The 71,038-nt window shown below is 33.6% G+C and overlaps 7 protein-coding genes and 2 long non-coding RNA genes across 9 annotated transcripts; 3 read left to right on the top strand and 6 right to left on the bottom strand.

The window, feature by feature from the left end:
* Positions 1–3,526: 3,526 nt before the first annotated feature.
* Positions 3,527–4,078, top strand: LOC128040542 (uncharacterized). The gene is made up of 3 exons (XR_008195171.1): positions 3,527–3,602; positions 3,677–3,778; positions 3,935–4,078. It is a non-coding gene; the product is annotated as an uncharacterized LOC128040542 (long non-coding RNA).
* Positions 4,079–17,621: 13,543 nt separating this feature from the next.
* On the bottom strand, positions 17,622–21,774 carry LOC105780042 (glutamine synthetase nodule isozyme). Its single transcript, XM_012604126.2, has 13 exons — positions 21,508–21,774; positions 21,369–21,408; positions 21,171–21,274; positions 20,961–21,009; positions 20,716–20,822; positions 19,192–19,279; positions 18,956–19,084; positions 18,775–18,849; positions 18,628–18,681; positions 18,490–18,527; positions 18,245–18,404; positions 18,103–18,163; positions 17,622–17,974 (listed from the first exon to the last, which is right to left on the bottom strand). The coding sequence occupies exons 1-13, from the start codon at positions 21,579–21,581 to the stop codon at positions 17,883–17,885; spliced, it is 1,071 nt and encodes a 356-aa protein (XP_012459580.1). The 5' UTR covers positions 21,582–21,774; the 3' UTR covers positions 17,622–17,882.
* Positions 21,775–29,697: 7,923 nt separating this feature from the next.
* LOC128040399 (uncharacterized) lies at positions 29,698–36,739 on the bottom strand. The gene is given in 5 exon segments (XM_052629136.1): positions 29,698–33,154; positions 33,772–33,858; positions 33,948–35,656; positions 35,720–36,353; positions 36,405–36,739. Coding segments are annotated over 5 exon segments (6,222 nt in total).
* A 1,295-nt stretch (positions 36,740–38,034) lies between these two features.
* LOC128040398 (uncharacterized) lies at positions 38,035–39,135 on the bottom strand. Its single transcript, XM_052629135.1, has 3 exons — positions 38,542–39,135; positions 38,341–38,473; positions 38,035–38,288 (listed from the first exon to the last, which is right to left on the bottom strand). The coding sequence occupies exons 1-3, from the start codon at positions 39,133–39,135 to the stop codon at positions 38,035–38,037; spliced, it is 981 nt and encodes a 326-aa protein (XP_052485095.1).
* A 3,882-nt stretch (positions 39,136–43,017) lies between these two features.
* LOC105780228 (hypothetical protein) lies at positions 43,018–49,821 on the top strand. The gene is made up of 14 exons (XM_012604429.2): positions 43,018–43,294; positions 43,654–44,026; positions 44,516–44,593; positions 45,103–45,260; positions 45,927–46,002; positions 46,715–46,782; positions 46,866–47,124; positions 47,343–47,462; positions 47,588–47,694; positions 47,788–47,841; positions 47,951–48,034; positions 48,711–48,874; positions 49,256–49,405; positions 49,509–49,821. The coding sequence occupies exons 2-13, from the start codon at positions 43,711–43,713 to the stop codon at positions 49,401–49,403; spliced, it is 1,632 nt and encodes a 543-aa protein (XP_012459883.1). The 5' UTR covers positions 43,018–43,294; positions 43,654–43,710; the 3' UTR covers positions 49,404–49,405; positions 49,509–49,821.
* Positions 49,822–53,446: 3,625 nt separating this feature from the next.
* Positions 53,447–55,190, bottom strand: LOC105780489 (60S ribosomal protein L44). Its single transcript, XM_012604857.2, has 4 exons — positions 54,996–55,190; positions 54,529–54,708; positions 53,731–53,805; positions 53,447–53,637 (listed from the first exon to the last, which is right to left on the bottom strand). The coding sequence occupies exons 1-4, from the start codon at positions 54,996–54,998 to the stop codon at positions 53,578–53,580; spliced, it is 318 nt and encodes a 105-aa protein (XP_012460311.2). The 5' UTR covers positions 54,999–55,190; the 3' UTR covers positions 53,447–53,577.
* A 428-nt stretch (positions 55,191–55,618) lies between these two features.
* On the bottom strand, positions 55,619–58,188 carry LOC105780488 (cytochrome P450 86B1). The gene is made up of 2 exons (XM_012604856.2): positions 56,579–58,188; positions 55,619–56,269 (listed from the first exon to the last, which is right to left on the bottom strand). The coding sequence occupies exons 1-2, from the start codon at positions 57,815–57,817 to the stop codon at positions 55,865–55,867; spliced, it is 1,644 nt and encodes a 547-aa protein (XP_012460310.1). The 5' UTR covers positions 57,818–58,188; the 3' UTR covers positions 55,619–55,864.
* Positions 58,189–61,715: 3,527 nt separating this feature from the next.
* On the bottom strand, positions 61,716–62,970 carry LOC105780490 (uncharacterized). Its single transcript, XR_001129284.2, has 2 exons — positions 62,834–62,970; positions 61,716–62,291 (listed from the first exon to the last, which is right to left on the bottom strand). It is a non-coding gene; the product is annotated as an uncharacterized LOC105780490 (long non-coding RNA).
* A 1,765-nt stretch (positions 62,971–64,735) lies between these two features.
* LOC105780459 (serine carboxypeptidase-like 35) lies at positions 64,736–68,894 on the top strand. Its single transcript, XM_012604814.2, has 8 exons — positions 64,736–65,054; positions 66,795–66,902; positions 66,992–67,180; positions 67,267–67,355; positions 67,446–67,733; positions 67,807–67,943; positions 68,260–68,352; positions 68,424–68,894. Exons 1-8 carry the CDS (start codon positions 64,790–64,792, stop codon positions 68,680–68,682), a joined length of 1,428 nt encoding a protein of 475 aa, XP_012460268.1. The 5' UTR covers positions 64,736–64,789; the 3' UTR covers positions 68,683–68,894.
* The last annotated feature ends 2,144 nt before the right edge of the window (positions 68,895–71,038 follow it).

Raw genomic sequence — 71,038 nt, 5'->3', positions numbered from 1 at the left:
TCTCCGTGGATTTGCATGAAGCAATCTTCCCTTATCTTATCTATGATTATCCCTGGAGAGAAAGGGCCCGGGAATGATATCGACATTTATTTACAGCCACTTATTGAAGAGTTAAAACAATTATGGGCTGGTGTCGAGACATACGATGTGCTGAGAAAGGAGAACTTTAATTTACGTGCAGCTTTGATGTGGACCATTAATGACTTCCCCGCTTATGCCAATTTATCCCGTTGGAGTACCAAGGGTCGTTATGTGTGCCCTTGTTGTGCTGCACAAACATGTTCGCAATGGTTATACAATGGGAAGAAGTTCTCTTACATGGGGCATCGTCGGTGGTTACCGAAAAATCATAGATTTAGATTTTAAAGTTCGGCATTTGACGGTACTGAAGAGTTCAGAGAAGCTCCTTCGCAGACAAGTGGATCTAAAATATTGTTAATGTTGGAAGATATGAATTTCAGTTATGGGAAGATGAATCAACCGCCAAACACGCAAAGAAATAGAAGATCAAATGATGAAGCTGATGATAACTCCGATGAAGAGGATGATCCTAATGAGGCGGACTTGTGGAAAAAAAGAAGTATCTTCTTTGAGTTGCCTTATTGGGAGAACCACCTTTTACGACACAATCTTGATGTTATGCATATTGAGAAAAATGTCTGCGAGAACATTGTCTGTACAATTTTGAATGTAGACGGAAAATCAAAAGATAATTTTCAGAGTCGACTTGATTTAGTTCAGATGGGAATTCGACCTGATCTTCATCCGAATCCACTTCCAAATGGTAAATATCGGTTGCCGCCTTCTATTTTCTCAATGTCGAAGACAGAGAAAGAAGTGTTCTGCATGGTGTTGAAGGATATAAAGGTTCCAGATGCGTATGCATCAAATATATCTCGATGTGTTAGTGTTAAAGATCGAAGACTATATTCGCTAAAATCACATGACTATCACATCTTGATGCAAGATTTACTGCCAGTTGCTCTACGATGTTGTATTTCGAAGAAGGTGACGTCTTGTATAATTGAACTATCCAATATAATGAAAGCCATTTGTGGCAAAATTTTGGATGTTCAAGAACTTCAGAAGGTACAGGATCGAGCCGCTTTAACTTTATGCAACATGGAGAAAATCTTCTCACCTTCCTTCTTCACTATTATGGTTCACTTGATAATCCATCTCCCGCATGAAGCAATTCTTGGCGGACCCGTTTTCTATCGATGGATGTATCCCATAGAAAGGTGTTAATTACAATTTTTAAAATTTTCCTTCATTCACCTATATGCCTTTAGTTACAACTTTTGATAATGTTGTATACCGTGTTTAGGTTCCTATCCAAATTAAAGTCTTATTGCCGCAACAAGCGTTATCCAGAAGGATCGATTCTTTGAAGGCTACTTGGCAGAGGAATGTATGACCTTCTGTTCAAGATATCTGGAAGATGTTGAAACAAGGTTGAACAGACCAAATAGAAATGCTGGACTCACGGATCATAACTTTGCCGATAATTATTTGTTCCAAAGTTTTGGAGAACCAATCGGTAAAGTTGAAATTGCAGAATTAGATGATTTATCGTGGGTACAAGCACATCGATATGTTTTGTTTCACCACGAATCAATGGAACCTTTACGCAAGTAAGTTCTAGAAATTTGATAAATATTCATTATTTAAAAATTGTTTATAGTCTAACAAACTGAACATATTTTTAACATAGTGAGTACAAACAAATATTGAGATCTCGTTCGCGCTCCCGAAGAACACAACATCGAGATATCAATAAGTTGTTTACAGAATCTTTTCATGAATGGTTAAGCCAAACGGTATGTAATAGGAGCTTTCTCCGACAAATAATAATATTTACTCAAAACATTTTTAATTACTCAGTTTACTTTCCATTCAATAGGTTCGGAGTGGGAAGAACGTCACCGACGAAGTTAAATGGCTTTCCCAAGGTCCAAATTGGGTGGTTAAAAGATGTAGTGCGTTCCTCATAAACGGATTCAGATTTCATACAAAATATCGCGAGAGATTGAGGAGAACGCAAAATTGTGGAATAGTTGTTAATTCCTCAATTACAAGTTATGCTAGTGCTAGGGACAATAATCTGTGGAGGAAATGTGGAATATTTTGGACTTCTTCTGACATAATTGAGTTGGATTACTATGGCAAATGGAAAGTTGTCTTATTTCGAGGTGATTGGGCCGATGTTAATACTGCACGTGGAATCAAGCAAGATCAATTTGGTTTCACAATGATAAACTTCACTCGATTGATTCACACAGGACAACAATTGATTGATGAGTCGTATGTTTTTTCTTCTCAAGTCAAACAAGTTTTTTACTCAAAAGATCCAACTGATGAGGGTTGGTACGTTGTACTCCGTAACATCCCCAGAGACTTGTTTGACATGGGCAGTGGAAGTAGAGATGACATTGACGACATAACACAAACTTTGCCATTTCCAGAACAGAACTTAAACGAAAACATCCCTAGTACTAGTACACAATTTCAATGGGTCCGCCAGGATACGGATGAAGATATTTACGAATTATAATGTAGTAAGCTTTTACGATTATCTAATTATATTTACGAATGATGATATTTCAATTATTTTATGTGATTTTATTGTTGTAACTGTATACTATGTTTTCAACTAGTTTATTTGTATTGCAGATAAAATGCTTAGAAAAAAGTGCAATCGCATCGCATTGTTCAAGGTACTCCAAACTCGGCGGAAACAAACGACCTGAAACAATGATCATTGTTGGATCTTCGAATGTTCCGGTTACACCTGAGGAACCTATAGAAGTTCAAAGTAATTTAACATTTAATTTACATGTGTGTTGACTTCTTGTTTATTTTTTTTAAATTTCGTATATTACAATACTTTTATTTTTCAGATGAAACTGGTGGGACGCGGAGAGTTCGCGGACGTACGGTACTGAGCGATTTATACGAGCTAGATCCAGTCGAGTGTGTCCAAGTATCTAGTAATAGCTTTGGTCAGCCTGTTGGATCAGAAGCTCGCCTTTTAGTAGGATACATAGGCATTCTAGCACGGAATGCAAATATGTTGCCAATTAACTTCGAGTCATGGCATAAAGTGCCCGAGAGTAACAAGAATCAAGCTCTCGATAACATTAAGGTAACAAAACGTGTATGTCATATATAATACTTGGGTTTAAGTTTCGTTTACATTTACTTTCTTAAGTTGTGTTTTTTGTAGTCGAGATTTTGCTCTAAATGTCTCCGATGCTTATGTAAAGAAGGCATTGGGAAAAAGATGGAGAGACAATAAGAGCACTTTAAAGAAAGACTATTTTAAGACAAAAACAACACTCGACGAGAGATTACAAAATGTCCCACCGGGAATGCTGAGGTACCAGTGGGAAGAGGTCGTTAGATTTTGGACTTCGAAGAAAGGAGAGGTATGTGTAACTTATAAAATTTTGTAATTATTTTAGTGTATAGTATTTCCTAATTAATGTACTAATGGTTATATAATGTAGGATCGTGAACGAGTTGGAAAAAATAGTAGGCAGCAACAAAAATTCACTCACACAGCTGGGTCGAAAAGTTTTGCGTGTGTAGCTCATGCAGAGGTATTTTGAATTTTTTAATATTGGCAGATATTTATTACTTTCTATCAATTAATATTTTTACTATTGTATTGTAGGAACTGTCGTCCGGTCAAAAAGTTGGACGCCTTCAACTTTTTGACATTACACATAGGAAGAAAGATGGAAACCCTATGACTCCTGAAGCTGCAGAAATTATGGTACGTTTGCTTAATACAATTTCACTTGTTTTAATTAAAATTAGTGTTTATTTTCTAATGATTTATTTCATTTATTGTAATGCAAATATTTTTAAGTTATGTTGCATTGGTTTTTTAATATATATTGCGTTCCTAACTATGTGATTTATTTTTTAGGAAAAATTAAAGGATAAAAAGGCGGAGTACGAAGCGATTGCTTCCAGTGATAGTTCTGTTCATATTGACAACATTGATAACCGGATTATCACTGAAGTTTTGGGTCCTGAAAGGTATGGTCGGGTTCGATTTCAAGGATCTTTTGTTAACCCATCCCAATATTTTGGATCTAGCTCGCAACAATATATGCCTTGAGAGTCGAGTAAGTCAAGTTCAGAGGTTAAGAAACCGGATGGCTCGGATGCAAGCGACAACAACCGAGCAAATTACACAACTTAAAGCGGAGGCAACATCGAGAGAAGCCGAGGTTCAAAAAGATATGAAGAACTCCACTACAACTTAAAGCGATGCAAGAGAGAGAGAAGCGAGGTTCAACGAAAGTATGAAGAACTCAATGACTTAAAGCAGATCTGGCAGAAGAAGAAGCAGAGGCGGCAATGAGAGAAGTACAGTGTGCAATGAGGGAAGCAGAGGCTATAGCGAGGAAGTAGAGGCTGCATGAGGGAAGCAGAGCAGCGTCAAAAGTTCGATGAACTCCAACAGCAGCTTCAGAGTATGATGAAGATGTTTCATGATCATAACGACCGCCGCTTAGACTATCGTGTAAATATACTTCAATTTTGACTTTTAATTATCATTTTAACTTTTAACATTTTTGTAAGAATAATACGAATTCTATTTTATTTATTGATATTTATTATATTATTTGTTTAATATATAGATTTATTACTTTTGGCTGGTTTAGATATGATTTCTTCTGATTTGTTTTTACAGGAGGGCTGAAAATACAAAAAAAAATATTTTACAAATCTGCCAAATTTAGTGGCGTTTTTCAAAAAAACGCCACTAAAGGTGTTGGCCTTTAGTGGCGTTTTTGGTAAAAGCGCCGCTAAATATAAGGGTCTTTAGCGGCGTTTGTGGAAAAAGCGCCACTCAAGATCATGGTCTTTAGCGGCGTTTGTGGGGAAAGCGCCGCTAAAGATTAGGTTCTTTAGTGGCGTTTGTGGTTGAAGCGCCGCTAGAGATCAGGGTCTTTTGCGGCGTTTGTGGGAAAAGCGCCGCTATAGACCAACACCTTTGGCGGCATTTATTTCTAAAAATGCCGCTAAAGTTAGCGGCGCAGTCATTAGCGGCTTCTGTTGCGGCGCTTTTCAAAGCGCCGCTAAAAGTATTTGCGGCGCTAAAAAGAGCCGCTAAAGGCCTAAAAAAGCGCCGCTAAAAGCCTGTTTTGGTGTAGTGATTGTTTGAGACTAATTAATCATAATAGCACATGAAATATGTACCATATTAAAATAAAAAAAGATTAAATTGTGAGTAAAACGAAATTTAAACAAATAAATATATCATATTATAAACAAATGTTAAATGCACTACAATTATTTATCATGATTTTATTAACAATTGTTGAGTTAGTGTCGAGTTGATTTGTGACACTAACTCAATTAACAATATTGTTAATATATACAACTAATGGAGATAATAACTTGTGCATATTAAAATAAAAATGTATAAAATATATTAAAATGAGGATTTGGCTGAGTGGTAAATTTTATGTTTTACTAATGGCTGGAGTTTAAATCCCATTATAGGCATATTTTATAATTTGTTTTTTGTAAAAATGAAAAAAAAAACTAAAAATACCCTCAAATAGGAGAACTTATTTAGTTATTTTAATTACGTAAAAACGTTTTCGTAATTTCCTAATCGAGTTGGTGACCCGATTGAGGGTGATACCAAGTCAGTAAAACAATCAATAAAATTTACCCTGGTTCAAAATTTAATCTAAATTATATTAAAAAAATCTACATGTAAGATTAATATTGTTATTTTTAAAATTTATTAACAAGGTATTATTAATGTTTCTATAATCGAATCAATGGTCGGAGTGATTAAACTATCAGTTTTTAGTTTGATTAGTTCGACCGATCTGATCAATTAGTGCAATTTGATTAAATAAATTATTAAAAAAATCATAAAAAAATAAAAACTAAAAAAGCCCGGCTCAATTATTCCATCATCTTCCTCCAAATCGATATACCGATCAATTCTCAATCCAACCAACCGATCCGGTCTGGTTCCAAAAATCTTGAGCAGTATCATAAAGGGTTAATGTACACTTTAGCCTTTGAACTTAGCAACTTGTACTTACTTGATATCTAAACTTATTTTTGAACTGTTAAGTTTTTAATATCAACCAATCAAACTATGACACGTGTATTTTAAGGACCAATTGTATTATGCCATGTGTATTAAAAAAGAAAATTATTAATTTATTTTTCACTTTTTATTAGTTAAAAATAATTTTAAATTAATTAATTAAATATTCATCCCATCACCTTTCTTCTTTCTCTCTTTGTTCCTTCTAACCAATTATAGTGGATAGAAGGAAGCCAGTTTTGGAGATAAACCGGAAGCTCGCTCTGCCTCTAACCCAAAAGACTAAAGATGAATCATTTATGTTCTGATTACAAATGAGTTTTTGACTCGAAAAAAATAAATTAAAATGAGAGGGGAGAGTATTTATAAGGGTAATTTTGAAGAAAAATGAGAGAGAAATGAGTGTGAAATGGGAGTAAAAGTGGTAAAATAACGTTGGTAGTGATAAATTTTAAGGATTTTTTAATCTAATTAATATTTAAAATATATTAGATTAATTTCGTAAATATCTCGAGGCGGGGTAGTTTCATGTTAAACCCAAACCCGACCCGACCTGACCATCCACTAAAGTTAACCCGACTCGCCTCGAAACCCAATTTTAAGAAGAAGAAAAAAAATTGACTCTATCAGGTCGAGTCGACTCAAAACCCATCGATTTTGAATTTTTAATCATCTCTAAGTTCTAATTAAGTTCAAAAACAAGTTTAAATACAAATTATGAAGTTCAGGCCTATCATAAAATTAATTAATATTTAGGCATTGATATATATTGTAGCAGATAAAGCCATCCTTACTTTATACAGAATTTGTAGTGTACAACTATGCCTGATCCAAATGTCCAGAGTCTAGAAGGAGCAACTTGTGAAGCTGAAGATTCATTTTATTAAATTTTGAAGTTATTTTTATAAGATGATATTTAATAAATTTATATTTAAATTTGAGTATCTATAATTGTTTTTTTTTTTATTTCCGACTAATCTTTTAAAATAGACGATGAAATTGTAAGTTGTGGGATGTGATTAGTTGATTGATTAGGTTGCTAATTAAAAATAATGGTTTTTCTAACTAATAGTTTCAAAATAATTATTTTTTTGTGTGTAATGTAGTTGAAATAAGCAAAAGATTACATAGTCTTATTTATAAATAAATTGTCTCCAGTGTTATCCTCTTTTAAAACTTCTTGAATCGTTATAGGAGGGACATCAAATCTATGTAAATCTTCATTATTTGTGAAGTCCATCTTTGTTATTGCATTTGCTACCTTATTAGATTCCCTAATAACATATCTCAAGAACCACTTCTCTTCATTTGATAGAATATTGAATTTGCCTGACCAAAGTAGAATTTGATCTTTCAAGTTTGCTATCGCCAATAGTTCCAATGACCTCGAGATTATCAGATTGGATGACAATCTCGTCGTAGCCTTGTTTTTGAAGCAAAAGTAAGTCATCCAATATGCCCCAAAGCTCAGCAACAAAGAGCACTTCCCCAAGAATCGATCATAGATCGCGTATTACTCCACCTGCAACAGATAAACCAGATACGAATAATAGCTTTAGAAATTGAAGAAATCTTTGATGACTAACTCATTTGTAATAGGAGATCCGAATAGGTAGGAATTCATTATTAGGGCTAAAATGAAATTTTAAAAGTTTAAGGATTAAAAGGTAAAAGAATTGCTTTAAAAATATCTACATTTAAGATTTTAGTTAGTATAATACCAATCTACTTAGGGATAGCAAAAAATCTAAATTTGATCGGTTTCAACAGTCCGTTAACATCGGATTCTTTTTGAAAATTGGGTTTGAGGCAGGTCAAGTCGAGTAAAATTACAAACAAAAATTAAATCGAATTGAGTTTGAAGTAAATCTACTCTGTCCCTAAATATTTACAAAAATACTCTTGATATATATATATATATATATGAAGCTATTGCTTTCAATAAATAAATTTATAAATAAGTATATATTAAAATTGAAGTCTAAATTAATATATATTTTTTTTTTCTTTAAAATAAAAATAAAACAATTAAAAATATAATCTTATTTTCTTTAAAATAAAATAATTAAATTAAATTTAGATTGAGTGGAAATCGAATCTTGTATTAAATTTGGATTTCGAGATGAGGATGAATCGGAAGTCTGTTGAGGGAGCCAATGCCACAATATGGTGAAAAAGGTCGTCACAAAACTCCAAAAATTTATCTCTTTAATACCTTATTTAAAAAATCTCATGTGACTCAATAGGCTAGAAACGGCAAAAGAAAATAAGGAAAAAGCCCATGTTTGATTATTTGGAAGTCAAAATAACATTTTTAAGAATTTTTTTAAAATTTTAAAACTCTATTTTTTAAGGATAAACTACAAAAATAGTCACTTTTGTTTGCCTCAGATTACATTTTAGTCACTTTTGTTTGAAATGTTACGTTTTAATCACTTATGTTATCGTTTTGTTATGAATTGGTCATTCAACCGTTAAAATCCATTACCTCCCTAACGGCAGTCCTACGTGGCAGGCTAAATGGGTTTTAAATGTCAAATTGGATGTCCCGTTGTTGGGATGAAATGGGTAACTCAGTTTTTAAGGAGGGAAGTCCAAATATATATATATAAATATATATATATATATATATATTATAAAAATAACATTTTTAGATTTTATTATTATTATATGTATTGAGGGAAATAAAAACAAAAATTGAAACATTTACATATAAAAAACCTGAGATATATATTTTTGTTAAGCTACAATTTAACATATTTTTTAATGGGTAGATTATAATATCATATATTTAATTTTTTTATACTTTAAAATATAAAATATTAAAATAAATTATTATATAATTAGAAATAAATAGAATCTGGATGGGCTTAGGGCTTCTTCTTTTTAAAAGCAATGGACTCGGGGCTGAAATATTAACACCTAGGACATATTCGGTTTTTTAAGCGATTCTTTTTCTTTGTCCAAAGGGTTAATATCATTTTTGGCCCTTGACAATTAGGTTCATTTTTGTACCTATACTCTTTCTTTTTTTTTTGTCCATTTTAGCACTTGAACTTGACAATCAAGTCCATTTTGATCCCTAAACTTGAAAAATATAAAAGCTCATCACTTGAAAATTACCAAAAAAATTATATAAATTTTCAAGTGATGACACGGTACAATCTCATACTCTCACATTCAAGGTTTTAATAATCGGACCAATGGTTGAACAGATCAGACTACTAATTTCTTATTTAACCAAATCGACCAGTTTGACCAGCAGAACAACAATAATTAAATAAATACTTAAAAATTCATAAAAATCTAAAAACAAATTACTAAACTGATTCAACCTATCCAACTATAAAATTTTGTCTCGGTTTTTACCAATTTCAAGTAGTTTTCGAGCCAATTGATCCAACCCCTTTATTCGGATTGACATATCAGTCAATGCTCAATCCATTCAATTCAATCTTATTTTAGTAACACTTGTCACATTATCAAATCTTGACAGAATCAAAGTTCATGGGTAAAAATAAATCTAATTCCCAAGTTCAAAAACCAAATAAACAAAAAAAAATACAAGTACCAAAGTGAACATAATTGCTAATTTCAGAAGCTAGAAATTTTATTATCCCTCCTCCAAATCTATATTGATTCAAGTCCAAATTGATTTAAATTCTAATGTACAATATAATGGCATGCACACTAGGGGTGTAGCTAGGGGGTTAGCAGTGGCCATGCCCTCCTAAAATAGAAAATTTTTCATTTAGACTCTTTAAAATTGTACTTTGGCCCTCCTAGAAATGATTAAAATTTGATTTAATCCTTTAAAAATTATAAAAAATATAAACTATTCAAATGATGAAATTACATTTTTATTATTACAAAATTATAATTTAATATCAATTCCCAAACTAAATAATAAATGAAACAAAAAAAAAAGTTGGCATATTATATACAACAACCTATGTATTGCATGAAAAACTAATTGAATAGACATTTATACTTTAATTAATTTTCAAAAAAATATATAATTTTTTTATCCTCGATCATTAAAATCTATATTATAATTTTGATGATAGATATAAAGTTGATCCATAAATAAAACAAGAATGATTCTTGTCCAACATTTTGATTGGAAACCATTTGCTTTGAGATTTGTGGGAGTTCAAAGAATAAGTTCCCACTTTCCCATCTATCTACCAAACATCACCCATGCAATTTTTCTTTTTAATTTCATCTTCAAATTGATTCTTACAATATTGAACTCAATTTAATTTGCCCCCTTAAACTTGGATCGTTTTTGTTTTTGTTTTAATTACCCCAAATTTTTTTATTAGTTTGGTCACCGCCGTTAAGAAAATTGATCAAACTAATTACTCAACTATTAAATCCTTTTTTGTCCTTTTTTTTCTATTTCCTCTCATTTTCTTCATATTCTCCTTTTTAACCCAAAAATCTTACCCACCACCTCCCTTAAATATTTAGTTGTTGCATAACAAAAGAAGAAGTGTCCCTCAACATCGTTCATTGACAGGACAACGCTCACTAACGAGGGTTTGACAGAGGAAACGACAACATCTTTAAGGGAGGCAACAACTAAAGTTTATGTAGAGGAAGATGAAAAAAAATAAGGAAGAAAAAATACTAAAAAAAAGGGAAAAAAAAAAGACATTCTATTAAATTAACAATTTTTCTGAGATTATCAAAATAAGGACCTAAATTTTAAAGTAACTTTGGCTCCAAAAATGCTTATCTTTTATATATATATATAAAGATTTTACAAATATACTTCATTTATCCTGCTAAACTAATTATTTTTCTATTGTTAGTGGTATTTTTATTTTTTAAATATATATTTTATAAAAATTAATTAATTTAAATATTTTTACTTTTAAGAAAAAATTGACTATGATAACTTAATTAAGAAAAAAGTACATTTATATTATATATAAATTAAATATATACTATTATAATCTAAATATTAAAATACAGTCTTAACTCGATTGACATGAGCATTGTTGTCAATGAAGGAGGACGTGGGGTCAAGTGCATTGTAGCGCTTTATTCTCTTATTTATGAATTAGGGAAGGGTTATGGGTAGTTCTAAGCATTGTGTCAAAAAGAACAAATATGATCAGAACCTATAATGAAATTGTTCAAAAACAAATTAATACAAACTACATATAATAAAGTTAAATAAAATTTACTTTTAAAAAGAAAATAGAGAGAACTATGTGCCAAACTACGCAAGTTTGAATTACAAGTTTTGGATTATTCATTTATTAACATAAATAAAATTTAGGTTAAATTCTATTATTAGTCCCTGTATGTTACAAAAGTTATGGATTTTATTTTTGTAATATAATTGGTCATTTTCAGTCTTTATATTTTTCAAATTTTCAAATTTTATTCCTTGACAAACGATAGTCGTTAAATTCATTAAGTTCTGATACTTTTAAAGTTTGACCCAATAAATGTATTATCATATGTGTATGCCATGTGAGCTTGTTATTTACACATATCACTCACTAAAAATCCAGTTAATGAATTAACGATTCTCTTTTACACCAAAAATTGAATTTTCAATATTCAAAAAGTATAAGAACTTAAAATAATCCAATTGGAGAATATAGGTTGAATCTATAACTGTGCACATAGTACATGAATAGTAATTGAATTTAACCAGACGGATTTAAATACTACTATGTAGGACTAAAATTGACCAATTTAAAAAATATCGAGACTAGCTTTATCAAATTAAAGTACAGGAATTAAGTTCACAAATTTCGTGAGCTAGAAGGACTAACAGCAGGATTTAACCTAAAATTGAAGATTGATATTTGGATCAACTCAAACATGACCATAAACATGTATATGTACTGCTCACCATCACATGTTTCAATTTGGGAACACTTAAAAAGGATGTGAAGATCAACCCCATGATTTTGGACTATGGAATAAAAGAGGAAATCAAACTTGACTATTCAACCCCCAAAAGAAAAAGATTTTAATATGTGTCAAATGAATGGTTTTTGTCCATTAAATTTGGGTTTTTTAAAATATTCAACATTCTGGAAGTCCACAAACTTAAAAGAAAAATGAAAATGGACGGCATGTAAGAGGAAGAAGCTGTCAAGTATGAACCATACAAGTGGAGTGATGCATCAACTCAAATCCAACATGTGGCCAATAAAAGCAACAAAACAACAAAGAACACACATTCATACTCAAATCACCTCTCTCCATGTGTTTTGTCCTGCTACAATGCATCCCCCCAAGGACTGCCGCTGATAATTGACACCCCTTGCCCCAGCTGGTGGGCAACCACCCCCTCCCTGCAAAGAGACCTTTAATTCTTGGCCATAAATTATACTTGTATCTTTGGTAAACTAAAATTGACTTGGTAACCACTCAAACCATACCATTCCCCCTTTTGAGTCCCCCTCTAAGCATCTTATGAAGCTTGGCTTTTTTCCTTGTTTATTCAAAATTCTTGCTGTTCTCTTTTAAACCTCTTTTGGTACAATTAGTTGGAGCATTTGAGACCCCATCCTAAGATTCCCTTGATATTTTCTTTTTGGGGTTGGGAGTATGGCATTTGTTTTAAAGCATTTTCTCAACCACAAATTTTAAAGTTCTTTTTTTTGGATTTCTACCCCGGTAACTACCTAAAAATAGCATGAATATCTTTGTACCAAGTGTTAACTTATATTGTGTCTATTCTACTAAAAATGAGTCAATTAGTCCTTCTAATTTAGATTAAAAAGTGAATCGGTTCTCTCTCTGTTAAAATTGTCATTTATTTATACATGTAAAAACTAACAGAATAACCAAACATTAACACGTGGTGTCCCAAGTGCACTTCATTTTGACATGCATGAACTAATTTCTAACTGCAGAATGATCTGTTTACATTTTGGTCTGACCTATATAAACTAATTTATCCATTTTTTGTTAATAAAAAAAAGTAAAATACAATTCAACTTCTAATATAAAAATCTAGTACTACTTTTATTCGATAGTTAGAATAGATTCCTATTAACCTCATAGTTAAATCAGATCGAACCTTAAACAGTCTTTAAAGTTATTTTCTTGGAATACAAAATTTTATTTGAAAATATTAAATTTAGATCTAATTGGATGGGGACACGTTTAAAGGTTTATTTTACTTGGTTTAACGTCCAGAACTTTCGGGGAAAATGGCAAAAGATTAATGAAGAATCAACAGAGACAAACTTGTCATGTAGTGGAGTACATTGCGTCATATATATAATTTTCCTCAGTCCAACGCCCTTGTTATATATCCCCTATTTTCTCCCAAACTTATTACCCATTTTTCCCATTCAAATTCTCTCGATCATCCTCCAACAATGTGCAAAGGCTTACAACAAGGAAGCACATCAAGTTCTTGTCCGAAACAGGGTGTCTCACTCTCACCTAATGCAAATCCTAGGGTTTCAACAAGGCTGGTGAAGTGTGAGCTCTGCAACTCCAGGGCAACCTTATACTGTCAAGCAGATGATGCATACCTGTGCAGGAAATGCGACAAATGGGTCCATGATGCTAATTTCTTGGCTCAAAGACACATCAGGTGTTTCCTTTGCAATACATGTCAAAATCTAACACAGAGATACCTCATCGGAGCTTCACATGAGGTGCTGCTACCAACAATGGTGAGTTGGTCTGAGAGACGACACTGTAACTCTGACATGGAAACAGAGCATTCAACAACGCTTAAAATTCCTTTTCTTTTTCTTTGATTGTCATTTTTTTTTCTTCGTCTTTTGGTTATGGGGGTATTTTAGCCTGTCTGAGATATAGTTATGGATGAAAGAGAATCCTGAATTGTTACATATAAGCTATATATATATATATATATATATATATATATATTAGACACCCAGAGTTGTGTAAACCAGATTGACTTGATCATTAATGCATATTTGTTCTTCGTTAAGCAGAATATCATAATTAGCCTTGTTTTTTCTTTTCTTTGGAATTTCAAAGCACTTGATTAGCTTATGAATTTTCCTTCCTAGATTTCATTATGTTTCCATACTTTTGGTGGGTTGGTGTAAAAATAGCTATGATGATGAGATTAAATGTTGTAACAGTACTGTAACGTGAGACAAAAAATAAACTAAACGCACTACACCGTCTATCCAAACTCACCTCAAATAATGATCAACTAATCATCAGATTTTTTAGTTGAGTTCTACATTCAAATTTTAAATCACTACTTAAACTTCAAAACATTCTAATTAATCATTTTAAAGTATCAAAATCAATCAGTTATTTAATCAATCTATCTATCAGTTTAAGTATTGTTAAATATCAGTTCGAATCTGGCATGAAGCTTTTGCAAATCATATAGATAAATCTATAAATATGTATATATTAATCGCATGAACAACTTAAATCGATATGTTTAAAAATATAATATCCTCGAGATTTACTTAGTATTATTATTTCATTAAAAAGCGTATTTTAGTACATCATATCTAAGATATTCATACAATAAAAAGATACATATTTACAATTCAATCTGTATTTTAAATATGCTCCACAACATATTCAATTAGAATGTAACACTTAAGTTAAAGACAAGCTTAATTTACTGTCGATGCATTGACACGTTTTTAAGTTTATAACTAATACAAAATTTGAACAATAATTTAAAAATATCCAACTATACGAAACTTAGTAGGAGATGAAAATTTGTTTTCTTGTAAGAAGGGTTATTCTAGTACTCAGTGATTGTCCAAATCCATTGGTAGTACAAATTTTACAACAAAATTGGTGGTGCTTGTGGGAAAGGGAGGCTCAAGTCACCTACCATTCCTATTAGGTCTAAAGTTGCTCTCAACCATTAGTCAGTACAAAATATCTTGTCTATTTACTTTAAGTAAAGGTGTAACCAAGAATTTATGAGGTTGGTTTTATGTTAGGTAGTGTGCTTTTATATTAAGTAAAAAAACATTTTTTATCAAATGCTCGGTTTTCTTTCTTTTTACTAATGTGATTCGAATTCAAATTATTTTTGAAGAAAGTAAACATCTAATCGATAGACCGCAACATGGGTTCCAGTTAATGGTAGTTTTATTAAAATTTATAGGTTTCTTATCTTTTAAAATGATTATTTATCTATTTAAATTTTTATTATATTGTTTGCTAGAGTTAAAGAAACAGAATTGTTATAATATAATTCAACATTTAATTTTTAAGTTTTAAGTGTGTTCTAGGTTTTATTTAGTACAAAATTTCAACAAAAAGTATTGGATAAGCTAGTTTAATTTTTAAAAATTATATCTAAATTAAATTATTCAGATATTTTTGTTAAAGTGAAATATTTAAATTATATTTAAAACCATCTAAAATAATATTAAATGTTATATTAATAAGACTTAAATTATGAAATAAATATTTTCAAAATCAAGATTAACTATTGTCCAACCACATCATTATATTTGGTATTTTATTTTACTATTATACTAACATTTATACAATATAAGTTCAACACTTACAAATTTTTTAAATTTTAGAATTGTTAATTAAATACTTAAAATGGTTTAATTATTATTTGAAATTTATTATTATAATATTTGAATTGTTAAATAAATTAATATATTTTAATTATATTCAATCATAAGCATAAGGAATACTATTTTACACTAATTAGAATAATTAAAAATAAAATACGTAAAATTACATCCAACATATATAAAATTAAAAATTTATTTATTTGAACTATTAATTTTTTTTAATCCGATTTTCGAAAAGATATTTCAAAACTGAGTAAACTTTTGCCACTCATTTTTGAAGTCGTCACGTAATTGAATCATGATGTACTGAACTGAAACTGATGTGTTTACCTCACGTTAAAGAGCCCACGGTGTGGTCCAAATCATCCCCCAGGGGAAGAAAACAGTTTGAATCTAAGCACTCACTATCTATGGACGAAGAGATCCCCCTGTAAACAATTAACGATAAAATTTGCTTTACATCGCAACATCTGGTTAACGAGAGAGGGGCCTAAAGGTTAGTGTCGCCCATACGCATTTGCTTCATGATTTCATCGGATGATGTCCGGTTGGTGGTCCATTTAGATCATAACATAATGTTGAAATCATGTCGAGTGAGTATCAATTTGCTACAATAATTTGAAGCTTGTGGGTTTGGACGTAATTAATCCTGTAATATCTTTCAGTTTAAATGGTTGAGATTTAGAGGATTTATGCTTCTTCTAAGACAAAATACAGCCATTCTCAAAAGAAATTACAACTCTTCTAGAGAACGTACATAAAGCTTTTGATGCAATGCAACAAAAAAGGCAATGGCTAGTGGTTTGGTCAGCACATCTGCTACCTGCAACTCAATTGGCACGCAGTTGACCTACAGCTCATTCTTCATCACCTTCATAGACAAAAAGGCAAAAGTTGGCTGTTAGAAACTGAATTCCCTCATAGCACAAATCATCAGTAAATAAGATTGGGAGAGGAATTTCATTTAATCTAAGGAAGTTGGTGTTCAAACAGATCATTGAACATGCTGAGTCATCAGCCACAATGGAATTTTTACCCTTTCTCATAGAACAACACTAAATCTTGGTATCTAAGGATGAGGTACCTACAACGCCCTACATCCTTTCAAAATCTAGAAGAAGTTATCCTCCACCAATCGTGTCAATGATCTTTCCCATGTAGCCTCTGTTCATGCAGATGTTTAGACAGAACAAGCGACAGACCCCTCAATGAAAGCTGCCCAAAAGGGTTACCTCCTAGAGTTTTTTTGAGGGGAGAAGTTAACTCTCTCACTGTTGATATTCGGAAACTTGTTGCCAAAAAAGCCTAGTTGTCTGAACTAATTTGTGACGTTGAAAAAACACCATGGTAGGGAGAACAGTTCTAAGCTTTTTAACAAAAAGGGGGAGAACGGCGCTAATGGTTGCTGCTAAAGGGAGTTTGTGATGTTGGTTCTTGCTGCTATCTTTTGTTTCTTGCTGAAGTTTAGGTGGAGCTTATTGGTTTTATGATTCTGCTGCTATGTTGCTTTTATGCTTAGGAAGTTAATTTTTGTGCTCCTGTGTGAGCAATATCTTAATGATGTATTCAACATCTTTCATGAGTTACTTATTCAGTTTATATTTGGTATCTCATGAGGGTTTGTGGCATGGTCATTTGCTTATGTTTTGTCAAAAAAACCAAGAGAGGAGTTTGTTGGAATCATAATGGAAATGATCACAAACCAATAATAAAAAAAAAGGAACACGCACATTTTACATGAAAAACCCTTATTAGGAAAAACTACGAGTAAAGAGATGAAATTTACTAATGTTGTTAAAAAATAATAATATAATATCTTCTGTTATGCGGGTTACCCCTAATAAACTTGGGAATTGCCTCACCCTTCCTAAGCAAAATATGATTTTATTTAACATTCCATTTTCTTAACATCATGACTTCACTGAGCCAACTTTTTTATCCCATTTTCGTAACCTTGAATAATTGATACCGATATCACTCATTGTCATAATTCGTTCGTGTGCGAACAATCAACTACCATTTTATTTAACACACGATAAATTTCGTTCATGTGAACATATCAGCAGCAGCACAAGACTGTATAAACTAAAATGATAATAATAATAAAAAGTCGCACAATTTAAATTGCAAACCAGCAAACCAAAGCAATAAAATACAAGTTCAACCAGTGGCCCAACAAAGAAAGATGAGAGAGGGGGTTTTATTAATCTGAATGAGGTTTTTCCTTCTCGTCTTTCACAACCTTCAATTTCCACCCCCTCTTAAGGCTTCCAGATAATGGTGGTCTCAGCAATCATTGATGTAACAACGTAAGGATCCATGTTTGATGCTGGCCTTCTGTCTTCGAAGTAGCCTGCCAATTTACGGGGAACATCAATGTTACATTCAAAGAATACAAGGAAAGTCTTGTTGTTACATGAACAAATTTTGTTCTAAAACTAAAGCATCAGTATCTTAGTGAAAATAGTGCAAAGTGTTTACCTTTTCCATCCTTCTCAGTGTCACGACCAACACGGATGGAGGCTCCCCTGTTTGCAACACCCTGCAGTTTGGACATTGCAAGCAAGAAAGTCACAATATGTTGGACATTGAATTCAATGCCGTTCTAATAGTGCTAACTTACCCATGAGAATGAGTTGATATCTGCAGTCTCATGACGACCAGTTAGACGTCTCTCGTTACCCTCTCCGTAGGCGGCAATATGCTCCTTGTGGCGCAGACCCAACTTCTCAATCGCCTTCTTGATAACATTGATGCCACCATCATTTCTCATTGACTTTGTGCTGAGAGAAAGTTTCATTTCAACTAACTAGCTCTTCGCACATACGTTTAATAAAAGTGCAATGCTGACTAATTGAAGTATGTTACCTGTAATTAGTATGAGCACCAGCACCATTCCAGTCACCCTGGTTAAGGAAATGAAACGCAAAGATTAAAAGTTAGAGAAAAAACGGGTAAAAGATAAAGTAATGTCGAATTTAGGGGAAACGTAGCGTAAAAACAAACCGGAATGGGTTTGGGATCAAAAGAAAGAACAACTCCTGCGATTTCAGTGATTCGCTGTTTAAACAAGAAAACAGAAGTTATGGTTCAACTTCAATCCTTAAGAGGCAAACTCATTAATTAAATACACTTCTAGTATATGAATCATACCTCGAGTATGTATCGTGCAATCCATATTTGATCACCTGCAGATATTCCAACAGATGGACCAACTTGGAATTCCCACTGTTCAGACAAGCACAATACAAGATAAACCATGGATTTTTCATGGAAAAAAAACAATCAAAATAATAATAATAACACCCTTTTAACAATGAACGTTATAACGCACTTGACCAGGCATAACTTCACCGTTGATTCCACTGATATTAACGCCAGCATAAAGGCAAGCCTTGTAGTGGGAGTCCACGATGTCCCTACCAAAGGACTTGTCAGCACCTACACCACAGTAGTACGGACCCTGCATGGATATAAAACTTGGTTTAGAAACAAATAGCTTTACAGCAGTATCTAAAATTTAGTTATTAAACATGACATCGATCAGAAAATGCAGTTTGGTAACGGAACCTGTGGTCCAGGGAATCCTCCAACAGGCCATCCAAGAGGCCACTTAGTATCCTTTTGAAGAAGAGTGTACTCTTGCTCAATACCATACCTGAGTTCAAAATACGTACAAGTTACAATAAACCAACAAAAATATGATTATAAAAATAACTGAAAATGATAGAGAATAAAGAAATTCTAATCAATTAAAACTCATCAGAGTCACAGCTAAGTAAGTCCTTGTTCCTTGTATATAATAATAATTCTTCTTTACAAACAAGTCTAAAGGAAGAAGCAACACTTTCATTTTTAGTGTTTTTTTTTTTCTTCCCTTTTTAATCGTTCAACAACCCAAAGTAGAGAGAATGAGTTAGCTGACTTCGAACCATTGACTTCATCATTAGTACTGCCTAACCCAACCCAAAGTTAGGTGAAAGACAGTCGATGAACACCAAATCAACTAACAAATCCACCTACTAAAAACTAATCAATTTTTTAATATTTTAATTTTTTTGTAGTTATATTTTTATTTATCATTTCAGCCACTTTTGTCGCAATTTTGGTTACACTGATTACATTGATATATTCATAAAAATTATTTTCTATTGAATTCAACAAAAAATAATACATTAAATGTATAATTAAATAATCCATTATCAAAGGACCTTACCCTCTCTCTTTTATTTGCAAGATTGATTTTTTTATTTTATTAATATTTCATTTATTCTTTAAATATAACTGAAAAGCCGGCAAAACGGGGAACCTTTCCAACATAAGAATGGTGTCATGTGATAACATAACATTCAGAAGCAGACACTATTTGATAATTTGAATTTTGGCCCACTTTATATTTTGCTATTTCTGCGCTAGCTTTGTACTGGCCAAAATAACAAAGCATGTGCCTTTTAATATGTTTTAGTATTAAACTTTAAAAATAGTGCACAAGAAAAATAGAAAAAAAACATATATATCAAAGAATATGGACTTAAGTTTCATAAATTTTATAAATATTAAGTATGAATAAAAGTATAGAGTAAATTATTAAGAAGCCAAATACTCCAAATTTTCTAAAGTTAAGTCCTACCAACCCTCCTGGGTCAATGTACTTAATAGTCCCACAAGCACGAGGGCCACCAAAGTCGTCATGATTGGGAATGGTGAGTGAACATATTTTATGGATTCAGTGTCAGATGATATTAAGTGAGATTATACTAATTTTTTTTATAGATTCAGCTTTAGTTTTATTGGCATTATAATAAAGAGAAGGTGAGTTCAACTAAGTTAAAAAATTTTTTTTAATTTAAAGATTTGAGAATTTTACCTACAAATAAATATGGTATTCAATTCTTCAGTTTCAGAAAATGCATGAGACGAAAAGATACTTTTTAAGATTCCAACTTTCATTTTCATATTTTTATAGAAGCAATACTATTCTCACCTAACTCTGTAGAAGAGATTCCAACTTGGATTTTTATTGAGGATTACCATCTTTATATCTAATTTTTTGAAAGGACTCCACGAAAATAATAACTAAGGGGGAAAATTTACCAAGGCTCCTCAGCAACAACATCAGGGTGGCTAAAGATCTTGGCCGCATTAAATCTCTTGTTGGTAGGAATGGGTTCGCCGGCTGGTGTGTAAGCATCGCACATCACCTATTATATAATATTTATTAACAAAAAGACACAGTTACCCCTGTTAAGCCTTGACTTTCCATTCGGTATTGGATAAAAGCAAAATAACTAAAATCACGGGGACCAACGAGAAAGAAGTAACGTGTAAGAATTAATTACCAAGATGTTGTTTCCTTTTCTAAATGGATCCTTGAATATAGCTTGAGGACTGATTCAGTCAAAAAAAATTTTGCACAGTTAATTACGACATAAACACTGAATCTTTAAATCAAAAAAACAATCACGAATATACTTTCTTTTTGCCTTCTAAGTCGTGATCTAGATCGAAAGCCAAAATAAAGAGAAAAAAAAAAGAATTAAGGGACTTACTAAAGAATGACCTCACTGTCATCTCCAGGTGCTTGATTGGTACTGGAACCATCGTAGTTCCACTTCGGGAGTTTTGAAGGGTCCGTCACTGGTCCAGGCAAAGTCTGCAGCGGAAACAAATATTGAACTCTTGTTTTAAAAATAGAACGTACAATATTCAATAAACGAAAGTTTGAAAAGTGAATCGCAGCATCGTACCCTTGCTTTGCTTCTCAGATCCATACCAGATCCACCGATCCTGAAACAAAATCGAAGAAGCATTCAGAAAGACATTAATAAAATCATTCCGATTATACGGGAAAGGAAGACGAAGAAGAAGATGAGAGAAACAGCTAACCATATGTATTCGGCTATGATCTTTTCAGTGGTGTCGCTGAGGTTGAGGTTGATGAGATCATTGAGGAGAGACATGGCTGCTGTGATTGGCTAATTAATCAAGAACTAAGATACAGCAGACCTAAGAAGAGAGGGAGAGAAGGTGGGGGTGAAGGAAAGACCTGTTTGGTGGACTTTTTAAATAGCCAAAAGGAAAACAAAAAAGTCGGAAAAGTATTCGTGGAAAAATTATAATCAAAGATTGAAAGGAAAATATATAGGAAAACGGAACGTGTAAGAGGTAATATAATTACAAATAAATTGAAACAACCAATGAGACTGCCAAGTGCCACTAAAGTCCATTACCCAATAATTTTCATACCTTTTTCCTTTTTTTGAGAAATTAAGATTTCTTTTAATTTTCCAAAATTTATCTTTTATGTTTGATATATTTAAATTATATTTGGCAATATATATATATATATAGCGTAAACAAACGTGATCAATATATTTTACTTTTTATTATTTTATGACATATTTTATACCTAGTGCTTTTTGTGCAATTATTGGCTTCAACTTTTTCTTTATTTGCTCAAATTAATTTCTATCACCAAAATGGTGAGGAAAATATAAATACTCTAAGATTCCACCTACTAGGGGTTTTCCTTTCATTATCAAAATCTTAATACGTCAAACAGGTACTTCGAGTTATTTTATTTATCTAGTTCTTGATTTTAGAACGATTGAATTGACCTCTTTTCGTATCATCCCTTTTCTTTTTCATTACTGTTAATATTGTGTAACAATAATGATACGGTGAACATGAACTAAACACGCGACAAAAGAATATAAGAAAAACGTATAACATTCAAAAAAAACACTAATTATGTTTTATCTGGAAATTGACTTCGATTACTTGGTTTTAGATATTTTACAAATTTTACAACTTTCAACAACCAACTAATTTTTTCAATTTTTTTATTGCTTGGGTGATTTTTATTAGCTATTTTGTTTATTTGTTGACCTCTAATTTTGCTTAAAGAAATATAAGTTGGGATGGTTTTTGTATATTCAAGGTTTATTTTGAACATATTTGAGAAGTTGTGAGGATGATTGGATCTATGGTGGTTGACTAGGGAGGAGGATGATGGTTGTTGCGATGGAAAGGAAAGAGGAATTTGTGAGGGGGATGGTGGCGTTGAAGATGGTGATGCCAAGAGAGAGTTGAGAGAAAGTGAATGAGGGTTGGGTTTGTACGAGAAGGGAGAGGACGGAAAGGCTTTTTTCTTTTAATTACCATGTTTTTATTAATTTAGAAATTAACTATTTTTCTTATTTTCAACTCAAATTAAAAAAAATTCTTTATTATATGTCAATTTCTGATTGGCTAGACTTTTTTTTAACAGAGATAATAGTTGGGGCTTATAATGATTAAGAAACTATGGTTTAAATTCTTAGTTTGACCCAAAAAAGTTTAGTATCTAATTCAAACATATGGTAGTTTGAGGGTTTATTTCTACCTCGTAAAAATAGTACTATTAGTATATTTGAGTAATTTGTATAACATTTGACAAATTTAGATGTCAAATTAGACCAAAAAAGATTAGGTATCGAATTATGAAAAGTGTCCAGCTTATGTGTGAAATTAAAAAAAAAAGTGTCAAGTTCATGTACCAAACTAAACAACAGAAGTTTAAGTATCAAATTAAGAAAAAGTGTCAAGTTTAAGTATCACAATATGTTTGGTTCACTATAATAGAATAAAGTTGAAATGGAATGTTATAATATGAGAAAGGAATAGAACTCTAATGGAATTGAATGAGTATAAAAATAGTTTGGTTGGGTGGAATGGGATTAGTGTCGTAATAGTATTACAACACGTTTGGCATGCCATTCATGCCTTATTCAGTGTAAGAACCCTATTCCATTGTTTGCTTTGACTGAATGAGTGAAACAGTGAGGTAGTATTACGGTCTCATTCCGGCCTTTCACGGAATAGCCATTCAACGTTGCCACCAAAGAATAGCCTTTCCAACCTCTCACCGAATAGCCAGCAAATTTTTTTTCCAAAAATACCCCAATCCAAAAACATTGTATTAACCATAATTTCAATCGATGGATTATAGCCATGGCAGAAAAATCAAGAAGAAATAGAAATTGAAAACCAATTGTTAAACCTTAAATTAGTTCGGCCATGTCGCGTAATGGATCTGGAACAACGAAAAAACAGAGAGAAGAAGAAGAAGAAAAGAGAATTTGAGAGAGAGAAGAGAAAAAGAGAATTCTGAAAAATACTGATTCAATTTTCTTAACTCCTCTTGGACTTTAGTTACAGGTATATAAGGAAACCAAATAACAGACTAACACTAACAGTAACAATAGACTAAACACACCGCTTTAGCAAAACAAACCGTTTAACTAATGCTAAAAAAACGCACCGTATAACTAGAATAAAAACAGGAGTAAAACGCATCGTTCAACAAAAGAAATAACAGCAATAATGAAAATATGAAAATGAAAAATACCGTTGAACTATTCTATAAAAAACACCCCTCCCCTAAACAGGATCTTTGTCCTCAAAGATCAAACGCAGGAAAGCGACGTTGAAGATCATGCAACTTCTCCCAAGTAGAATCCTCAGGAAAGGTGTCTGCCCACTCAACGAGCACCTCCATAGCACATGGTTACCTTGCTTGACTAAGCGCCTGTCCAATACTTGAATCGGTGTCTTGAGAAGAGCTCCATCAGACCCTACTAGTGGTAAAGTAGAAGCCCTCGCCGCAGACCCAATATGCTTCTTTAATTGGGAGACATGAAAAGTAGAATGGATACGAGCAGAAGATGGTAATAACAGTTTGTAAGAAACCTGTCCCACACGAGCCTCCACTGAAAAAGGGCCAAAATACCAGGGTGACAACTTCTGATTTTTGAACTTGTGTAAAGAATGTTGTCTATATGGTTGCAGCTTCAAATACACCAAATTGCCCACCTGAAATTCCCGTTCTGACCTCCGTTTGTCCGTCATTTGTTTCATCCGATCCTGAGCTCGAGTGAGATGAAATTTTAAAACCTTGTGCATAACCTCTCTATGTTGCAAGGTGCAATCTACTGTAGCCACTGGAAAAACACCAGCTATATATGCCTTGTCTATTTCTTGTTGTTATTAGTTAAGTCTTTTTTTTTTCTTTTGTGCTACTCTTCTTCTCTTGGTGTATGAGTTTTTATTCTTTATTATTGGTTTATAAAATCGCTAAGCAAGAAGATGTTGAAGCAATAACTAATGTTGTTGCTCACAATATTCTCATGCATTAAGTTGAGGTCATCGTGCCTCAATTAGATTTAAGTAGAGTTTAAGAATGGGTTTAAACTTTTTGAAGAAAACTAGCCGAGTGTGGTTAGGGTTGTCGAAAATAAACATGAAAAATTGGGTTCTATTTGCCCTTTCACTAGTTCTACACAAAGGTGCTAAGTAAGTTTGACATAAAACAATATTTTCAAATTAATAGATTGATCAGAAATGAGCTATGTTGACACTAATTTTTTGATTGAAAACGGGGTCGACTTGGGTTTTGAAAAATGAAAACGAAAACGGGAGTCGCCACCAATCCTTTTTGATAAGGTGTGATTGGATCACCTCGAAAAGTGGTTGTTTTTAATAAAAGGTTTGATTTTATTAAAACAACAAGTTTGGTCCACGAAATTCGAAAAAGCGGGTTCGGAGTTCGGTTACATGACGAAGGATTAGCACCCTCGATCGCCCAAAATTGGTACCTAGTTGATTACTTAATGTCTTAGTGTCGAAGATTGAAAACTTTAAAGAAACTTAAAATACGATCCTTAAAAAAACTCGAATGGCATGGATTAAAATTCACGAGGGAATTTGGCAATTTGGTTAAACGAGAAATCGAAACCCAGCACCTTAGGGCACGTTCCTTGAATTTTCAAACGCAAAACATTGCTTTATTTTGAAATTTTTGAAAGGATATTTAGCTATTTGGTTGAACGAGAAAAATCAACACCCAGCACCTTAGGGCATGTTTTCTCGAATTTCCAAACGCAAAACATTGCCTTATTTTAAAATTCCTAAAAGGATATTTAGCTATTTGGTCGAACGAGAAAAATCGACACCCAGCACATTAGGGCATGTTTTCTCGAATTTCCAAACACTAAATATTGCCTCAATTTGAAATATTTTCCTTTTTTGAAATATGATATTTATGTGCATGATGGAATAATAAACATAATAATGTGTATAAAAAAATAATGAACAAAAACGAATAATAAAACAAATCAATCATACATATACCATAACAATTAATTAAATAAATAAACTAAAGCATAAACATAGACATATAAGTAAATTCATGAATGAAAAATATATGAAAATATATGAAAATTATGGAATATATAAAAAACGTATGTGCATATAAGGAGATATACATGTATGTATATACATAAAATTATGGAAATATGAAAGATATATGTGTATTATTATGTATGTTATAAAACATATGTACACACATAAATTTATAAAGATATAAAAAAATGTATAGGTATATTTTAAAATTATTGAAATAAAATAAATATATTCATAAAATGAATATGTATACATATATTCATGAGAAAAGAATATATAGATATACACGTATGTAAAAAGTATTTAATATATATTAAATAAACTATATATGAAATATTTATATAATAATAATATAATACAGCACATATACTTTAAAAAATACATAAGTAAATATAAGTAGAAATATAATGATAATAATAACATAAATATTAATAATAATAACAAAGATAATAATAATAATAATAATAATAATAATAATAATAATGATAATGATAATAATAGTAATATTAAAAATAATAAGAATGCTAAGATATGGACTAAATCGAAATAAAAACAAAAGTACTGGGCGAAATCGAAATAAAAAACAAAATGGGTTAAATTGTGACGCGCGCCGAAAAAAGGGGACCAAACTAGGAAATATCCCCTCGCTGACCAAACGACGCCGTTCCAGTGAAACTCACGCACATGGTCGAGGGACCAAATCAAAACAGACGTGAAAATTCATGGCCAAAATTGAAAATATGCGAAAAACTTCCTTGAAAGTGCCATAAAATCGGAGGGATCGATTGCGCAAATAACTCATTTGCAGAAAACGCGTGGATCCTCCCCTGGGTCGGGTCACCGCGCAGGTCAGGGCCAAAACGGCGTCGTTTTGGCACCTGACTCTACATGGTAAAACGACGTCATTTTATGAGGGTTATTTAAACCCGAATTTTTTTTTAAAATCATCATTTTCTTTTTCTCCTTCTAAAAAAAACTAAAAAAAACCTCTCCCCCCTTTTTTCATCCAGCCATGGATTCCGGCCAAAAGCTCCAAAGGCGCCTCGTAGTAGCGCCTCAAGTGGCGGCGGTCATGGGCGCAAAATAGGACATTTTCGATTCCTTTTTAAAGCTGGAAGCTCCTAGGCCATAGATCTAAGGCCAAATCTTGCGAACGAATGGCGAAAAGCACCAACACGGAAACGAAACCGCTCGGTTTCCCCCCTTTTCGGCGCGGCATTGAGAGAAAGGTACTTCTTTTCTTTCTTTCTTTATTTTATATCTATAAATAAACAAAAAAAGACTAGAAATAAAATAAAAAAATAAGAAGAGCACTCGAAATCACCTTAAAACGTAGTTTATATTTTTATTTCTTTTGCTAATCTCAGTTTTGTTACAAAGAGTACCCGAAAAAAAAGATGGTTACATTTTGTTGGCTTTTATAGCCGATCTTTGCCACTGTTTGTGCTGTCTTTTTTCCTCATTTGTTTCTCTTCTTTGCAGGTGACAGCGCAAGTGGCATGGTGACGTGACTGTGGCGGTGGCGACGTGATGTGGCGACAGTGGCAGAAGACCAAGGGTCAAAGGGCTAAGGAGGAGGGCGGCGCCTAGGGTTTCAGTCTCTGAAACCTTAGGCAGATATTTTTTAGGAGTTGGGCTCCAGATTCGGGCCTTGGGTTTGGGTTTGGTTTAATTGTTTTGGGCTGAGGGTTAATGGGTGTTGTAATTGGGTAGCTGGGATATGGGTTTAGTTTAGGTGAGTTAATTGGTTTTGGGCTAAAAATTGGGCTTGTACAGCTGCCCCTCTTTGCTCGTTGTCGCGTAACGATAACAAAGCAAAGACTAAGAAAGCCCAATTTTGCCCGTTCTCGCCTAGTCTTGACCTCTCTTGACGATTCACTTCAAGTAGCTTTATTTCAATCCACTGTGTCTTGTCGCTTCAATCTACTCCACTGTACTTCAACAAGATCTGACTTGTAGCTTCAATCTTCTTTGCAGCAACTTTAGGGGGACGAGATTCGTGGTTTTAGTCTGTCCTACTGCAACGTTAGGGATATAAGGCCTGATACGATCCACTCTACTGTAACTTCAGAGAGATAAGATCTGTGGTTCTAATCCGCTCCGCTGCAACTTAGGGAGACAGGATTACTAGCTTCAATCTACTCCGCTGTAATCTCAGGGAGATAAGATTACTATCTTTGATCTGCTCCGCTGTAATCTTAGGGAGATAAGATCTGCAATTCTTCGGTCTACTCCACTGTAATCTCAGGGAGATAAGACCTGATATGATCCACTCTACTGTAACTTCAGAGAGATAAGATCATTTAATCCGCTCCACTGTAATCTCAAGGAGATAGGATTACTATCTTTGATCTGCTCCGCTGTAATCTCGGGGAGATAAGATCTGCAATTCTTCGGTCTGCTCCACTGTAATCTCAGGGAGATAAGACCTGATATGATCCACTCTACTGTAACTTCAGAGAGATAAGATCCTTTAATCTGCTCCACTGTAATCTCAGAGTGATAGGATAGTATCTTCGATCTGCTCCGCTGTAATCTCAGGGAGATAAGATATCTGGCTTCAATCTGCTCCACTGTAACCTCAGAGAGATAAGATTTGAAATTCTTCGGTCTACTCCACTGTAATCTCAGGGAAATAAGACCTGTATAATGAACCTAATTATGCCTAATGATTAGGATGACATGATCAAAATGAAACAAATGCTCCTATCTAGACATGTGTGAATGGTGTTTGCATGAATGCAGAGTTTTATTTTTCGTGAATGATCTCGCTTAGGTTATCATTACTTGAAGTTTATTAAGGCATTGTCACTGAAATGTTACAACACCTTCCTTCTCGACTGGTGCTTTCTGAAGAAACATTTAGCCAGGCTATCCCCACCGTAAACCTCAAAGTTATATCCACTGGGACGCCAAAATTTGTACCATCATTCTCTCACAGTAATCTAAGGGTAGAAATATGTGGCTTTTCCTCCGACCTCTTTTATCATAATTCGGGGATATAGGATCTGAACCGTCCTGGTCTCCTACACCATTCTCAGGGTGTCATGCCAAAGACTTATGCGCAAATGAAGGCTCTCTTCTCCGAGGTAACCTCTTCCTTACCACTTGGTGGTTATTGCTTGCTTGTTCATTGAAGCCTTGTCACCTAACACGATATCTTGTCAACGTTTTATCCACGTTTGGACAACAAAGTTTAAAAGGATAGTCCTGATTTAGACTTTTTCCTTTTAGACACTTCAAATTTGGTGTGTTCTAAACAACGGTCCTGTTTCAGGTTCCTTCATTATTTAGAAATTTCTAGAGTAATATGCAAAACTCCATTTGCTTGAACATTCAGTCCATTACTCGTTATTCCAAATGTTTTTGAAAAAAGATTATCACAATGGACAAACAAAATGCTATTGAGAATAAATCTCGAAATGAATAAGTTAACAAATTTTGCTAAGATAAGATGAAAATAGACAAAATGAAATTTTATTGGGGAACAAAGCTTGAAATGAATAATACATCAATCAAGGCAACAAATTTTGCCAAGATTCAAAATATAAGATAACAACAGGTGCCCCAGATATCGCAGCACGAGCTTCCCTGCACAAATTTTCTAAAGACCGTTTAATATGTGCTTAGGGAATCTACAGTATTTTGTCGATACCCCAAGATGTCGTCTACCCTTTCTTGCGATTCCGGTATAGCGAGACACCACATGCCCCAGATTTTTGATCAAATTTTGAGTTGTTCCGTTCACCTCATGCCTTATCAAAATTTGAGCCGCCTTTTTCAGGTTTTCAACTCAAATCCCCTTTGGTCTCAAGGCGCCTTTTACGGGTTTTCACCTTGGCCTCTCCTTTTTTTTTAAGTGAAATACTTCTTGACCGAGTCTGAGTTTACAGGATTTGGCAGGCTTTTACCATCCATCTCGCTCAAGATTAAAGCTCCTCCTGAAAATGCCTTTTTTACTACATAAGGATCTTCCCAATTTGGCATCCATTTTCCCCTAAAATCCTTTTGTAGAGGAAGAATCTTTTTCAAAACCAAGTCCCCCTCGTAAAATTCTCTGGGATGAACTTTTTTGTTATAGGCTCGCATCATTCGTTTCTGATACATTTGACCGTGATGAATAGCTTTTAACCTCTTTTCTTCTACCAAGTTTAGCTGGTCATATCGAGATTGAATCCATTCAGCCTCATCCAACTTTAGTTCAGCTAATACTCGGAGAGAAGGGATTTCAACTTCTATGGGTAAAACTGCCTCCATTCCATAGACTAAAGAAAACGGCGTTGCCCCCGTAGAGGTCCTAACAGAGGTACGATATGCCAGAAGGGCAAAAGGTAATTTTTCGTGCCAGTCTTTGTAGGTTTCAGTCATTTTCCCTACAATTTTCTTGATATTTTTGTTAGCTGCTTCCACGGCACCATTCATTTTTGGACGGTACGGTGACGAATTGTGGTGTCTGATCTTGAACTGACTACAAACTTCTGCTATTGAGTTGTTGTTCAAGTTTAGTGCATTATCGGATATGATCTTTTCAGGCATCCCGTATCAACATATGATCTCTTTTTTTAGAAACTTGCTAACTGCTGACTTCGTGACATTCGCGTATGAAGCAGCCTCCACCCATTTAGTGAAGTAATCAATAACCACAAAGATAAAACGATGCCCATTAGAAGCCTTCAGAGATATTGGCCCAATAACATCCATTCCCCACATGGAGAAAGGCCATGGAGAAACCATAACATGAAGAGGTGACGGTGGTGCGTGTATTTTGTCACCATAGATTTGACATTTATGGCACTTTTTGGCATAATTAATGCAATCCCCTTCCATGGTGGACCAATAGTACCCAAACCTCATAATTTGTCTGGCCATCATGAAGCCATTGGCATGCGTTCCACAGATACCTTCATGCACTTCTTCCAAAATTTCCTTAGCTTCGACAGCATCCACACATCTCAACAATACTTGATCTTTTCCTCTTTTATACAAGATATCCCCATCTAGGACATAATCAATGGCTAATCTCCTCAATGTCTTCTTATCATTTTTCGTCGCATGGTTAGGGTACTCACGACTCTTCACATATCGCAATATGTCATGGTACCAGGGGTGATCATCCTTTTCTCCTTCATCGTCAATGTTGCAACAATGGGCTGGAGCCTCATAAATGTTGATCTGGATAGGCTTCATATCCTCTAGCCTGTTCACTTTGAACATAGAAGCTAGGGTAGCCAAAGCATCTGCCATCTGATTCTCATCTCGTGGGAGATAACTAAAGGTGACACTATCAAATTCCTCAATCAATTCCATAACCAATTTTCGATAGCGAACTAACTTGGGGTCTCTTGTTTCTCATTCCCCTTTGAGCTGGTAAATTACTAATGCAGAGTCCCCGTAAATCTCTAGCACCTTAATTTTCCGCTCTATGGCTGCTCGGATGCCCATAATACAAGCTTCATACTCAGCCATGTTATTTGTACAATCAAAATCCAATTTGCTAGTGAAAGGGTAATGATCTCCGATAGGGGACACGAGTACTGCCCCGATTTTGTTGCTTATAGCGTTTGAAGCTCCATCAAAATTTAGCTTCCAGGGACCACCTTCTTGGAAATCTTTTTCTATAGTTGCAACATACATCAAATCTTCATTTGGGAAATCAAAGTTCAAGGGTTCATAATCCTCTAGCGCTCTACTTGCCAAGAAGTCCGCTATTGCACTTCCTTTTACAGCCTTCTGGTTCACATAGACTATGTCAAATTCAGATAGGAGAATTTGCCATCGGGCCATTCTTCCATTCAAAGCGGTTGATTCCATCAAGTATTTCAGAGGGTCTAATTTAGAAATTAACCAGATTGTATGGTACAACATGTACTGTCTCAGTCTCCGAGTTGTCCAGATCAGGGCACAACATAGCTTCTCGATTGGCGAATATCTTGTTTCGCATTCGGTGAACTTCTTACTGAAATAGTGGATTGCTCTTTCTTTTCGTCCTGTCTCATCATGTTGACCAAGCACGTATCCCATGGAATTTTCAAATACTGCCAAATACAGTATGAGCGGTTTGTCTGGGCAAGGTGGCATTAGCACTGGGGCGTTGGACAAGTAATGTTTAACTTTTTCAAAAGTTTTTTGGCACTCCTCATCCCATACACCTGGATTATGTTTCCTAAGGAGACAGAATATGGGGTCACATTTCTCGGTTAATTGTGAAATAAACCGAGCGATGTAGTTCAGTCTTCCTAGAAAACCTCGAACCTCTTTTTGAGTACGCGGCGGAGGTAATTCTTGTATTGCTCTTACTTTGTCAGGATCAATCTCAATTCCTCTCTCACTGACCACGAACCCAAGCAATTTTCCTGATCTGACCCCAAATGTGCATTTTGCTGGATTTAACTTTAGCTGAAATTTTCTCAACCTCATAAATAATTTCTTAAGGACTTGCACATGTTCCTCTTCCGTTTTAGATTTCGCAATCATGTCATCAACATAGACTTCTAACTCCTTATGCATCATATCATGAAACAGTGTTACCATGGCCCTCTGATACGTTGCCCCTGCATTTTTCAACCTGAATGGCATCACTTTATAGCAAAAGGTTCCCCATAGGGTTATGAATGTAGTTTTCTTCATATCCTCAGGATGCATCTTAATTTGGTTATATCCAGAGAAACCATCCGTGAAAGAAAACAGTGAATGCCCCGCTGTGTTGTCTACCAAGGTGTCGATGTGCGGCAAGGGAAAGTTATCTTTTGGGCTAGCCTTATTTAAATCTCTATAATCTACACACATTCGTACCTTCTCATCTTTCTTAGGGACAGGAACAATATTGGCCACCCACTCAGAGTATTTGACCACTTGCAGGAATCCAGCATCGAATTACTTTTGCACTTCCTCTTTTATTTTTAATACATCATCTGGCCTCATTCTTCGGAATTTTTGCTGAACTGGTTTGCAATCTTCCTTTATAGGAAGTCGGTGAACTACAATGTCAGTACTTAGCCCACGCATATCTTAATATGACCATGCGAAGACATCCTTGAATTCTCGAAGCAACTCAATGAGGTCTTGTTTTACTTCTTCAGCTATGCATGTGCCAATCTTCACCATCTTTCCCTCTTCCAGGGTCACCGTCTCTACTGTCTCCTTGTGAGGTATGATTTGTTTCTCTTCTTGCTCTACCATCCTCAACAAGTCCGGAGATAGGTTGCAATCTATGTTATCTTCAAAATCTTGAGATTCCTCTAAACACATACCTCGTTCGAAAGGATTTTCTAAGTCCATAGTAGGGTCACTCATGTCATTGATGTCTTGGGACCTGTTATAAGTACCGAAGAATGTACAGGGAATGTATGAATTTAAGGATTCTTATTTAATATGGTCATGAATGAATGAAAGAATGATCTAGAATGAAGGCATCCAATATGACTATTCATGTGAAAGAATGAAAAGAATTTTAAAAGAATATATACTCAAAATGCGAAAATATATTTCATTGAAATCACAATGTTCAAATATAAGCCCCTTTCATTTCACAAAAAGTTTCATTTTCTCTAGGCTTAGAACAATTAGTATGTTTTGAATATTACTCTGAAAAAGCTCTAAAAACTTCAGGCATTTCTTCTGCAGTCCAATTGTTTAAAACACTCCCAGGTTCGACGGGATAGATGCCTGATGTACTTCCTTCTTCAGATTTTTCTTCAGATATGGCATTAATGTTCAAGTTTCCTAGCATTTCCTCTGTGATCTCCCTTCTTGGAGTCCTTAGTCCAGAATACATGGTTCCTCCCGATACAAAGGTCTTGGATATTTGGGGGAAAGCCATCGGTTCCCAATCAACTTCTTTTCCGTTCACACGCGCCTTCCTCCTCTCTTATCTTTTCTCCAACTCTTTTCTTCTTTACTTAGCATTTGGTTTAAATCCTAAACCAAAACGGTCTTGCTTGTCTTTCAGCACTGGTGCCTCTATCCTTCCTTGAAGGCATCTTCCCAGTCCTCTTCCGAGCATAGCTCATTTCCCAACTGTCATTTGTAGTCCCATCCTCGTGGCTTTAGATATGCTGGGCATCGGGATCTTCTTTCCCTCAATGACAGAGGTCGCATTTACGAACTCTAAGGATCGAAAGGAACATTCAACCGCCTCATCATCTGTTCCCAAATATGGCGCGTCACTGGTTACCGATGCAATGATGTCTTCCTCAGCGTCAATCGTAATTAACCGGCCTTCTGTTACCAATTTCAACTTCTGGTGTAATGATGATGGCACCGCTCCTGCTAAATGAATCCAGGGTCTTCCCAACAAGCAGTTATACGAAGGCTTGATATCCATCACTAAAAAATCCACCTCGTATATATTCGGGTCAATCAAGAGGGGTATTTTTATTCTTCCTATCATCTTCCTTTCAGTACCATCAAATGCTCTCACTATATTCTGGCATGATTTCATGTGAGAGCTATCCACCGGTAACCTATTTAAGGTGGATAGAGGTAAAACATTCAAGGCTGACCCATTATCAATTAGCACTCCTGCTAACGCATACTCCCCGCAACGAGCAGTGATATGTAATACTTTGGTGGCTCCTCTTCCCCCCGGCGGTACTTCATCATCATTAAAGAAAATGAAATTGTCGGCACTGATATTGTTAACCAAGCGGTCCAACTTATTCACTGAGATATCGTGAGCGACATAAGTTTCATTTAGCACATTAATCAACGCATTACGATGTATCTCTGAACTTATAAGCAATTCAAGCACCGAGATACGAGCCGGTTGTTTATGCAATTGTTCTACCACGCTGTACTCGCTATGTTTCAAGAATTTTAAAAATTCTCTAGCCTCATTTTCAGTTACCGGTTGATTGACACGCGGTTCAATTTTGCCTGTTTTTACTTTTCCCAACTCAACTACTAAGGCTTTTCCTTTTCCAGATTCCACTCTCGCGTTTGCTGGATCATAGCGTTTTCCACTTCGTGTATAGAATCCTTCGTCCTCTCCTGAAGCGTTTACCAAGCTCTCTTTCCCTGGAATTGTCACATTGCAGTCGTAATTCCAAGGAACCTTTTTGCTATTCTCGTAAGGAAAGGATACAGGTTTTTGGATTATGACCTTTTGCGCTATTTGAATTCCAGATTCTCTGCTCATTGGTTTTGAAATAATTATCACTGGGTGATTAGCCTTTTGGGCTTTCCCCGTGGATCCTCCTTCTGCGTCATAAACTTTTCCTTCTTCTAGTCCATTAATCTCTTCATAAAACTCTAACTCTTTGTTATCCATTAAGTTTTGCACCATGGTTCTGAATTCGGTACATTTTTGGATGTCGTGGCCTTCTTCTGCGTGGAGCTCACAAAACTTACTTGCTCCTTCAGGCTTTTCTATTGAATCTTGCTTGATGCGTCCTCCTTTCACCATTTGTTTCCAAACCCATTCAAGGGGGGTCCTTATCTCTGTTACATTGGCTTTGACTCTCCTTCCTCCATTTTCAATTATCGCGTTCACCCCTTCATCATGATTGGGCAACGGACTTTCTGTGTTGGGTGAATCACCAAATTTGACAACACCCAATTTAATAAGTCCTTCCACTACCTTCTTGAAAGCAGTACAATTTTCTATCGAGTGTCCTGAAATTTCGGCATGATAGTCACACTGAGCGTTTGTGTCATACCATTTTGGATATGGGGGTTGTAGAGGACTCAAGTAACGAGGAGCGACAACATGCGCATTAAATAAATTCTGGTACAGCTCCTTATATGTCATTGGAATAGAAGTGAACTGGGGCTTCTCAGTATTTTGCCTCATTCCCGACTCTTGTTTCGATGAGCCCTATTGATTAATGACCGCTTTCCTTGGTTGACTCATAGTAATTGATTTACTGTAGGCATTCACATTATTCACTTCATTTTCTCTTTTCCTCGGGGCTGTCCTTTTATTGCTCTCCCCTCCGCCTATTCTTCCACTTTTAATAGCATGCTCGATCATTTCGCCGCTCATGATTATATCCGAGAAATTCTTTGAAGCACTTCCCAATATGTGAGTGATGAATGGGCCTTTCAATGTATTAATAAAAAGCGTCGTTATTTCTTTTTCCAAAAGAGGTGGTTGCACCTGCACTGCCACTTCTCTCCACCTCTGTGCGTACTGTCTGAAGCTCTCGTTTGATTTCTTCTCCAAATTCTGCAGAGTTATCCTGTCAGGCATCATTTCTGAGACATGATTGTATTGTCTCATGAATGCCTGTGCCAAATCTCTCCAAGTAGCAATTTTGGTCCGACTTAGCTGATTGTACCATTTTAACGCTGCACCTATAAGACTATCCTGAAAGCAGTGTATTAATAATTGATCATTATTAATATACCCCGTCATTCTCCTGTAGAACATAGTGATATGAGCTTCTGGGCAGCTGGTCCCATTATATTTCTCGAATTCCGGCATCTTAAATTTGTAAGGAAGCACCAAATCCGGAACTAAGCTCAGATCTTTCGCATCTATTCCATGATAGTTGTCGATACTTTCTATCGCCCTAAACTTCTCTTCAATCCATTTCTATTTCTCCTCAAACTGCTTTGGTAACTCTTCCTTCATCTTGTCTTTCTCAACTACTTCATCGAAGTCCGGGACAACCAGATTATCGCCAGGACTAGAACCAGATCTGACCTGAAGGTTCTTCGGTATTGAAGCATCACCTTGAAAGTGCTGAGGCCTAATCGAAATAGAAGGTCTTCGTAGATGTGGTTCAATCTGAATTTGCGCTTGCGGAGGCGTGAATCTTGGAGGAAAAAGTGGCTCATCATTGTTTCCTTCTTCATCGCAAATCACAGGACTTTTCCCTTTATCAGTTCCCTTGGTTATTAATTGCGTTAATTTAGTCATTAGATCCTCTTGAAACTCTTTCATCTTTTGCACCATGTCTTTCTAGATCTTTTCCATATGTTCCTTCATTTACACCTGCAACTGGTCTTGCATTTCCTTTTGAAGCCGTTCTAGTTTTTCCATCCTTTGATCCATAATTTTTGATTTAGCACGAGTGCCGTAACAGTGTCAATTTTCCAGGTTAACTGAAATAATTTTATTCAATTAGGGTCCTTTAATGGTTGTTAATGCATATAATGGGATGTAATGCATGAAATGAATGCGAAAAGAAAATGCATTGACTTTGATTCAATTCCATTTAGAAAAGTTTACTAGAAAAACAAAATTCTTTACATAAGTCAGATTACATATACGGTTTTGCCCTAATGCTCAAAATTTTAATCTTCTTAAGTAATGAAGCTAGCTCTTTTCCTCGGCTTGATTCTAACTCATATGTCACACTTAGCGTATCAGCTTGCACTGCTAGTGTCTGCAGGTGATTCGCAACCTCTCGAATTTGAGCCACAGCTTCTCCAATAATGTGATCCCTATCTCTAACTTGGTTCTGAAAGTAGTGCAACTGCTCGTTTTGACGACCTTCATTAGCTTCCAAATACTCGATCCGGATCTCGCAATTTCGCAATGCTGCCTCTAACTCTTCAGTTCTTTCTTTCATTTCTTCAATTCTATTTAGGCTTGCTCTCAATTCCATCACAAAGTTCCGATTTCGGTGCCGATGAAGAGATCCTTCTAATTCAGTCACTCTATTCTCTAGCTCCCCTTTCTCTTTCTGATTCTTCGACAAACTCCTCTTTAGAGTCTCGTTCTATGCTTGAATTTCTTGGAACCTCCTTTCCCATTCATCAGCCTTATTCTTCTCTTCTTGAATTTCTTTGCGCCACTGTTCCGAAGTTTTTCCCAACCCGGCAGTCCTCATTGATAGCCGCATCTTCTTGTAACCTGTTTTTAAACTATTAAGATCTTCTTCAACCCTAGCTTTCCCTTTTCTTAGTCGCTCCGCCTCAAGCTTCTGAGCATCTGCATCCAGTCTTAAATTCATTTTTTCTTCCTCTATCCGCTCTATCTGCTTTTCTAACTTTGCATTTCTTCTTTCAAAGTCTTGCTTTAATATTTCCAGTTCAGAAGGGACGGCCCGTAAATGCTCCTCTATTAACTGACTGCCTTCGTGACTTGGTTCAGGAATATTGTCGTTAATTCTCTTACTTCGCCACCCATGATATTCAGGAGTTATCATTGCCCCAACGGTAAATCTTTTCATCCGGTGAGTTTGCTTCCAAGCGTTGGACATTTCTCGAATCTTTCCCTTGTAGTTATTACCTCCATAAGAAAACTCACATTCGGCCAGTCTGCGTTGCCGGTATGAACTGTCTTGATCTATACTGTCTTAATACGAGCAGAGGGGTATATCCAACAGCTCCCCAAATTCCGAGTAAAGGAACCCAATCGAAGTCTCCACATCGATATAAAATCTCGTCAGGCACCATCCAAGGAGCTTTCCATTCAACATCTTCATCTCGGAGATTTTGAAGGATCGCCATCCACCTTTCTCCAGAAATGTCGTCGCGTCTTGGCGTCGCTGCTAATTCTTTCAAAGGAGAATACTTTTCAGAGAATACTTTGTAAGAAACCTTATCCACTTTCTAGAAGTGACTGTGGAACCAAGCTAACAAGAGCTGTGCACAACCGATGAATCTTCATTCGCCCGCTCTCCGGCACGCACTTAAAGATCTGAACGTTTCGGCCAGAATTGCTGGGACGGGTGTAATCCCCCTGTCAAGTTGATTGAACAAATCTGTAACTGTTTCATCAATATGTTCTAACGCTTTGGGGAAAATAACCAGCCCATAGATACTCAAAGCGAGAACATCGACTTTCTTCTTTGTATCAGGGTGTACCGAAATCTGATCTCGCAAACTTCTCCAAGGGATACATTTATTTTCCCCTTTTTGCTTGATTCGTGCTGTAACCCATTGCTCGCTCATTCCGGTGATTTTTGCTAATTTCTTTGTAAAAGGGAGAACATTGGCAGTTCTAGCATAAACTTTATCTACTTGGATTCTTGGACAACGAAGTAAAGCTGTATACTCCTCCACAGTAGGCACCATGTCTACCTCCCCAAAGGTGAAGCAGCTATAAGCAGAATTCCAAAATTGGGCCAAAGCTCGAAATAAATGCTCATCCACATTGATGTCAAGCAAGTAGGGCAGATCACCATAATTACAGTAAAACAACTGTTTGACCTCGTCATCCCACTGAGCCCAAATTTCTTTCAACTCTTGGAGATTATTCTGAGTTACATTAATGCGAGTGAAGTCCCATAATTTTGATGTGTACCCTTCCGTTACACTATCACCTTTCTCAAGTTGCATTTTTTCTGACCATGTTTGGACAACCGCATTATTTTCTGCCTTATCAAGAAATTCGTTTTCCATGATGAGCTTTCTGTCTAGAAATCGAATGTGAATCAACGCCTTTTGTAATGAAATACCATGCAGTTAAGATGTCATGCATCCAAAGTAAAACAGCAAATATTAGTATTAGATATAAACATATAATCCAAAACAATTCAGAAAGAATAAAAACACATATCAAGGTATCACTAGGGTTCAGTGTAGTTCTACCTAGGGTGAGTCCCTAAGGTTCACTACATGTGGTTTGGCTCTAAAGATAAGGTACCCGAACCAGCAGATTCCTCGATCTTCACCCATTATAGGCTCATATAGACCGAGTTCGGTTCAGGGGAATACATTTTCCTATGGCTGCACGGAGATGAAAATCTCACGAAGACATAGGTACGGATGTATCCCGAAAGTGATCCACTATCCTGCACGGAGGTGAAAACCTCACGAAGGAGTAGCTTCTCACTCCCATTTAAAAGGTGTGACCAACGGTCATGCAATGCAATGTGCAGAGGTATATAGAAATTTGAAACACAAAACATTATAAAAACTATAACTCAAAACAAATGAAATGCAATGAGAGGATCGTATACTTAAATCAAATTTTCAACTTTCGACAAAAGACAAGAAATAATCAACTCGTGTCTTGACTCTCTTTTTTAAAGTCCCCAGTGGAGTCGCCAAGCTGTTGACACCATTTTTTGATTGAAAACGGGGTCGACTTGGGTTTTGAAAAATGAAAACGAAAACGGGAGTCGCCACCAATCCTTTTTGATAAGGTGTGATTGGATCACCTCGAAAAGTGGTTGTTTTTAATAAAAGGTTTGATTTTATTAAAACAACAAGTTTGGTCCACGAAATTTAGAAAAACGGGTTCGGGAGTCGGTTACGCACGACGAAGGATTAGCACCCTCGATACGCCCAAAATTGGTACCTAGTTGATTACTTAATGTCTTAGTGTTGAAGATTGAAAACTTTAAAGAAACTTAAAATACGATCCTTAAAAAAACTCGAATGGCATGGATTAAAATTCACGAGGGAATTTGGCAATTTGGTTAAACGAGAAATCGAAACCCAGCACCTTAGGGCACGTTCCTTGAATTTTCAAACGCAAAACATTGCTTTATTTTGAAATTTTTGAAAGGATATTTAGCTATTTGGTTGAATGAGAAAAATCAACACCCAGCACCTTAGGGCATGTTTTCTCGAATTTCCAAACGCAAAACATTGCCTTATTTTAAAATTCCTAAAAGGATATTTAGCTATTTGGTCGAACGAGAAAAATCGACACCCAGCACCTTAGGGCATGTTTTCTCGAATTTCCAAACACTAAATATTGCCTCAATTTGAAATATTTTCCTTTTTTGAAATATGATATTTATGTGCATGATGGAATAATAAACATAATAATGTGTATAAAAAAATAATGAACAAAACGAATAATAAAACAAATCAATCATACATATACCATAACAATTAATTAAATAATAAATAAACTAAAGCATAAACATAGACATATAAGTAAATTCATGAATGAAAATATATGAAAATATATGAAAATTATAGAATATATAAAAACGTATGTGCATATAAGGGAGAAATACATGTATGTATATACATAAAATTATGGAAATATGAAAGATATATGTGTATTATTATGTATGTTATAAAACATATGTACACACATAAATTTATAAAAATATAAAAAATATGTATAGGTATATTTTAAAATTATTGAAATAAAATAAATATATTCATAAAATGAATATGTATACATATATTCATGAGAAAAGAATATATAGATATACACGTATATAAAAAGTATTTAATATATATTAAATAAACTATATATGAAACATTTATATAATAATAATATAATACAGCACATATACTTTAAAAAATACATAAGTAAATATAAGTAGAAATATAATGATAATAATAACATAAATATTAATAATAATAACAAAGATAATAATAATAATAATAATAATAATAATAATAATAATAATGATAATGATAATAATAGTAATATTAAAAATAATAAGAATGCTAAGATATGGACTAAATCGAAATAAAAATAAAAGTACTGGGCGAAATCGAAATAAAAAAACAAAATGGGTTAAATTGTGACGCGCGCCGAAAGAGGGGGACCAAACTAGGAAATATCCCCTCGCTGACCAAACGACGCCGTTCCAGTGAAACTCACGCACATGGTCGAGGGACCAAATCGAAACAGACGTGAAAATTCATGGCCAAAATTGAAAATATGATAAAAACTTCCTTGAAAGTGCCAAAAAATCGGAAGGATCGATTGCGCAAATAACCCATTTGCAGAAAACGCGCGGATCCTCCCCTGGGTCGGGTCACCGCACAGGTCAGGGCCAAAACGGCGTTGTTTTGGCACCTGACTCTATATGGTAAAACGACGTCGTTTTATGAGGGTTATTTAAACCCGAAATTTTTTTTAAAATCATCATTTTCTTCTTCTCCTTCTAAAAAAACTAAAAAAAAAACCTCTCCCCCTTTTTTCATCCAGCCATGGATTCCGGCCAAAAGCTCCGGCGCGCCTCCGCCGTAGCGCCTCCGTGGGCGGTGGTCATGGGCGCAAAATAGGACCTTTTCGGTTCCTTTTTAAAGCCGGAAGCTCCTAGGGCATAGATCTAAGGCCAAATCTTGCGAACGAAGGGCGAAAAGAACTAAAACGGAAACGAAACCGCTCGGTTTCCCCCCTTTCCGGCGCGGCGTTGAGAGAAAGGTACTTCTTTTCTTTCTTTCTTTATTTTATATCTATAAATAAACAAAAAAAGACAAGAAATAAAATAAAAAATAAGAAGAGTACTCGAAATCACCTTAAAACGTAGTTTGTATTTTTATTTCTTTTGCTAATCTCAGTTTTGTTACAAAGAGTACCCGAAAAAAAAGATGGTTACATTTTGTTGGCTTTTATAGCCGATCTTTGCCACTGTTTGTGCTGTCTTTTTTCCTCATTTGTCTCTCTTCTTTGCAGGTGACGGCGCAAGTGGCATGGTGACGTGACCGTGGCGGTAGCGACGTGATGTGGCGGCGGTGGCAGAAGACCAAGGGTCAAAGGGCTAAGGAGGAGGGCGGCGCCTAGGGTTTCAGTCTCTGAAACCCTAGGCAGATATTTTTTAGGAGTTGGGCTCCGGATTCGGGCCTTGGGTTTGTGTTTGGTTTAATTGTTTTGGGCTGAGGGTTAATGGGTGTTGTAATTGGGTAGCTGGGATATGGGTTTAGTTTAGGTGAGTTAATTGGTTTTGGGCTAAAAATTGGGCTTGTACAAGCTAAATAATTGGTTGACTCGCCAATTGAATAGAATCATCTTTGGAGCAGAAATAAAAAATCGGATGATCAATAAAAAATTAGTTGAACTGGTTTTTATATTTTGTGTTGATAAAAAAAATAAATCCAATTTTATTTTAAATGTTGAACTTGAAAAATACATTTGGCTGCTCATTGTTGGTGCTTTAGACCTTCATTATTGTGTTTGTGTTGTCGTTGGCCACCATGTCAAGCCGCATTCATCGCCTTCAAGGTCAAATCCAGCTGTTTCTCTCTCCCTCTCTTGAACAAAAGCAATTTTTTATTGTTGTTGTTAATGCAGTTAATGTTTTAATTTTTAATTGAATTTGTAATGTACAATTGATGATTTAATTTTTTAATAAATTTTTTTCAAAATTTTCTTTTTTAATCTATGTTCCGGTTGGACCGGTGATTTAATTGGAAACCGGTTCTCTGATTCAGAAAACATTGTTATTTGTTAAATTTATTTTTCAATTGATATATTGGAAAAACAAAACGTAACATCTAAATTTAAATTTTCTAATAATTTTGTAATTTTAATGAAAATAGTAATTAATTAAACAAAGATAACAAGAGATGATAGAGTTTATTTAGTCCCTAAAAAAAGGGCTTATTGGAAAGAAAAAAGGAAAAAAAATCTAAGAGCTCTTTGGAGATTTTAGCCAAAGTTAGATTCATGCAGTGCTACTACTTCTATGGCCTCTGATAAGTAATCAGTCAAGTGGATTTCAATTGAAGAAGGCTTTTTACTTCCATTTTATTTCACCAACCAAACAGCAAGGGAATTAGGGTTTCAAACGTGGCCTGGGTGATTAGAGATTAAGCTTAGAGCTCCATTTTTTTTCAATTCATTTCATCGTAATTCTATCAGGTATGTTTGATCCGTTCGTTATCTTACCATATCCGGTTTCTTTTCATAGCGATCTCAATTTCAATGCGATCTAAGTTTTGTTCCTGATCGGATCTTCAAAATGGACCTCTCTGTATATCAGTCATAGTTTGTTTTATTCTGGAATTCTTCTCATTACATTTGCAGAGTTATTTAGTTTCTGTTCTGTTCCCGATATAATGGAACGGGAAACAATTTCATTTGCCTTTCTTAAAATTTGTACTCCAAACAAAGTAGCAAATTAGTTGCTTTTGGGTCTTAGATTGTTGTTTCTCTTTGTTACGGAGTTCGTCTGCTCGGCACAGTAATTTCTAATTTCTTATGTTCTATGCATTTTGCAGGCTAATTACTTTGTTAATGAATTTCATAAAAAAATAAATGAAAACAGTTTAGAGGCAATGTTGGCATCTAGGTTTTCTTTCTTTGGAGGTGGGGGATCAAATAAAGTTGGCAATTCTGTGGAAGGCGATAAAAAGGAATTGAAAGAATTGAATCCGACCCTAAAACTGCAGACAGATAGAGATGTGTATAGACCTGGAGATTCTGTTTATGTTACAATTGAGATCTGCAATCCCTTTACTAGTGGCAATACTGGTGCCATTGTACCTTCGCTTTTGATTGAAAAGCTTGGCTTCGAAATCAAAGGGATCGAGAAGTTGGACACTCAATGGTATGCCACTCAAAAACCAGCGGCTGGAACAAAACAAAGGAGAGGTTTGTTTACCGCATATATGTGTTGAACTATATATATATTCATTGTTTATTTAGTTCATCAATTTCGTGATTTTCAATTATATTTTTATTGGATGGTAAAATGAAGTGAGTAATGCAAGTAAATTTATGTTTTACATCGTATTGCATATTAAATAGATTGAGTTCAAAGTACTTATGTTTCCACTAGGACAATGAATTCAGATAAGTATAAAGGAGTTTGTCTAGATTTCTAATATGTTTCATTTTCTTAACTTTTAGCATTTATGTAAGCTGCTGATTTTAGGCAATTTGATCTCCATCTCAGAAAATTTAGATAAACTGAATTATCCATTGGCTTTCTTCTTACTAGGATATGAATAGAACTGAAATTGATATCAGAAAGAAAAGATCATATTGTAGCAATGACCTTATACTCTTTTCTTTTTAGTTTGATTTTTATCTTTTGTATATTTCTTTATTATTTATATTATTATTCTCAATCTTTTTCAGGTGAACATGTTTTTCTGGACTGTTCAACACCATCAATGATTTCAAATCAGATCGTGCCTTCTGGCTCTGCAAAAACTTGTTCGTCCATTTCCTGCCTTTGTCTAAATTTGATGTATATGCAAGTGCTTGTGTAAAGCTTTTTCATCGCAATATGTAATTATGCTATTAATGAGTGTTTCTTCATACAGGCCATGTTGTCTTAATGACCACATGCCATCATGATTTGGTCAAAACCTAACTTGTTAAAGAGAAAATAAAAAACTAGGAGGATGAATTTTGTCATAAGAGAAAAAGCAGAAGGAAGAAAGTACAAATGCTAAGTATATTATCAGCAAAGGAGACAAATTATGCGCACATGTGATTTTGAAGATGAAAGCTAAATTATATTACTAATAACTGTCACCATAGCTGATTGTGTGGCTGCGGGCATCCAGTCATGCAATGTTTTGATTCTTATGTTTTTTGGCAAATAGTATTTTGTTAACTCTTGCTATTGTTAAATGTTGCAGCTTTCCACCATATTACTCTTTCATTAGTCTGATTCAACAAGATTCATTTTTGTAACTGACTTTTGACACTAACTGCAGATGTGGTACGGGCTGTGCTTCCTAGCATTATACCTCCATCTTACAAGGGTTCTACAATTCGTTATATATATTATATAAAGAGTGCTCTGTCTGTTCGATGGCTGATACTGGAAAATGGTCACTCCAGCAAGGATTCAGTAAAAGATCTTACTGAAGTGGTTGGTTTTACTTAAATCTTCATAGTTTTTTCATTGAGGATCCCAAAATCATCTTCTGTTCTCTTCTTTCAGAATTAGACATGTTTGACTTGCTGATATGGATAGTGCTTCTGAAAATAGGAAATGTGTTAAATTTTAGGTGACTAAGGTTTAGGTGGTGTGTGTTAGAAAATGGCAATATAAGTTTTTTATTGGTTCATTGGTGAGAAGGGCAGTCGAGCCGATGGCTATTTTTACACTTGTGTTAATGTTGATACTAGTCCAAAGTTACTGTTTGAGGAGTTAGGGCTAAAATCCTGTCCGGAATCCTTTTTTCTCTAAAGTTTTTTGACGTTTTCTAAATTTGAATTCTCTTCAGTCATCCAGTTGTTATTATACCCAGGCTTATGATGTTTGGTACGTCATTTGTGCACTTGGCCGTAATATAGAAGATAATTTACCATTTTGTCCTGTTATATCTGGCTTATCATTGAATTTGTAAATCCATAGTTATGCTTATATGAACATTTTGGCACATCTATGCTTGTGTTTCTTTGCATTTATCCTCATTCACAGGTGTGCATTCTTGGATAGAACTTGTCAGTGTCCTAGTCCTGTTCACCAAACTGCATATACTGTCAAAGAGTTAAGATATTGATGAAATTTATAAACTTTAAACCCAAACAGGAGGCTCGTGTTCCTTTGCAAGTATGGGTAACTCAGAAAGGGAATGGTTTGGTGATGGAAGATGGTCAAAGTGATGGTAAGTTGCTACTATTTGAAGTTTACCATCTTTTTACTATTTCCTCTCTATCTCTTTTCTAATTATTAAATTTGGTGAAATAAATTCGTAGTAACTTTTTCCCTTTATAAGATGATTTATGTTTTTGCAGTGAAGAATTTTCACTAAGTTTTAGGATATAAATATAATAACTTGAGCAATAAAGCAGGAAGACACAGTTATGTAAGAACTTGTATCTTAAGCAAGGGTGGATATCTTCTTATCATTGCTAGAGCCTAGATTCTTTATCCAGTGATGCTATGTTATTCGCCTGTCGTAGAGCTGACTTTAGTGTGCTAAACATTTTATTCTTGAATGCTATGTTACCCGGACTTTGGGTGAGTGTTGGATATGGGTATGTGCCCTAAACGGATATGCTCAATTTTTATCCAAGTTTTATTTATTTTTGAGGTTCACACCCCATACCCATGTCAATGTCTGCATCAGACACAGGTATAAGGCTTGAGGACCTTGGGAAAATGAAGAGTCTGGTTAATGATTTGCTTGGACTGTTTTAAGGAAGAAGTTGAATAAGTTGAAGTTACAATGACATAAATTTTGTAGCATGATTGAAGGTTTCATGGTTTTTACTCTTTGAATTTGAGTTTGCAATGGGAGTCGGTAAATAACTGCCTGTGATTCTGCATATCAAAATTATGGCATGATGACTATGTTTTCTTTATTGATGATTCAGGTATTGTTCCTGCTACAACCATTCAAACAGATATATACTGGAAAGAGATGGATGGAGATTCAGAATGGGTAAGGCTGTTAGTAATGCTGCTAACTGCTAAAGCTTTTGACTTACTGTTTTAGTTGAATGAGAAAATTGATATTTGTTACAGGCTAGAGTCAATGACCTGTATGACAGTATTGAGGAAGGGTATGAGAGCTCAAGGGATGAAATATCTTCTGTTTCATCCTTTAATCTTTCAAAGGAAAATCTTAATAGAACCTTTGGAAGTTCCCTATCGTTGCAATCGTCAGCAGCCAGGTCTTCATTTAGAGATGGTCCTTATTATGATGGAGACCGTTTGAGTTTATCTTCAAATGTAGGGCTTCCACGATTATCAGTAGCAGAGGTCTTGCATGATTCTAGTGCTGGTAATTAAGTTATACTTGATTATGTAGAGTCACTATTTGTTCTGAACTTGTTTCCTCTCCTTTTGTCATTATACTTGCATGCTTTTGCCTTCTGTTAGATTGTTGTGGTAATTTTTAAGTTTCAACTGACCTGCAGAATTACCTTCTACCATTTGATTCAAATTAGTAATTTCTTCTGGTGCTTAGAATGCCTTTTGAAATAGATGTTCTTCATGCAGACGTGTCAACTGCACTTCTATCTCCAAGTCAGCAGCAGACTTCTACAAAATCACTAGCTGCAAATGATATAACAGGAGTATCTTCTGCACCTAGCCCGGGAGCTACTGAACCTTTAGCATGTAAAGCACCAGATTTTCTGCCCCCTTTTTTATGTTTTGGTTGTTGCTAATGAAGCATGAATCTAGCTTGAGCTGTCTCATATGTGGATCCTGGTAAACTTATTTGCTACAAACATTTTCTGCAGCAGAAGGCTTTATTCGAGGAAGGTCTTATAATATCAGGATGGATGATCAAGTTCTGCTAAGATTCTCTCCTAAGAACTCTGAGTCCACTTATTACTTCAGTGATATGGTAAAATCAGTTTTAGGCTGTAGCTTCTGTCTCCTTTCGTGAATTTGCACTCATTTATTTTCCTGTTCTTATATTTATTTGTTTCAATAACAGATAGGTGGGACTCTTACTTTCTTCCATGAAGAAGGAGCTAGAAGATGCCTTGAGGTAATGCAGATTATTACCATTGAGAAACTACTGAACCAAACAAGTGAAGAAACCATGGTCAGTTGAATGATTAATCTTGTAATTTACTGGAGTAGTTTCCATCTTGTAGGTTTCAGTCACGCTTGAAACTTCTGAGACTATAAGTCGGCGTTTTGTTCATCCTTCTAGGAGGAATTCCCCAACAATTACCAAGGTGTGCCTTTCAAAAATTTTAATTCTACAGCGAATTGCTTTGGTGGATTCATGAAGTAGAATATTAACTTTTTTTTATTGAACTCAATTAATGCTTGGTCTGTTTTGATATTAATGAAACCTGTAAGAAGAACTTACTCTTTCTCACACATTCATGTACTTGTATGCTTGGAAAGTGACACATTTGCAAATGCTTTTTGTTTGTTAAGAAGTTTCATATTGCTAAAATCCTTTTTTTGTCTCATTTCTGTTGTAGGGTTTTTTTTTTCTTTTCTTAGATAGTGCTATAGTGTTAATTATCCCAAAAGCTTTCACTTTCCTTATAGTTTTTGCTCTTTTATACTTAAGAAAAACACATTGATTAAACCCTTTTCATGATTCTAATAAAACCAGTTTTTAGTAAAAATAAACAATAAAATGAATTTGGGAGGAAAATAATGATTTTTCAAATTATGCTTCTTTTATTGTTAGTCATTATTCTATTTCAATAAGCATTGCTTTTGTCCAGGTACGAGCATTGCATAGAATACACCATCTGTATCAGGCTTTTAGAAGTTTCAAACTGTTCCTTCTGTGATGCTTTTTTGAAATCCTATGACTCAAGATAAGAAACCTATTTTTTCCCCCTGCATATTTAGAGTGCTATAGTAAATCCTGTTTATTGATTTTTCTTGTAGGTTCAGAGTGATCATCATGAGGTTGTTGCTGATTTGGTACAGACAGGTTTTCTCTTTTCTGTCCCCATGGATGGTCCCATGTCATTTTCCACTCCTCATGTCTCGGTGCAGTGGGTTCTAAGATTTGAATTCTTTACTACTCCAAAGAATGTAGACTGGACAAGGTGAGACCATGTGTTACTGCAATAAAGTTCTAGCTTATCAAAAGAGTTTATCACTAATGGTCAAAGATTATCAATTGGTCGTATGCTTGTAAGTGTATGCATATGCTGGTAATACCCCTCAACTGTGGCAGCAAATTCTTTTCATATCTATTGATGATACTCTGACAAAGTATTAGCCTTGTCTCAGATTTAGATAACAATTTACAGAAATTTTATCATAACCGCTGAAACAATAGAATTCTACTAATAATTTATTATCTAAATCTGAGACCGTCATTCGTTAGAATTTGCACTTGGACTCAGAAGTTGTATTGAAATTTAGAATATCTCTGCCCTAGCTGTTGCCAAAAATATAATTCTTCTCCTTAATTCTGAATTCAGATACGAACATCCTCTTTTCGTAGAAGGCAGAGACAAATGTGAGTGGGTTCTTCCTATAACAGTGCACGCACCTCCACCCGGAACTCCAGGTGCCCACACACGGAGTGATAAACCTTTCTCCTTAGAGCCCTTGTGGACTCACAGTTGAAGGTAACTTGTTTCGACTCTGTTAGTGACTTCATTTCTGTAATAAGATATGTTTCTTGGATTTATGAAATAGTAACCGGATATCTCAAATCGCTTATTTCGCTAGTACCGTTGATCGTGGGTGGGGAATTATTTTTAACCGAGCAGTCTCAAGCTCCATTTACCATTGCAACAACAAGAATCTTACATGATAATGGCCAACAGTTTGGAACTGTTTGAATAGGGGACTTTGTCTAGAAGTTTTAAACTCAGTTTGTAATATAACATGTTGATATTCAGCTTTTGTTCCTGGAAATTGCATTTGTTTCAGTCTTCTATTGTTGGGAAGCAGATGAGAAAAACGTAAATCTGTTTTGGAGGAATATTTTATGTAGACTCAAGTTTAGCATTGCTAATGGAATAAATTTGGTTAACAAAAATGTGGTTTGATATCGTTTTTGTTGGGTTAAATTCTAAGTTTAGTCTTGTTCTTTTATCCATTTATACTGATTTAGTCCCTGTACTATTGTCTTGTCAAAAATTAGCCCTAAATCTTGACAGCTTTTCTCAGTTTAGCTTATTTCTTTTTGCTTTAAACCTTTTATGTTAATTCCTGTTAAAATAATGATGCGATTTTTGTAGTTTCCATATCAATGTTTTGCTGTCCTGTTATGTGGCTTTTTGTTATTTGGTTTTATCAAATGAATATGCCGATGTCTACAATTAACAAAATAAAATAAAATTCACATCATGTTTTAATTAGAGTTCATGAAAATTTTACATGAAGGATTGAATGAGCAATTCGAAGATTGGAGAAATAAATTTTATGTATTTTTACAAAATACACTTGAACTCACGTTAGCATTTCTATTAGTTTTATCAAATTGCAATAAAATTTGTTCTCAAAAAAAAAAGGAGGTTGAGGACTACTTACAGAGAGAGAGAGAGAGAGTAGAATTATATTCATAATCATGTTTAATTATCAAATGGAGTTCACAGAAAAAGTTATAAAAGAAAATAAACCATTCAAAGAAAAAGTAAAGGAAGAATTTAAATGAATTAAATCCAAAAATTATAAAAACAATATTTACAATTTAAAGCTTTTGTTGATATCTATACTTAAAGTTAATCCCCAGACCTAATGTAATTCTTGAATTTAACTTTTAGAGGAATATAATTAGAGGTGTTCAAATTTTGGTTAAAATCGAATTAATCGAATCGATTTAATTCTGTTAATTGGTTGATTAACTGATCTAATTTGTTCGGAGGTCCGTTAATGATTTTCTGAAAATTCGGTTATCAGTTAATTCAGTTTGAAATCAAGTAATTAACCGACTTAACCAAACTTAATAATTAATAATACAAATTATATGTAGTTTTAATTCGGATAATTTGGTCAAATGAACATTATAACTAATCTAACTAATCGAAATATTTTGGTTCGGTTAACTATTAAAGGATTAAAAAAATCGATTAGTTCGGTTAATACTAGTTCGGTTTAGTTAACCAAACGGTTAACCGTTTTAACACCCCTAAATGCAATGTCATTAAACTAAAAGGTTGGGTAAATTAGGAAGATTATTTGTATAAATTGAAAACAAAACATTCATTATAATTAAGGGTCATATATCAATTTAGTTTTACTTTTTACGTATAAAAACATTTTTACTAACCCAACATGAGGTTTACTTTTTTGCATATAAAAATAATTTTATTTAGAATAATTAGATTTATTTATTTTTTAATATGTTTATAATTGAATCGAATTAAAATTTTATGTACAATTGAAACAAGTCAAAATTCACCGATCATATTGCAATTAAATTTAAGTTCATGTGTAACTGATATATACTAACATTGATTGCATCCAAAATTATTATTTGATTAATGAAATTTGAATAACTTTTGTAATGTTAAATTAAACTAAGTTATGATATGAACTATTTTGTTCCATTGATTTTATGTACATTAGACACAACAGTTATAATTATGTTACGGTTCGTCTCTTTTATGTTATATTATGTGTTCAAAATATTATAAATTTATGCAAAAATATTACATGTTAATAATTTATTTTATATTGATTTTAACATGTTGATATATATATATTTTATATTTGTGTTAATATCTCAATCTATAAAATATTTCATATAATTTATTATAATGATTTAATTGTTGGGTCTAAATATAATTATTTAATCATTATATTTTTATTTAACATAATTATTATAAATATTATTTAAAATCTTAATCCAATTTCCCGAAAGACATTAACTATTTAAATCAAACACAAAAATATTTTCGTAATTAATAAATAATTTAAATAAATAGATTGGGTCGGTGGTGACTTGGTACGTTTTAATTGAATAGGCACATGGTGCAGGTGGTAACCCTACTAACATGCAACAAAGATTTAATTATTTAGTTGAATTTATATTTCATTATCTAAATTGCTATCTTTGTACCAACATCATTAGTTTATATTAATATGGTATAATAGTTAATTCGGTAGTAGCATACGGGAGCCTCTAATTTGTATGTTATGAAGTAGACATAAATAAAAATTTAATTTAAAAATATATATAAATTAGTTAAAAGTATAATTCTTTTTAATAAAAAACGAACATGGATAAATAGTTGTCCAAATATATCGGATTTGAATAGTTATTTGTCCAGTTTCATTCTAGATGTATTTTTAGTAAGTTTAATTGTTATTACTTTAGAAATATATAAAATATATACAATTAAATATATATAGTGTGAGAGCCTATAATGTTTTGAAAATTATGTATAAATTTATAATGTATAATAAACATTAATAAAAATTAAAATTTATAAACATATATAAATGAACTAAAATTTTATAAAGTTGTAATTATATATAACACTAAAAAGTACATCTATAATGAATCTAGATAAATGGTTTTCTAAATGCATTTGAATTTATCATTCTTGATGTAAAAGCTTTTTTTTTTGTATTTTATGAATTTATATATATATATTTAATTTCAAAACAATAATAATGTAACTAAACTTACTAAAAAGCACATTTAGAACTAATCTAGACAAATGGGTATTCAAATTCAAATGTATTTAGACAATCATTTGTTCATGTTCATTCTTGATGTAGAAAAAATTTATACCTTTTTTTTATTAATTTATGTATTCTAAAGCTTTTTCTAAAATTTATGTCTGTCACGTGGCATACTGAGATATTGCCATGTGTCACAACCGAATTGACTATCAGTATCTCGTCAACACAAAATAACGGTGTTAGTGCAGAGGTATCAACCTGAGTAAGAAAATACAAATTCATATACCAACTAGGTCCAAAAAAAGTTCATGTACCAACTACGTATTTTTGGACAAATTCAAGGAGCAAACTACATATTAACCCTTAAGATTTATTTAATTTTGTTTAAATAAAAATGAAATAATTTTAAAAAATAATTTTTTTCATAATTTAAAATTTACATTCATCAAATTATCTAAATATTTAATCACATTAATTTATCAAACATCACCTTAAATCGATTGAGTGTATGTGTAAGTTCTTACGTGAACTTTCTAAAACCAAATAAATTTTGTATCATCCATACCATTATTTAAAATTTTTATTAAATTAATGTTACAAGTCAATTAAATATCAAATCAGTTAAAAAATTACCTTAATGTTATTTCCTATTTAAAATAAATTATATTATTCAAAATATCTTAAATTTTTTATTTAAAAACAATAAAAATTGTGCATAAGGTGATCTTTGAACCTATACTAATTGCATTAATAAATTATTAAATTTAACACTCAACTAAAACTTAATTTTTATTCCGATAAAAACGATAAAATATTAACAATGTACATTCATATAGTACTTTTAATTTGGTGCATTTATGTGTCTAAATTTTATCTTACTTATAGATTAATCTTTTTTTCATTTATTATAATTTCAATTCATACGTTTAGTTATTTGTATAATTTTCAAGCAACAAATTCGACAAGGATTAGATATATCATTCATTTTAAGGATGTGAATTTAAAATAATAAGATAAAAACACTAGAAGCATAACAATAAAATGTGAATTTCACATTAATGTTTTTATAACATGAGAAAATTAAAAATCAAAACTTGGACAAAAATTCCATACTAGCATTGAGCTCAAAACAAACAAAAACACAAGAACAAGAACACCACATTTAGAAAAGAGATGTTCCCTTCCCTTTCTTGTCTCCACCAATCTCAAAGTGCTTGCACCTCTGCAAAAATCAACCCACCAAAATATTTTCTTAGCTCATGAATTACATACAACATCACAAAACAAAAAAACACGGTAGTGTTCGTGCACCAACCTTGATCGGATGCTGCGACACATGCTTGCAACCCTGGCATTGCAGCCTCAGCACAATCTTCTTGGTGGTTTTTGCCTAATTACATAATACAAATGTTTTGAGTCCCAAGAAATAGCAGCTTAGACTAAACTCTTCATTTTTCTTAAAATACCCGTGTCTGGCAACTTATCTATCACATATTGGAACATAAGTCTAGAGTATGATAACTCATAATTACAGAAATATTAACATACTCACATCAGACACATACTGATACACTCCTACTCTCAAGTCTTACCCCTCTTAGACCAGGTTACATAGGATAGCAATAATCAAAATGACAAAATAATTAACTAAACATCCATTACAAACAAGTATTATACAGGACAGAATTCTTGACTTTCTTCGACATATATTATTCAAGGATTAAAAGAAGCATTACAAACTAGTATCATACAAGACAGGATTCTTAATGTTTTTGACATATAACTAGCATTCATCCGAGGGTTAAAAGATCCATTACGAACTAGTATCATACAGGTCAGGATTCTTAATGTTTTTCGACATATAACTTGTATTCATCCAAGGGTTAAAAGATTCACTATTCTTAATGATTTCAACATATAACTCATATTCATCCAAGGGTTAAAAGATCCATTACAAACTAGTATCATACAGGACATGATTCTTAATGTTTTCAACGTATAACTCATATTCATCCAAGGTTAAAAGATCCATTACAAACTAGTATCATACAGGACAGGATTCTTAATGTTTTTGACATATAACTCGTATTCATCCAAGGGTTAAAAAAGTTACCTTCTTGTGGAACACTGGTTTGGTCTGACCACCATAACCGGATTGTTTGCGATCATAACGGCGTTTCCCTTGAGCAGCCAAACTATCCTTACCCTTCTTATACTGTGTAACCTTGTGCAATGTGTGCTTCCTGCACTCCTTGCTCTTGCAATAAGTCTTCTTGGTCTTAGGTACGTTCACCTGCAACACCAACACAATTACAGTCAAAACATAATAAAAAAATACCAAAATTTAGCACCATTTCCTCAAATGAATACCTAGATTAAAATTCAACCACAGCAATTTCACCATAAATTTATGGAAAAAGAAAAATAGTATCCCCAAATCAACAATCCCAGTTACGTCCAATGAATCCCGCAATCTTAACAACTTATTCGATTGATTATTTCCATTTCACAAACATTTTTTAGGGGGAAAAAAGACCCAAAATGGATGAATGAAACCAAAAAAAGAAGAGAAAGAGATACCATGGCTACGGCTGAATCGAGAGAACCTGAGAACTGTAAACTAGGAGGCGGCCACTCCAACAATCTAACAAAGATGCTACCAGTAATTATCGACTCTAGGGTTTTTAGTGGCTTTCTCGGCTTTTGGGTTTTGATTGGGCGGGTTTTTAAGCTTAAAAATGGATCATCGCCATATCCAACCCTAAACCTCCTTCCACGGCCCATTTTCCTTTTTTTTTTTTCTATTTGTCTCTCTCCATTATTTTATACAAAGGTTCAAACATTTTAATTGAATTGTCGGTATCGTATCAATTAAGTACTTCCATTCATCTACTCTTTAACTTGGACATAGTAGATCAAATCTGTCATAGAACATATTTAAAATACATAGATTAAATTATGAACAACTTGAATTTGATGCGTTAAAAAAATAGTAGTTAACCCAAATTTTATCGATAACTTGGTCAACATATTTTTAATGTACTTCTCATTAGATTCGAACCGGCATTTAACATCTACATTAACGGTTAGACTAACAAAGACTTGATTGATACAATACTAATACTTTGAATACTCAATTTAGAACATTTTAAAATTTAGGAAGATGATAATTAAAGGGTAAATCTAACAGGTTAGACATTGCATAAGATTCAAACAATAGCTTTATTAACATAGATCAATAATAGCCAAATGATAAAACATCCAAATTAAAAAGAAAAGAAAGCAAAACCCATTATTCTATCATCCTAAACATATCCAAATGCCACTCTAAATGATACAAATCTTTTCTCTATTTTGTGCTTACTTCATCAATATATGGTCCAATACCATGTGAATGAAAATAAGGAAAACATAACTATTAACATAAGGTTTAAATCCAAGACATCTCGTCAAACATTGTTCTTTAGGTAAACTTGAAGCTCTGATTCATGGCGCTTGATTAAGTTCACTTTAAGCCCATGCTTCATGTACATTGTCAAGGCAAGCTTTGGTACAACCACATGACCTTTTACCACCTCCACCCGATACCGATACAAGATCGAGGCTGCCACGAACTTCATTTGGTAATAAGCAAAATCCCTCCCTAAACACAGCCGTGGACCGCCGTTGAAGGCGGTGAATTTGTAAGCCGATTCGCTCATGTACCGGCCGTCTCGTAGCCATCTCTCCGGTTTATATTCCCTACAGTCTTTTCCCCATATGGCTTCCATTCTCCCCATTGCATAGATTGCATAAATAACTTTTGTCCCCTTTTTCAGCAATGTTCCATCTGGAAATGTATCATCTTCAACAACCTGAAAAGGGCAAAAAAAAAAAAAAAACACAATGAGCAAATGTTCCGTGAAGTGTTGACCAATTGATTAGATTTCAAACTTAAGGTCTTCACCTAAATCTTAGGTCATCAACTTTTAACAACACCCTCCTAGGATGTGCTTCTTAACCATACTGTGTGGTTAGTTGAACCATAATCTTGCAAAAACCCTTTCTAATTATCTATCCTTTATATGAAAGGTCTAATTTTGCCCCAAGTCCATATACTTTTCGGAATTTTGGAATTGAATCCCTTTACCTGGACTAAATTGAACAAAAAGTAAATGAATTACCTCCTTGTGATCCACAGGGACAGAAGGGTACAACCTTAGAGCCTCTGATAATGAAGCTTGTAAATAATCCATCTTCTTGATCTCCTCTGGTCTAAATATCAATGGACTCTTCAAATCGGCGCCGTTTTTCGTATCGTCTCTTTCATTAATAATCTTACATATCTCTGCAAGAATTTTCTGCTCCACCACGGGGTTCTTTTCAAGCAACCAGAAAAACCAGCTCAACGCCACTGAAGATGTATCTCTTCCGGCAAGTATAAAGTTAAGACAAATATCACGCAGGAACTTGTCGGAAAATGGCTTCCCTTGTTCATCTTTCAATCTCATAAACACTGTTAACAAATCTGATCTTTGCTTTTTGTCTTCGGTTTGTAATGACAGTTCCTTTTTCCTTGTCCTAATAACTTCTTCAGCGAATTCATCCACGCCCTTTATCGACTTTTTCAGCTTCTTTTCAGTGCCTAAATCAAGGCATCTCATGGTTTTCCATACGCATGTTGGGGTGACAAACCGCAGCAACGTCGCCTCGGTCGCGTCTTCGAACGCTTTGGCGAACGGTATTTCCGGTAATCCGAGACGGAGACACCCGGGGTCGACGCCGAAGGCGGTCATGCAAACGTTATCGAACGTTAATCTCAAAAGAACATCTTGAAGATCTATGGAGATTGATTGGTTCACTGCATTTTCCAACACGGGCAATAGCCTTGCATGGACGAGTTCCAACACTGACTCGGTCGTCAATTGCCGAAACTTCGCCGAATGGAACTCGATGCTCGCCGTTTTCCTTTGACGTTGCCACGTCTCGTCGTCGGCGTTGAATATCCCGTCACCGAGAAGATCTCGAGCGGTATCACGAAAATAAGGCCCTTTAGGGAAAACAGAGAATTTGGACTTAAGAAGATGCTCAAGGTTCCTAGGATCAGCCGTAACCACACAATTGAGACTACTAAACCATGGACCTTTGAACCTGAACGTCCCATTTTGTTCACAAAGTATGTCCGAAATCCACTCGTACAAATCGGACCGAAGACCGGACACCAACGACGGTAGCATGCCGAGAAACGGCCATACAGGCAGTCCATAACGTCGTCTTTGCCTCAACGAATTGATAACAACGAAGACCAAAGCAGCAACAACAAACTCCAAAACATGGAGATATTGTAAGAAAAACAACCGCCGGGAAACAAAGTTCCCGACGACTGCTTCATCGGAACTCATATTCGCGGTAACGTTGTTCATGCTTTAGGGATGAGAAAAAAAAAAAAAAGAAACACAAAGGAACCGAATATGAACTAATTTGGTATTGGAGACTGTGTTAGTTGCAAAGCATTATAAGGGATAAGCCAAGGCGTTTCTTGGCGTGAATGGTTTGGCCCAATTGGTTCGATTTGGTGAGCGGATTTTTTGTACGTGTAAATGCTTACACCCTTTAGCTGCCTTAAAACTCAATTCCTTAGAAATGAGAGTTTCAAGACATAAAAGTTGTGGGTTGTCGGGGAAATTTCACTCAATTAAGGAATAATTGGCAAACACAGATGAGAATGTGTGCAAAATGGGCATTTGATTTTGAGTGTGGAAGTTAAGTTTGTAGGAATAGAGGCATTTACACTCTGTTTTTGGCGATGTGGGATGAGAAAGTGGGTGGCGACGGGTAACCTAAGTGCAACTGTTTGCTTTTATCAATTTCTTGTTGTTTTGTTTTTGGTTTTAAGGTTACTTTATTGCTAGCTGACTAAATTCATTTTGTTTAAGAATTGTAGATTAGCTTAACTAGGTAGAAATTAAATTAAATTAGTTTGTGTGGCACCAATAATCTTGTATGATTACTTACCACCTACGCCTAATTTTTTATCACTCCACTTGGCAAACTACCTACCCCATAACCAATTTTTGTATGTCAATCTTTTATTCACTATTTCTTTCAACTGCTAATTTACATTATCTTGGGTGTGCTCAGAATGTTCATAAAAAATTATCATCCACACGTAATACACATGATACCAAGTACATGGGTAAAAATGTTGTGGAAGCCTTTGTATTAAGAGTTAAATCGTATTTTATCCTCTTTATTTAATAAATGAACATCAAAGAGCAAATTAGTCCTTTTGTTAAAAATTGGTCAGTATACGTCAGTACGAGGTACATGTGACATGTCATGTGCTAATATTTAGCTATGCCATCAATCACGCCAGTTTTTAGCAGAAATGATTAATTTACTCTTTTATTTAACGTACTTAAAATAATTTACCCATTTTTTTAGTAGAAAAAACAAAATATAATTTGCCCATGGATATATACATGGGACAAACACAAAATTAAGGTCAAATTAGTTTGGAGTGATTCAAGGAAAAGGCACATTTTCGTAACTAATTTGATCACACGAGACAAGTGGGGGCAAGTAATTTCCAAAGCTGGTGATGGAGGGAGGCAGCCTAAACTTTGCTCATAACCTCAAAGTATAAACGAGGTTGAAGCCAAATGTACTATTAGCAAGGGATAATTGAAGAATACATATATGTGGGTTTGAAATAAAATTAAAATTGTTATGAAATATATTTTAAAATAATCCATTAATATTAAGAAAATGTTAGAGACCTTATGGGTTTTGTTAAGTACAATTATTTGTTACTAAACTTGGTTTCACCTAACGATGATTTAAGTACGAAATATTAAATATTAATGTTAATAAGTGCAAAGGATTAATTTTGAAATTGACTTCCGCATCGTACTGATTTCTCACATTTATAAATAATAATTTGTACATTTGTTTTACTTTTAAGAATTTAACCATTCTATTTTTCGGATTTAGAAATCGCTTTCGATTATATATAACTACGTAACATTAAATATTTGGACTAATCAATAACGTTATAAAACATAGAGATCAAATCATGTTAAAAAGTAAAGTATAAAGATTTAATTTCAAATTCAAGTATAATAAAAGGACTAAAATTGAAATTAACTATTTTTACAATGGAAAGAAGAAAAAAAAAGCACCATCATGAAGGAAGGCCGTAACATTTTATTATACCGAGCAAATGTAACTTATTTTAGTCTAAATTTAGTATAAATAAATAAATTAGAAGCATGGACCTAATTGGACATTTTAAATTCTTCACATAAGACTTAATCATATAAACAACAAAATGTGAGGGATTGAATCTAGAATTATCCCTTATTATCTTCACCACTAATATAAGAACAAACTCATAAGTTCTATAATATCTATTCTCTTTGAGACAATACCTAAACCGATTGATAGCTCTTCTCCAACTCATAAATAGGATGATAATACGTTTCAACACACTCAAACTCACGTCCTCCTGTATTGGCAACAATATCCATGCTAATCGAGCTAAGACTCAATCGGCCTAAGATAGGGTAAACTAAAATCCTCTTAAATTCGTCTTTTGCCATTCCATTCCATGAATTTTTTAAAATTAATTTAAGCATCTCAAATCACAAACTCTAATATCCGTTTTTGCTTTGGTCTCCATTTGAGGTGTTCCCATTAGGAGATCATCCCTAAACTCAAAACCCCAATGCTTTTTGATTGAGGAACTAAAATGGATTTGGCTAATTCTTTCTCAAACTTTAACCCATTGTTTTAGTCTAATAATAGCTCTTTCTAAGAGATGTAAATTCCCCAAAACTAGAGTCTATAATCGTGCAGCTGGTTTCAGATGAGATCACTTGCCATTAAATTACACATAGTCAATAGGTTATATTTTGGGTTCACTTTATTTCCTCTTAAAAGGGTTCCAACAAAAACTCAGCCCAAAATTAGAGAAAAGAAAAGCCACAAGGAAGATTCTTCATATCTAAAGCCTAATTATGGTAAAATGGAGCCCATTTCATGTATATCATTCTTTAGGTGCATTCTGCTTTAATATGCTTTATGTTTTAAGGTCAACTTTATTAGCTTTTTCTTTAATTCAAAATTTGCTATTTTATGTTATATACTAGCAGGTTAGGGCCCAGTACCAATGTAGGTTATAGCTCAATAAAGCTAAAGCCCACAAGGTCACAAGCATTTAGCATGATGAACTATAAACAAGAGAATAATCTACTTGGTAGGAAGGATGTGCCATGCTATTGGTTCAGTGCTAAATTTGTATGGAATCGGTATGAAATTTTTAAACTTGATTTTCGTGTTTATAAAGTACCCCAAACAAAAGGTTATAGGGCAAACAAAGTGGCCACCGGTCAAACCAGCACACCAACAAAGCTAGTCCACTACCCCAATGAGCATTGATTGGGTCTAAGGAAAAATATCTTTCTCTTTGAACCATAAATTCTTTGCTTAAGTTGTCTGGTTTCTTCTTTATAGAGGTGTTTATGGGCTGGATTCAACTAAAAATTCAGGTCCATTTATTAGGCTGGGCTCGACCCTACTCGAAAAATTGGCCTAAAATTTTACCGAAGTTCGACCTAGATAAAAATATTAAAATTTGGACCCGACCTAGTCCACCCGTATTAATTTTTTATATTATTTTTATATAATTTTTAAATATATATAATATATCAAAAATACTAAAAACATCAAAATAAATATTTCTCAACAAATTGAAAATAAATTTTAAAAAATATATAGACTTAAATAACAGTAAGATAAATACAACTTAACAAGTAAATACCTCTAAAATAATAACAAATTTAACAAATGTGTTTAAAATAATAACAAAATTAACAATAAAATAAGTTTTATACAATATCCAAACGTTAACAACAAAATAGTAGCAATATAATAATAAAATATTAGTAAAAAAATGAGAAAATAACAAAAAATAACATTAAAAAAAGAACAGATTTTTTTGTCCTTTAGTGAATTCGGGCCGGGCTAAAAATGCCTTAGCTGAGGCCCGACTTATTTTTTAAACGGGCCTTATTTTTATCATTTTTAATTAGATTTGAATTTTTTCATAAAGAAAAAACTGAAAATAAATTTGATTTCTCATTCTTCTATTGAAAAAAGATAAAAAATAAGGTGAAATTACACTTTTATACAATCACTTTTCTTTGTTAAACTACTCAAATTTGAATGAAAAATTAATGTTGATTAACTTTCTTGATGTGACATTTATAGATATATGTGATGTTAACAAATAATTAAAATTTTAAAATATTGAAATAAAAATTTATTAAAATTATTTTAAAATTAAAAAAATTAACAAATACATTAAAAATATTAAAAATTTATATACAAACTAAATAAAATTAAAAAAATGAACAAAAACTTATATTAATCGTTTTCATTTTCTTCTTTTATGTTTAAAAATTGAACAAAAACAAAAGATCTCTGTCAAGCTTTCCTCAGGCGGTCGCTGCTCACTTCTATTGCCGGTCTCCGACATCACCCCGACTAGTACCACCACCAAAATGAAGCTCTCCTCACCCTCTATACATCCAGCGATTGAGATTTCTCCTAGGAAAAATCAAAATCTTTGAAACCCCAAGCACGATTTCGACTCCAACAGCCTCAATCTGTTGCCATCCGTCGTCATATGGATTCGGTTTCGTATTATATGTCTCCTCTTGTCGTCGGCCACCTTCTCATTGTCTAGATTTGCAGAAGGATACCTGGAACTCTGCTTTTCTTGTCAATTTCCGCTTCTTTGTTCTTCCATTTTTATTTTTCGATTTCTACTTTCTGATTTCTGTTTGGGTTGTTGCAGAGGCTATGCTGGGGTGGCTAGCAGTGGCATTGGCCTCCCTAAAAATGAAAATTTTCAATTCAATCCCTCTAGAAATAATAAATATTATTTACAAATTAATTACGGTAAAATTTCACTTTGATCTCTCAAATATGAAAAAGAAATCCATTCAATCCCTTCGAAAATAATGAAATTATAAACTAATACATGGTAAAATTACATTTTTATCTTTCAAAAAAAATTGTAATTTAGTTCCGGCCCCCTAAAATAATTCTTGGCTTCGCCCCAGAGTTGTTAGGATCTTGATTTAAGGGCTCGGGTATGGTAAAATGTTAGATTATTTGTAAAGGGTTATTGCGGTCGTAGATAGTGATGAGGGGTGCTACCCGTCAGACTTGTTCATGATAAATACCCAGAGAGGCAAGAACAAACTCACTTCAAAAATCAGTTTTTTGAGTGAAACAAAAAAATACCCAGAGAGCCAAAAGAAACATATTTCAATTATAATCTAAAATAAACCCATTAATCTTAGGGACCAAATAAATCAACCCAGATCATGAAATTTGAAGCTAAAAGAAGAAAAAGTGTTGAGAAATTTTACTAGCTTGAAGCTTCTTGTGAAGCTTGTTGATTTCCAGCACCTCTTCTCGTTCTTTGCTTAACTGATCGAGTTCCCTTGAGCTTTTCAAGTTTGAAGTTCGAAGCTTGGATTTTCTTTTTTTTTTTTACTTTAATGAATCAATCCTTGATTTGATCAAAAGTTAATAATCAAGCTTATAATTTATAAATAAATAAATAAATAAAATTTAATCGGTGGATAATTTTTAAAAAAACTTTATAATTTATCTGTGTTTATATATTTTTAAATATATTTTAAATTTTATAAAATTTTAATTAATTACTGAGGTGGCATAGTAGCTGAGTGGATTGGATGCCACGTCAATAAAATTGTTAACTATTTCATCTAAATTTGAGTAATTTAACCAAAAAACACAAATTAAAAATTAAGAAGAGAAGAAAAGGAAAAAAGGTTAAAATGATTTTCTTTTGTATAATTGAAAGGAAAATCAAAGGCAAAGTAAAAGACAACCCCAACTCTTAATGACATTAAGATAATGTTCAAAACTTTGAAATGAAATGTGTTTAAGTCTCTTTGAGGAATATGGGTTGAAGATAGTTATTGGGTTGATAAAAGGACTCAAGCCTAGAAGATAAAGAAAGATTATGAGAGCGTCTATGTTAGTACTTTGAAATGCTCTCTGATACTTCAGTTGGTAAAAAGGAAAGTGATTATAGATCGAGAAAATAATTTTATAAAGTCACAAGAATTTTAATACCATACCTTAGTTCACTATATCTAACTTTTATGCAATGATAATCTTCAAGATATCTTTTCTTACATCTTGAAGATTATCATTGCATAAAAGTGTGTTCAAAGTGATAGTTAATTATTGCAAACTTATGACAAATACTATTTGTTAGTTTGATAATTACTCGCTATTTGTACATAATACCAAAAAGTAAACAAATAACTAGTGAATGAGTTAAAATGTCAACTTCTCTCATTTTAATCTTAGATGGTATCTATTTTACTATTAATTATTAAACTTTTACCCTAGTTGTAATAATAATTGTAACAAAAAAGCTAATTGCATGTTACTCAGTGATTTAAAATAGAAAAGAAAAAGCCCAATGTCTTTCACAAAAGAAAGGCCCACTAATATTAGTTTCAACCTTATGTAATAAAAATATAGAATTAAAATTAAATACTAATTGAATTTCATGCGTCGATAGTGTTCATTGTCCTAGGTGTAGCTTGTGTTTGAGTTGCACTAATCATGTTGGTTGTTTGAGTTTTGTCTTGTTATTATAATTCACCAAGAAAAATTAAATAGTAATTAAAATTTTAATAGAGCTGAAATTAACCGCTCCTGAACCATTAAATGGTTATTTAATTTTAAGTTCAAATTTTATACTGAAATCGAAAAGAAAAATTAAAGTTAAAAAAGACAAAAGAAGAAATAAAGACAAAAGTATAGTATTATTGTACCAAACCAAAGATAAAATAGCAAGTACGAGTCTCACGAGACTTTGGGCACCGCCATGGGATTTTTATTTTCATTTTTAACTATTATTAATGGTTGATTAAAGGGAAGATTTTTTTTTTATATATTTTTCAAAAATTTTGGATGTAATTGTTATAATTAGTTTGATTGAGGGTGGGTCGATTTCGGATTTGCAATAGAGATATTATTTTCGAGGTATGTATGTTTAGTTTTTAATATTTTTTTATGTCTCTTAATTCCACGAAGAGCTGTTGATGGATTGACAGAGATTTAGTGTACTTGAATCCAAGTGGTAGAATATTAAAAATAATTTTTTAAGAATCCATATTGCTATTTATCTAATTTTATAATAAAATTTAATTAAAGGAAACTCGATAAATAAAAAATAAAAAATAATTCGACTCTTTGGATACTCCCATTATATATAAAACAGAACCCTCTACGGACTCTCTCACTTCTACATTACCCCCTTGGAGCTGTTGCCAATTTCAATGGCAAAGCTAAGCCCCTGTTTTCTCCTCTGCTGTTTTCTCTTCATTCATATCCCCACCTTCACCCAAAGCAGACAACCCTCCTACGCCGAACAGCAAGAGACCGACAGGGTGACGAACTTGCCTGGACAGCCGCCGGTGAAGTTCCGGCACTATGCTGGGTACGTCAAGCTCCGACCTCAAGACTCCAAAGCCTTGTTCTACTGGTTTTTCGAAGCCCAAGATGGAGTTTCCGACAAGCCCCTAGTTCTTTGGCTTAATGGAGGTTGGCATCTTCTTTACATAGTCTCTCTTTTCATTGCTTTACATACGTAATGCTTAAAGAAAACTTAAAATGATAGGGAAGAGTCAAAGATGAAACAGATTTTCAAACATTTGTCCCTAAAGGACTTTGATTGGAGCAGAGCAGCTGATGAGTGCTGTGATTTATTATTATTATTTACTTCATTCACATAAAAATAATGCAAAATTAAATTCGTTTTTATCACATAAACCATCATCAAATATTTTTTTTATCTAAAATTAATTTCAATTTTCAATCCCAAAAACTAAATGTTTTGCTCTTGGCAAGAGACAAAAATCATCAACTAACCAGAAAAGAGCTGAGTTTTGGCCAAATGAGTTTTAGATATACGAAGAAAAAAATGAAAAATTTTAGTTAGCTTAAAATAGTTCATACGTCTTTGTTCCCTTCATAAATTTAAAATTTAGTCTATTTTTAAATTTTAAAATTTAACACTATTAAAAATAATTGTTATAATTAACTTAAATTTAACAAAATAATTCTAATAATATTAACAAATTAATATGAATTTTAAGACTAGGTTTAAAATTTACTATAATTTATAATATATTACAACTTTTTAATTATAAAAAACCTGTTTTCATAATTAAAAAATGCATATTCTCGAAAACACAATAATTGTACAGTGTGCAGCAGCAGTGTTTCTTCCCAGAATAATCGTTCATTCATTTGTCGGCCTATGAACTTGAAATTTATAACAGTTCCATCCTTCCTTTCTTAAGTTTTCGCCTACTTTTGGTGTAATTTTTACGAATCTGATGATACGTTTTAATGCTCTTAAACTCATATTTTCTTTTATTGCCAAACAATAATCTATTTTTATATTTATTATTTATTTGTTTACAATAATGAATAACTTAGCTAATAATAAACATATTGTCCTATCAGTTTGGCACGAAAGTCAAATTTTGGAGTTCCTAAATTAATGCTAGTATATATGAGTGTGAAATATTTTTCAAAATTGGCACATCCCTTACTTACTTTGACCCTACCTGTTGGGGGCCCATTACCTTTGAGACTTTGACTCAATGTGTCCATCTCCTACAAAATTAATATCTTTTTTTCTATCAATAAACATGAGCCGTCCGATCAATGCCCAACTTGTTCTATATTTTACTATATGCTTTTATTGATTTTTTTTTTAAATTACTTCTTGCCTTTTATGGGATGGTGTAATTAATAATTATTGACTATAACAATAAAATCCAACGGATTTTATGAGAGTTGAATTGTATTTTATTTTTTTATTAAAAAAAAATAAATTTATTAATGCACGTTAGATCAAAGAACTAATCTATCATTCTATTAAAAATTTTATTTATTTTTACTGTTTTAAAAAAAATCAGGGTACACAATCTGGTTTAATTATATGAAAGAAATAGTTGTGGGTCCAATGCTTGTGGCTACATGTGACTGACAAATTCTTATGTGTAGATATTTTGGGTTTGAGGCCCACCTGCTCCCCCAATTCTAGTGAATTAGTAGAGTTACCCCCATAACCAGTTTCCCCTTTCTTGTCAAAACCATATATTTCTTTCTCTTTTTTTTGGTTGGTAAGAAGCTTCTCTTTGTCTTTAAACAAAATTTATTTTATTTTAGATTAATTGGGTTCAATTTGAAGGGATTAAATTAATGTTTAGATAGTATAACAAGAAAAAGAGATGAATTGTGATGGCATTGACTGAAATGGCAATGTTTTAGGACCTGGTTGCTCATCAGTGGCCTACGGAGCAGCACAAGAACTTGGTCCTTTCCTTATTCGTAGCAATGGCACCCGCCTTACTTTTAACAAATTCTCTTGGAACAAAGGTACCCCCATTACTTCCATTCAAGTATATATACATATATCTTTCTTGATTTCCAATACTAACTTGTTATATATACACATGGTTATGTAGTTGCAAACATACTGTTTTTGGAGGCACCAGTTGGAGTGGGGTTTTCATACACCAACAATTCCCACGATTTACATAAACTGGGTGATCAAGTTACAGCAGCCGACTCTTATACTTTCTTAATTAATTGGTTCAAAAGGTTCCCTAACTTCAAATCCCATGACTTTTACATTGCTGGAGAGAGCTATGCTGGTATATGGTTACCCTTCCATTTATATATATAAAATATATATGAACCATCATTCATGTTTTCCTTTTCTTGCTTTTGTCTCCGTCAGGTCATTATGTTCCCCAGCTGGCTCAACTCATTTATGACAAAAACCAAGGGTCAAGTCCAGACTCCTACATTAATTTCAAGGGATTCATGGTATGTGTTGAGTCGAGTTGGAGCTGAATTGGAAAGTTGAGATAACAATAGATACTTATGTTTGTTTGGGTGTTTTGGTAATGTATTCAGATCGGAAATGCTGCGATCAACGAACCGACAGACACGTTGGGGCTGTTCGATTATGCATGGAGCCACGCCATCATTTCGGACCAACTCTACGACCAAATAAACAAGGAATGTGACTTTAAACAAACTAATAATCTAACGGTTCAATGCGCCGATCATATGAAAGGTTTCATGGATGCTTATGCTAACATCGATATGTACAGCATCTACACTCCCGTTTGCATTAAAGCTCTTGGAACAAGACGAACCTATCCCAAACTCCCTGTAGCTCCTCGTCTCCTCTCCCAACATGTAATTCCCCAAATAAACCCTATATGTATGTATGTGTATGCACTGGTTTGCTAAAATGCTTGATTTGGAATAGGGTATTTGGCATATGCTACCAAGGGGCTATGATCCATGCACAGAAGGGTATGTTGAGAAGTACTTCAACAGAGAAGATGTTCAAAGTGCATTGCATGCTAATCTCACAAAGCTTTCATATCCCTACACTACATGCAGGTATAAAAAAGCTTTCTTATTAATCTATGCTATGATTATGGTACGTAGGCAGAGAGAATCCTGGAGCTTTCGAGCATTTAATGACAGCATGTGTTTAATCATCGATGTAGAGCTTTCTTTCTGTTTACACTAACACATAAAATTTAATGAATACAAGAAGTGCCACTTTATTTGACCTTTCCTTTTCTCTTCACTATGGCATCCAAACTGTTAAATGCCCTACCACTATAGAAACAAGCTATCGTTCAAGCTTTTCTTTCTGTTTATCTCTTGATTTGAATGTTATTGACTTACTCGGCAACATAAATATTGGCAGTGGTGAAATCCAAGGTTGGAATGACTCGCCCGACTCTGTTTTGCCCATCATTCAAAAACTCCTCACTGCTGGCCTACGTATTTGGATTTACAGGTACATACATACATACATACATACATACAAAACATTTTGTTTTAATTGAATGAATGTTGTTGTTATGGCAGTGGGGATACAGATGGGAGGGTGCCAGTGACATCAACGAGGTACAGCATAAAGAAAATGGGACTAAAAGTAAAAGAAGAATGGAGGGCATGGTTCCACCAGAGCCAAGTGGGTGGATGGGTAGAGGTGTATGAAGGGGGACTGACGTTTGCCACCGTGCGTGGTGCTGGCCATCAAGTCCCCGTCTTTGCTCCTCGCCAGTCCCTTTCTCTCTTCACCCATTTCCTCTCTGCCGACACCTTGCCTTCTTCACGTTTCTAGCCGCTAGCTAGCTACTTGCTAATGCTATCGATTATGTTTCACCAACCATAATTTGGACGTTTCCTTCATTACATTTCGCTATTTTAGGCTTTTTAGCTACCAATCACCTCCAAGTTCCTCATTGAATTTTTTTACCTCGTGATTTTGATACACTTGTGTTTTTCATGATTGCATTATTGCTATAATCATTTTTTTTATGATTTTTGAAATAATTGATTATTGAAATTATATACTGTTTAACAAAACACCTCAACGAATAATATAAATTTATAGAAGATCTTATCAAATAATATACATAAATGTTTATATTTATGTAAAACACAACTTTAAACAAATAAATTAAATAAATATTTATATTTATTTAAAACATCATATTTAAAAACAATTAAATAAACAACTTTAAACAATTAAATAAATTAAATAAATATTAATATTTATTTAAAACATCGAATTTTGCTAGATGTTGAGGCTTGAATTTTTAAAACAGATTCGGCCGCTCCTATGGTACTTGGAGAAACGTTGGTCGTCTGTCTCCTAGAATACAACAACAAAATAATCGCGGCAGTAGTACCTTTGCAGTGATCAACGAACAGACCTTACCTTCTTCTATCATCGAAGCATTTGAAAAATTTCGAGAGAAAAAGAAAGAATTTTTGAAAGTGAAAAATTCGTTGTGTGTCTATAAAGAATTATGCAGTATCTTTCACTAATCAAGAATATGCCTCAAAGTTTCCAAAAATTACATTTTTTTCAACACGTACTTGAAAATATGCTTATTAAAAGTTTATATAAAATTCAATTAGATTCAAATCTCCCAATGGATAGATTTTTAACTTTTTATTATAGTTTTTAAAATTGGTATAATAGCAACTTTAATCCTCAAAATTGATATATTATATCAATTTAATCTTAATTTTAAAAATTTAACACTTGAGATTTACACATTGTGTAATTTAATCCTTTTTGTAGTTTCTTTGTGATCATTTCATCTAAAAGCTAAAAAATAAATAAATTTATCAACTAAATTTGATAGAAAATAGACAAAAATTTAAGATAATAATATTCATATTTTCTTATTATTTTAAACTTAACCCTCGATGTCACAAAAAATTAAATTTTATACAATGTGTAAATATTGAGGTTATATTTTTAAAATTAAGACTAAATTAACACAATATATAAATATTGAAGGTTAAAATTACTATTATGTCTATTTTAAAAGCTTCTAAGTAATCTTTTAACCACTAATGATTAAAAAAAGTCGATAATTAAATAATTATCAATATAATTTATCCAAATTCTTTTTAGAATCCGACCATTTTGATTCGACCAATACAAGAAAATATTTTTGAAAGTATAAATTATATACATTGATTTGCTATAAAGGATGGGTTTGGCAAGTAGTAGTGAAGCAATGATTAAAATAGAGAAATGTGTAACCTTATCCACCACATAACGAGAATGCTTCCTCAAAAGCCTAACTTTTATGACACAAATGAATTTATAATATTGTCATCATGCCTCCTATGCCTGCACATACACCAATCTTTCTAATTGTTATCAATTCCAAAGCAATGCACTTATATACCTTATATTCTATGTATCGGGAAAAATCACCCAAGACAGTGACGTTACTCCGCTGCAGTCGTCGACCACGTTAGCTATTGGCCATCGGGTAGGGTTGAGTTAATAGTTCTTTTGTCTTCTTTTCCAACTTTTATGCATTTATTACGGAAAAGAGTTCATGAAGCTAAAATCCAACAATAATAAACTATTTGTAGATATATTTTCTTTATCAAATAAGAACTCAATCATTTCTTCTCTTGTATCTCGATTATTTACTGATGGTAAAATTTATTAAATTGTATCATCCAAGCTGTTAATTTTCAAGTTTAGAAATTTATTCAACTTACGATAATGTTTTAGATAGGATCCAGATATTTTTAGGTTGATATGTCCCATAGCGTTCGAAGACCTATCTCTCAGCTTCGAAATGCACTTTGAATAACTTGATTTCGAGTTCGGGAGCTCAAGTTATGATCGCTTTAGTTGAGATCGCGCGAGTAGAATTTTTGGACGGAATTATTACGGAAATTACGAGTTTCGGGCTTTTAATTCGAATTTAAATCATATTGGGTTAGATTTTTAGGCTTAACTTTTATTATATATAATCTCAATATTGTATTTATTAGGTTTATTATTATTTATTTATTTCAAATATTGGATATTTTTTAAAGTATTTTAAGTCGTTAGAATTTTTATATTTCTTAGTCAAATAATGAAATTTAGTTTAAAACTACTTTTATTTAGATAAATCACAAGAAAGAGATCTTGCACAAAAACTAACTCCCAAAGT

The sequence above is a fragment of the Gossypium raimondii genome, chromosome 4 (genome assembly GCF_025698545.1).
Source record: "Gossypium raimondii isolate GPD5lz chromosome 4, ASM2569854v1, whole genome shotgun sequence".
Lineage (NCBI taxonomy): Eukaryota > Viridiplantae > Streptophyta > Magnoliopsida > Malvales > Malvaceae > Gossypium > Gossypium raimondii.
Note: the sequence above shows the minus strand (reverse complement) of the source record. Positions and strands in the feature narration are given on the sequence as shown.

Bases quoted from the DNA above. Each gene is read 5' to 3' on its own strand.
- LOC105780042 (XM_012604126.2), bottom strand. From the start codon at position 21,581: ATGTCTCTCCTCAATGATCTCATCAACCTCAACCTCAGCGACACCACT. The intron at 18,850-18,955 runs GTGCGTTATAAC...TTGTCTGAACAG, and splicing joins GTGAAGTTATGCCTGGTCAA to TGGGAATTCCAAGTTGGTCC. The intron at 17,975-18,102 runs GTAAACACTTTG...GTAAATTGGCAG, and splicing joins CACTGAGAAGGATGGAAAAG to GCTACTTCGAAGACAGAAGG.
- LOC128040398 (XM_052629135.1), bottom strand. From the start codon at position 39,135: ATGGAAAACGAATTTCTTGATAAGGCAGAAAATAATGCGGTTGTCCAA. The intron at 38,474-38,541 runs GTTATTTTCCCC...TCAACTTGACAG, and splicing joins CTTTGAGTATCTATGGGCTG to GGGGATTACACCCGTCCCAG. The intron at 38,289-38,340 runs GTGGATAAGGTT...CTCCTTTGAAAG, and splicing joins TCCACAGTCACTTCTAGAAA to AATTAGCAGCGACGCCAAGA.
- LOC105780228 (XM_012604429.2), top strand. From the start codon at position 43,711: ATGTTGGCATCTAGGTTTTCTTTCTTTGGAGGTGGGGGATCAAATAAA. The intron at 47,125-47,342 runs GTAATTAAGTTA...TTCTTCATGCAG, and splicing joins CTTGCATGATTCTAGTGCTG to ACGTGTCAACTGCACTTCTA. The intron at 48,875-49,255 runs GTGAGACCATGT...TTCTGAATTCAG, and splicing joins AAGAATGTAGACTGGACAAG to ATACGAACATCCTCTTTTCG.
- LOC105780489 (XM_012604857.2), bottom strand. The intron at 53,806-54,528 runs GTAACTTTTTTA...TTATGTAATTAG, and splicing joins AACCAGTGTTCCACAAGAAG to GCAAAAACCACCAAGAAGAT. The intron at 53,638-53,730 runs GTTGGTGCACGA...TGATTTTTGCAG, and splicing joins TGTCGCAGCATCCGATCAAG to AGGTGCAAGCACTTTGAGAT.
- LOC105780488 (XM_012604856.2), bottom strand. From the start codon at position 57,817: ATGAACAACGTTACCGCGAATATGAGTTCCGATGAAGCAGTCGTCGGG. The intron at 56,270-56,578 runs GTAATTCATTTA...TGCCCTTTTCAG, and splicing joins TCCCTGTGGATCACAAGGAG to GTTGTTGAAGATGATACATT.
- LOC105780459 (XM_012604814.2), top strand. From the start codon at position 64,790: ATGGCAAAGCTAAGCCCCTGTTTTCTCCTCTGCTGTTTTCTCTTCATT. The intron at 67,734-67,806 runs GTAATTCCCCAA...GATTTGGAATAG, and splicing joins CTCGTCTCCTCTCCCAACAT to GGTATTTGGCATATGCTACC. The intron at 67,944-68,259 runs GTATAAAAAAGC...AAATATTGGCAG, and splicing joins TATCCCTACACTACATGCAG to TGGTGAAATCCAAGGTTGGA.